Source organism: Amblyraja radiata, chromosome 4 (assembly GCF_010909765.2).
Source record: "Amblyraja radiata isolate CabotCenter1 chromosome 4, sAmbRad1.1.pri, whole genome shotgun sequence".
Lineage (NCBI taxonomy): Eukaryota > Metazoa > Chordata > Chondrichthyes > Rajiformes > Rajidae > Amblyraja > Amblyraja radiata.
Window position 1 is genome coordinate 64903542 of NC_045959.1, and position 72089 is coordinate 64975630.

Sequence of the window (72089 nt, forward strand, 5' to 3'; positions counted from 1 at the left end):
TACCATCGAGGGGATCTACCACAGTCGCTGCCTCAAAAAGGCTGGCAGCATCATCAAGGACCCACACCATCCGGGCCACACACTCATCTCTCCGCTGCCTTCAGGTAGAAGGTACAGGAGCCTGATATCTGCAACATCCAGGTTCAGGAACAGCTACTACCCCACAGCCATCAGACTATGAAACTCAACTCAAACAAAAATCTGAACTTTAATAGCCTATTGCACTTTATATGCTTATTTATGTGTGTATATATATATATATATATATATATATATATATATATTCAATGGTCTATGGACACATTGATCTGTTCTGTATTTATTTATGCCTACTATATTCTGTTGTGCTGAAGCAAAGCAAGAATTTCATTGTCCTATCTGGGACACATGACAATAAACTCTCTTGAATCTCTTGAATCTTGAACCTCTCCAGAGTCAGCACATCCTTCCTCTGATATGGGGGCCAAATTGGCTCACAATACTCCAAATGCGGCCGGACCTGTGGCTTATAGAGCATCTGCATTGCATCTTTGTTTTTGTATTCCAGTCCTCTTAATATAAATGCTAGCATTGAATTTGCCTTCCTTACTACCGATTCGACTTACAAATTAAGTTTTTGGGAGTCCTGCACAGGCACTCCCAAGTCCCATTGTACCTACGATTTCTGGTTTCTCTCTCTGTTTAGAAAATGTGATGTTGAGAAGTTGTTGGGAAGAAGCTGTTCCTGAATCTGGAAATCATAACATCTGACATTGCGCAGTAAAATCAAAAATACTTATTTTCGTACGCAGCCTTCACTGTTTTTTTGGAGACATTCCAAGGTGCTTCGCAGTCAATCAAATGGAATATTATGAAATGTAGAAACAAAGAACTGCAGATGTTGGTTAATACACAAAAGGACACAAAGTGCTGGAGGAACTCAGCAGATCAGGCAGCATCACTGGAGAACATGGTTAGATGACATTTCGGGTTGAGACTCTTCTTCAAAGTGATTGTAAGAAGAAAGCTGGAAAAGAGGAGAGGCAGGACAAAGCGTGGCAGGTAATAGGTTGACATAGGTGAGGGGAAGGGAGGTTTGATAGGCAGATGGGGTGTAGTTGTCTTAAAATGTAGGAACAATTATAGCCAGTTCAAGAGCAACAAGGCTCTCATTTACAGGAATGTGATAATGACAGGGTGATCTGTCTTAGTGACATTGATCGAAGTTTAAACATTAACCAGGACACTGAGAATAGCTTCTCTGCTCTTCGATGTAATGGTGCCCTGGGATATTTTATGTCCAGTTGATACAGGAAAATACATTATTATATGAAAGCTGTATTTTTGAGAAATTCACCTATTTTTGGTGCATTAACCTTTGCATGTGTTGAATGTTAAGATGAAATGGATCTTTGCAAAAAAATATGAAATAGCACAAAATGCAGTGCGAGGCAGTATAAGGATGATTTATACCTAGAAATTAAACAAGATCTATTTGATTAAACTCACTTTAATGCATTTCATGATGCATTGCTGTGTAGCTTTATGTGAAAGACATCATTCATTTAAGGCACTCTTCCCATGGCAACCCGAGCAGAAACACTCACTTTGACCACCATGGAGGACTTCAGTGCTATGGGAATGATGGGAGGAGCCCTTACCATTCACTGAAAGTATCATGCAAGCCTTAAATTCAATGAGATCCATACCAGGAAGAAGATCATGTACTGTATGTCAGGGGGGCAGATGATCATGAAGCAGCTACAGTAAATTTTGAGAATGGGAAGCCCCATGCTGTAAAACACATCTGCAGTTCCTTGTGTCTTCAACGCAATGCAGTAATAGGTCCAGTTACTGAAGACAACTGTTTATAGGTGCAGAGTGCATATCCTTATTGGAAAATGTATTTTATGCAAGCCGCCATTCATTATGTTGGGGCAGCTCAGTGGCGCAGTGATAGAGTTGCTATCTTACAGTGCCAGAGACCCGGGTTTGAACCTTTACTATGTGTGCTGTCTGTATGGAGTTTGTACATTCTTCCTGAAACAGTGTGGGTTTTCCCCGGGAGTTGCCTCCCACACTCCAAAGACATACAGGGTTGTAGGTTAATTGGCTTTGGTAAAAAATTGTAAATTGTCCTTGGTCTGTGTAGGATATTGTTTGTTTGCGGGGATCATTGGTCAGCACGGACTCAGTGGACCACAGGGCCTGTTTCTACGCTCTAAACTGAACTAAACTAAATGGGTGCAGGGTAAGTGCCTGAAATAAAGAATGCCATGGAAAGGAAAGAAGTGGAGAGAAGGAATCACGCTTGGAAACTTGACCAGATTATCTTATTTTCTCGAAAGATGCACTTTTCAAATGTCCGTATTTTGCCAAGGGCAAATTTGGATAATGATGAAAATTCCTCCAACTGACGAAGAAGATGAACAAAGATTAAAAACTTGGCATTTATGAACCATGTTTTTTGCAACCTTAGGATGCCTCAAAGCCACTTTTACAGACAAAGAAGGACTTGAAGTTAATTACTCTTTGATCTTCTTATCTTCTGGCAAAGCTGATTTCCTCTCCAGTAAATCTCAGCTGGGAGCAAGGATCTGTGAACTTGATCTTCTAGTAAATTCACAAAGTAAATCTGAGATTTTTACTGTGAAATAACTGAGGTTGAGATCTGCACAGGATCCAACTGCACCAATCTGGAATTATAAAGGCATTTTATGCATAGCAACAGCGTATGCTGGTAACAGGAATGTTTCAACTTCTTGTGGTGTTGTAAGAATGATTACACTGGTTTTAAGGTTCAGACCTACCTATATTAAAATCCAACACCCCACAAAGATGTTGATATGAAAGAATACCCAATATCTTTGTCAATGTTAACAACAAACAGCTGTAATGCAAATACCAGGGGTTTTCAGATCCACTGCGAGTATATGGGAATTGGTCTATTAGAATAATTTACAGTGGCACAGCGGTAGATTTGCAGCCTTACAGCACCAGAGACTCAGGTTCAACCCTGACTACGGGTGCTGTCTGTGTGGAGTTTGTATGTTGTCCCCGTGACGGCGTGGATTTTCTCCGGGTGCTCCAGTTTCCTCCCACATTCCAAAGATGTGTGGGTTTGTAGGTTAATTGGCGTCTGTAAACTATCCATATTGTGTAGGATAGAACTAGTGTATGGGTGGTGGGCGTGGATCGGTGGGCCAATGGGTTTGTTTCCACGCTGTATCCTAAACTAAACTAAACTAAAAGTATGGGGCAAATTGACTGTTCTAGGTAAAATGTTGAGCATTACAATAGGAAATAATCTAAAAAATTCCTTTCATTGCCTTAAAATTAAATAATCAAAACTAACTCAGGGTTTCACATTGCACCTGGATTATTTTACAGGCATCTATTTAATAAGTGCCCCTATCAAAAATGTACAAACAATTGTTGGAGGAATTTGACAGATCAGCATTGATCACAGGAGTAATATCTACTCGTGTTGTTTACTATTCTGTTCGTAAGAAAATTAAACAGCAATTATTTTTATAATAGGTTCCACAGCATGAAATATTCTAACCTGTTTCACAAGAGCTTCATCAAGCAGATAAGCAAATAGTTGGCCAGAGGTAGGTTTTAAGAAACATTTGAAAAGTGATGAAATAACTGAAACATTCAGAAAGGAAAATTGAAGGTCAGTGACTTGGCAGTAAAAAAACACAAAAACTCAAGGTGGAAGTTTACTATAGTTTATTGATTTTAGCTTAGTTTATTGTCATGTGTACCAAGGTACAGCAAAAAGCTTTTGTTGCATGCGAACCAGTCAGCAGCAAGCCAATACATGATGACAATCAAGCCATCCATAGTGTACATGTACATGATAAAGGGAATAACGTGAAGGACTTCACGTGGTCTTCCTCCAATCTCAGACCTTCTAACATCTAGCCTAATGATTTTCCGGTAAAACCTGTACTTATGAGTCCTACCTCACCTATTTAGTCAAAATGATTGATTCACAACGGTACACTCTACTTATTTCATTATTTATAATTCTCAGGCAAATCACTATAGTTTTATGGTTTTCTAAAGTTAAGTGAGGCAGCTCTGCTGAGTTTATCTGGGTTAGTAAAATGTTTTAAATTGAGAATTAATGTTTTGGTTCTCCATAAGCTCTAAATCCCTCACTGTGTGGGAAGAATAAAATGGATTATGTATTCCATCTGTAGACTAATCAAGGTATTTTATGTACACTTATACTGTCTTCCCTAACATATTGTCTCACATAATATTGCCTGTTGGCTTCTACAACTTTATGATATTACTTGCGACCTTCAGAGAATGATTCACTAAAATGCACAAACCTTTTCTTGTATGACAACACAGTGGCACAGCAGGCTGAGTGGCTGCCTCATGGCACCAGAGGATCAGGTTTGATCCATGTAAGATCACTTGTCTTTGCTTCTAATAATGTGTCAAGCAGAAAGCTGAATTCATGATGGATGCTGTAAGTGTTGATAGATGGGAACATCAATGTAAGATCGGGGAATCATGTAAGATTGGGGAATCATGTTCCAATCATGGATGTGTGGTCAGGGGAGGCAGGGGAGGCAGAGCCTCACCTGTCATACTTCCAATGAAAATAGCTGTGAAGAAAAGTAAAGAAAAATAATAGTAAAATAAAATAAATATAAAGATTTTTCCATTGATCTGTTATAAATGTAATTTCTATATGAATCCAATCATTTTTTATAGTAAAAATCGCCAAATTTTCGCAGCTCCGCTGCAAATACAGGGAGAGCTGAGAGGTGAGGCAGCAGCGAGCTGAGCCTCCCCTCTGATTGCGCAACCCCTCAGAAACTGTATGGAGCGCGGGCAATAAGCGTGTGCCTGTTACTATCTCTCTGCATGTCACCAATGTAATGTTTGTAAATCCCTTCATTACATGTCCTCAACTTCCATAGTCCAGGTAACTTATTTCATGTATAAATATATTAAATTTAGGCTTGCTGGTCTCTTCATAAAACTACAATAAAAAAGCAGCAGGGGAGGCAGCTATCACGTCTGCCTCACTGACGGGGCGTGTCTTGAGCCCAGTGGAGGGAGAGCGAGCTTCAATTACGTAGGCTCACATAATTGACGCTACCTCGCTCTCCCACCATGTTAGCTAGCTTCAGCAGCGGCGGCACAGCACTGGATTCCACCGCTGGTGGCGCTGATTTTCCAGCCGCGGGCAGCGCTGACTGGTAGGTTGATTCGTTGATTTGTAGCGGCCGATTCGGAGGCTCTGGGCCGCTGAGAGCTCCCAATTGGGCCCCGCACTGGAGTAATCTACTCTCGGCTTGGGACCCCGGCATCCACTCCCACCACTGACCCTCTCCCTCCCTTCTCTCCTTCCCTTCCCTCCCTCCCTTCCCTTCTTCCCTCCCTCCTTCCTCTCTCTCTTTTCCCTTCTCTCCTTCCCTCCCTTCTTTCTCTCCTTCCCTCCCTCCTTCTTTCTCTACTTCCCTCCCTCCCTTCTCTCCCTCCCTCCCTTCTCTCCTTTCCTCCCAGACACATCACGCACAGACAACAAACACACACACATCACGCACAGACAACTAACACACACACACAACTAAGTTAGGATGGGGTAGAAGCCAGTGCCTCCCCAGCCATTGACCTCACCGCATGTCACTGGTTCCAATTAGGAAAGCTCGTGATTTGGTGTTGGGAGAGTTGCTCAGCAGGTCACAGGACAGAAGTCACTGAAGCAGAAGCTGGATGGCTTATTGTGGTGATGGGACATGGTTGCAATTGACAGAGTCTTTGCTCAAGAAACCACCCTTTTGCAGCCAGCTGATCACACCATTATTCCCAGAATTGGAAAACATGCCTCACCAGCATTAAATGTAAATCAGTTACACATGGCCATCTAATTCAAATATCATTGAGTATTTTCTTCAAAATAGAACATGGACATGCTAAGTAAATTCATAGGAAAGGTTTAAAGGGATATGGGCCAGATGCAGGCAAATGGGACTAGCTTTGATGGGGCATCTTGGCTGGCATGGATGAGTTGGGCCGAACGGCCTATTTCCATGCTGTATGACACTATGCCAGCCACGCTGACACCCTTTCTCTTTGTCATTGTCCTTGATTATACCATGAGGTAGGCGCTCAAGCAACATGTGGACCTCGGCTTCACAATCACCCCAAGGCATTTGAAAAGAATCGGGCCAGTCAACTTATCAGACTTCGACTTCGCTGATGACATCGTCCTGCTGTCAGACCTGATTAGAGAGGCACAGGAGATGCTCGGCAGCATCGAGACGGAGTGCGAGATTCTCCTAGTGGCAGAATGCTGTAAAGGTTGCAAATTCGTTTGTTTAAGAAGGAACTGCAGATGCTGGAAAATCGAAGGTACACAAAAATGCTGGAGAAACTCAGCGGGTGCAGCAGCATCTATGGAGTGAAGGAAATAGGCAACGTTTCGGGCCAAAACCCTTTTTCAGAGCAAATTCGTTTGCTCCCTTAACTTTCAACCTTCACTTACCACTCTTTCAATGTTACTTGTGACTACTTGACTTCAAGGCACGGTCTAACTTTTCATAAAGTGGTGATAACACTTTTACATGCCTTAATTGTGAAAAGGATGGAGACAAGAAGGAAAGGAGGCTCTCCAAGGAAGGAACAGGGGAAAGCCACAACCACAGCCACAGCTTCTGACTAGTATCATAGAAGCAATATCGAAAATGAACGATGAATTGAAAAATGAACTGAAAAATGAAATGAAAACAATATTTGGCAGTTTGGAAGAAATGGTGAAAGGAGTTTTGACCAAATTGAAGGAAGTTCAAGGAAAATTGTCTATGTTACAAGATTAAATTCGTGAACAAAAGGAACAAATTAGGTGCTGTTGCTAGGAGAGATGGGGGTAGGGAAGTGATTTAGCTTACTGTGTGTCCATTTGTCAGTTTCGGGCTTTGCAGGGGTGGGGGTGGGGGGGGGAGAGAGGGGTCCCTTGTTTCGTATTTAGTGTTCTTCATTTGTGCAAAATCTGAACTACAAAAATGTCTGAAATGTCGTCACTTCTGGCTCCGCCCTATATTTTTCTTCTTCCAGTATCATGAACTATTAGGCTTTAAGAAATTATCCCTTTACATCCCACATGATTTTTACAAGCAATATCGATAAAGTTATTAACTTCCTTTCATGGAATGTGAAATACTTGAACCATCCCATTAAGAGGAAACATTTTTTTAAAGCTCTTCGCAGACTAAATGCTCAGATTATCTTTGTTCAGGAAACTCATGTAAGGCAAGATGACAATCAACGATTTTTCAAATTTTGGAGGGGACAGCAGTTTCATTCAAATTCACAGGCTAATGTGAAAGGAGTCTCTATTTTTATTGACTCCTCAATTCCATTTGTTCATTATGAAACAATTTCTGATCCATATGGTAGATTTTTGGTGATTACCGGTGTTCTTTATAAGCAAAAAGTTGCTATGGTGAATGTTTATGCTCCAAATATTGATCACCCTGAGTTTTTTAAACAGTTAATTGCATCCTTTCCTAATTTAAATGAACACTTTTTAATAATGGGTGGAGATTTCAACTGCTGTCTGAACCCCTTGATTGACAGATATACATCTGATCACGTGCTTCCAAATAAATCAGCTAGTTTTATCAATTCTATTTTACTTGACTCTGGAATGTTAGAAGTTTGGAGATTCTTACACCCAAATGACAAAGAATTTTCTTTTTTCTCTCATGTATATCATAGTTATTCTAGGATTGACTACTTTATAATAGATTCTCGGCTAGTTTCATCAGTCACTGCATGTGAGTATGATGCAATTGCTATTTCTGATCATCACCATTGAAACTATCAATCAAACTACCGGATTCCAAGTTTAGTGTTAAACAATGGCGATTTAATGCTACTTTGCTTCAAGACTTAAACTTTATTAATGTTATTAAAGATCAGATTGCTTTTTACTTCTTGACAAAATCTACTGAAGAAATATCCAATGGTGTAGTCTGGGATGCTTTTAAGGCATATATTCGTGGACAAATCCGCGGGATTAAAAAAACAAATGCAAAAATAAATACGTACATTGGCTGACGAGATTAAAGAAATAGATAAAAAATATTAAAAAGCTCCTAGTTTAGAGCTCTATAAGAATAGAGTTGAACTTCAATTGAGATATGATTTGTTATTAGTATCAACGATTGATAACCAGCTACTTAAAACCAAATGTCAATTTTAAATACATGGCGAAAAATCTGGTAAATTACTCGCTAATCAGCTGAAAGCGGTGTTGGCCAAGCCTCAGATTACTAAAGTGAGTAAACGGGATGGTACACTAACTGTAGACCATGACGAAATTAATAAATCCTTTTATACCTCCCTATACCTCCCTATACCAATCAGAATTTCCTACTGATTCCAAGTTTTTAAAGAAACTGAATTTACCAAATTTACCATATAATGAGTCTCTGTTGTTAGATGAACCCATCACGGAAGAAGAAATACAGAAAGCAATCCTCTCAATGAATTTTTGTAAAGCTCCCGGTCTAGATGGGTTTACAGTGAGATTTTAAAATTATTTTTCAAATTTATTGTCTCCCTGGCTATGCAAGGTATTTAAAGAAGCCTTTTTTAAAGGAATAGATTACCACAATCTTTTTATGAAATCCTTAAAAAGATAAAGACCCTACTGAAGTGACATCATATAGGCCTATATCACTGTTAAATGTAGATTTTAAAATTCTTTCCAAAATATTAGCTATGAGATTGGAAAATATTTTACCGCAAATTATCTCTGAAGATCAGACAGGTTTTATTAAAAATCGTTACTCATACTTTAACGTTAGGAGGTTAATGAACATTGTATATACAGCGTCAAATAAAACCCCAGAATATGTCATTTCACTTGATGCCGAGAAGGTATTTGATAGAGTAGGATGGGAATACTTATTCAATACACGTGGTATTGGTCCAAAATCTATTTATTGGATCAAGCTGATATATCATATACCTCAGGCTTCTGTACTTACTAATAATCAGAGATCCCCTTTTTTCAGGCTCTTTCGAGGTACTAGACAGGGCTGTCCCTTAAGTCCTTTAATATTTGATATTGCTTTGGAACCTTTGGCCACCGCTATTAAGGAATTCCCTAATATTTTTGGTATTGTCCGTGGGAATAAGCCACATAAGCTATCTCTTTATGCAGATGATCTGTTATTATTCATCTCTAACCTTGAGAAATCTATTCCGGCAATAGTTGCATTACTTAATCAATTTAGTAGTTTATCTGGTTATAAACTAAATCTTAGTAAGAGTGAGCTTTTTGCATTAAATAATCTAGTTTCGAATTATGGACAGTTTCCATTTACATTGACTACCGAAAGTTTTACTTATCTAGGTATTAAGATCACCAAGAAACACAAGGATTTATTTAAAGCTAATTTTATGCCTTTAATTGACCATATTAAACACCAGTTTACTAAATGGTCACCAATGTCCTTATCTTTAATCGGCTGAATCAATGCTATTAAAATGTTAATTTTACCTACATTTCTGTATTTATTTCAGACGATACCAATTTTTGACATGACATCAAGGTCCGGAAAGCGCTTGCATAGAAAGCCCTCAAACATGCGGAAAATCTGGACGCCTCGGATGTCTAATGGGCCTGTCCCACTTAGGCAGTTTTTCAGGCGACTGCTGGCAAATATCAAGTTGCCGGCAGTCACCTGAAAAACCGGCAACTGGAACAGCAACTGTCAGAGTGGAACACACACACATCGCTTCCTTCACCAGCCCGTTATGCAGGCGAGGGACACGGCAAGCGGGGGGAGAGCTGTCTGAGTGAAATTCACACGCTGCAAAGCCAAGGTGACACCGCGATGAAGAGGGATATTGGCGCTGTAATTAAGATGGCTAAAGCACAGTGTACGGTAAATCCCTTAAAAGAGGGGGGAGAAGGAGTGGAGAAGAAGTGGAGAAGGGGGGAGAAGGAGTGGAGACAACTTTTAAGAAGTCAGAGATACTGCGAAGCTCGGCGGACATTAACATTACCGGTCCGTTATCCTTGGTTCTGAAAACGACTGCTTACGTTTTTTTTCCCAATGAGCCAATGAAATTCACTGGTCAGCACTGGCTACAACCTATGAGAACCTACGAGAACCTTTGACCTCCTGGCAACCCACTAGGACTTCCTGGTGACCCACCTACTGCACGGGAATTCTTGCTATTCTCCATGGAGGCTTCATTCTAGACGCCGCTAATTTTTCAACATGTTGAAAAATTTGCAGCGACCAAAATGAGGCTGCGACTAGTTCCCAGAATGCGGGAACTCCTCACGACCATGAAGGCGACTCCCCAGCAACCACCTGCGAACATGTGGCGACCATAGTCTCCTGCAGTTGCCTAAAAAGTCGCCTAAGTTGGACAGGCCCATAAGGGTCTCAAACTGAGATTCTTCCATGCAACTGTCGAGACCATATTATTGTACAGGCGTGAGGCATGGATTCTCCCTCGAGCACTGTCCAAGTCTTTCGATGGTATCTACACCCGAATGCTCAGAAAAGTTCAAAATGTCAGTTGGAGGGACATCACCAACGCCCTGCTCTCTGGGGAGAATCCACCTCTGACCCAGAAGATCTGGTCGAGAAGGATAATAATAATAATAATGGATGGGATTTATGTAGCGCCTTTCTAATACTCAAGGCGCTTTACATCGCATTATTCATTCACTCCTCAGTCACACTCGGTGGTGGTAAGCTACTTCTGTAGCCACAGCTGCCCTGGGGCAGACTGACGGAAGCGTGGCTGCCATTCTGCGCCTACGGCCCCTCCGACCACCACCAATCACTCACACACATTCACACACATTCACACACAGGCAAAGGTAGGTGAAGTGTCTTGCCCAAGGAAAAGGCTCGCTGGTCACTGCCACCGCCACCCAGAAATGCCAGCAAACAAGGTTGTGCTGTGGGAACCCACCCATGGAAGACGTGACCTGGGACGGCCAATCAAGACGATGCTGAAGACGTTGATGGAAGACGCATGTGTGGAGACAAAAGAGGAACTTGCCAGCTGCATGGAGGACAGAGATGTGTGATGCTTCCGTCACTTGCCCGTTGGAAACCAGCACCACGGCGTCGCTAATGTTTTCAACGATTTAATAATAAATAATAAGAATGACTCTATGACAACTTGCTATGGGAAAGATGCTATTAAGCTGTAAGTAGGGCAGAGAATATTTATAAGGATGTTGCCAGAGCTCAAAGAACTGAGTTATAGGGAAAGGTTGGGCAGACTTGGACTTTATTCACTCGAATGTAGGACACAGAGCGATGATCATATAGAGGTGTGCAAAATTGTGATGGGAATACATAGGATGAATGCAGTCTTTTTCCCAGGGCAGGTGAATCAAGAACTGGAGGGCATAAGTTTAAGGTTAGAGGGGAATATGCAAAGGAACCTGAAGGTGAGGATTTTTAGCAGAGAGAGTGGTGCGTGTATGAAACAACAGAGTAATTGGGTTGAGATAGGTACTATAACAACATTTGTTAGACATTTGGACGGGTACATGATTGGAAATGGTTTGGAGAGTTATGGGTCAAATGCAGGCAGGGACATGTAAGTGACATCAGTCATCTTATTCCTGCACTGCATGACTTGCTGAGAAAAAATATTTTTTAATCTGTAATCTTGCTTGAGGCTTACTGATTTTGTTTTTGACACTATCCTAGAAAATAATACTCCTCTGCAAAATGATGGCTAGCTTGAAGGGATTACAAAATAAAAATCATTTAATAGTAAAACTGCTATGTTAAGGAAAAATATTTTGAATATTAATTTGGATATATTAACTGCTATCTTATGGTTATTTCAATTTTCAGTTAGTGTGAAATAAAAGCTACCCTGTTCAGGTAATAAGGCATTCGGCCACTGGCTTTCACAACAGCCCCCAAAGCCATATCCTCCGTTGTCGTATCTGTCGCAGGGGATTTGGTCAAATGATGATGTTGAATATTGGTGAACTCTCAAACATTAATGTCTGTGCCCACCTGAATTATTTGATTAACTGCTTAATCAAGTCGCCTCTCAAGTTAATGTTGGAAATAAATCTCATTAAGACTGGTTATCAAAAAGAGTTAATAGTTATTTGTACAACATGCAACCTGTGCGATAAAGTATAATGAATGAGTGCTCTTGAAATATTTAAGAATTCATGGAAACTGAATTAACCATTGGCCTCTTAAACTCAAAATCCTTTATGCATAGGTTATCCAGAAACCCACAAAGCATTACAGGTGTACACCCGTACATATCTGAATAATTAATACCAACCAAAATGCATTTCGTAGATGGTATACTGCAAGATGAGCAACCGCAATGCGCTTTGTAGATGGTATACTGCATTTGTTGTGCACCAGTGGTGCAAGGAATTCATTTTAAGAGAGACAGATGAGGTAAGTACAAATCAAATGGGCTGCTTTTCTTTTTGACTAGACTAAGTGGGACCCGTTGGATCCCTGTCACACGGGAGGCCTGGTTCCCCAACGCAACCCATTCCCCAACGCATTATTCCATCACTCACCCGTTCCCCCAACACAATATTCCACTACTCATGCCTATCCCCCTCCCATTAAATCCACCCTTCCCTGTCCCCCTCTCCCCCTCTCCCCCTCTATCCCACCTTGCCCATCACCCTTGACCCCTCCTGCCCCCTCCCTACCCCCCTGCAATCCACCACCCCTCCACCCGACTCCCTCCCTCTCTATCCCCCCTCCATCTCTATCCCCCCTCCCTCCTTCTCTCTCTCCCTCTCCCTCCCTCATCCCTCTCTCCCCTCTTCCTCTCTCATCCCTCTCTCTCTGCTCCCTCTCTCATCCCTCTCTCCCCCTCTCTACTTCACCCCTCTCTCACCTCTCCCCCTCCCCCTCCCACCCTCTTCTCTCCCCTCCCTGTGCTGTGGGCCGGACTGCGGCGATTCCTCTCTCCGTGTAACGGTGCGGTGCGTTAGGGCCACGCCCGGTGTCCGCGCTCGTGGGCAGGAACCACTGGAGCGCTGCACGTCCCGGGACCCGTGGTGTCCCTTGCCAGTGGGTAGACTGCGAGGCTCAGTGCTGCCCCCCCCCCCCCCCCCTATCTCCCTATATCACTTCATCTCCCTCCTCATCATTTCCCTCATCCTCCTCCCCTCACTCCCTGCCCCAGCACCTACCCAGGTAGTAGAGCAGCGCTGGAGCCTGAAACTCGGCCTGGTTCTCGTACTCGACCTGGCCCTAGCTGTAGGCGGCCGAAACACTTGAGAACCTGGGCCTTAACGGAGCCGGGCTCGCTGTGCCGGAGGCGGGGTGAGTGTGATGGCCGGCCGAACGAGAGCTGCCCGCAGAGCAGGAAGCGAAGGCTGTGCTGCAGGATGGTGGTGGCCATGTGGCCCCCGAGGCACCTTGACCATGCTTGGACACCACTCCAGCCCTCAGCTCGGCCACCGCCTGGGATCCAGTCCAGGCCCGACTTCATCTCCGGGCTTGTCCCTAACCCCGGACCCAGGCTCGTCCTTGGTTCCAGCCCAGGCCCAGTCCCCGGGCTCGCCCCATGGCTCCAGCACAGGCCCAGTTCCCAGGCTTGTTCTTGGCTCCAATCTGGGCCCAGTCTCTGGGCTCGGCCCATGGTTCCAGCACAGGCCCAGTTCCCAGGCTTGATCTTGGCTCCAATCTGGGCCCAGTCCCTGGGCTCGGCCCATGGCTCCAGCACAGGCCCAGTTCCGGGGCTTGGTCCGCGGCAGCATCCTCCCCACCAGGTACTGCGTGGCAGCAGCTACTCAGGCGGCGGCGCCACTCCTTCACCATGGAAGCCTCCAGCCGATTGGCAGTGGACGCAGCCAATCAGTGCGGTGATGGTGACAGGAAGGGGTGTCACTGTCCTGGCGATGCCCCTTCCTGCCTGACAGGAGAGGAGACCAATCTGCGTGGCGGCGACTGACAGAAATCTGCGCATCTGTGTTTTTTACGATTTTTAAACCTTAATAACCTTTACAATATACAGGTGCACAACCTTTTATCCGAAAGCCTTGGGACCAGACACTTTTCGTAATTCAGAATTTGTCGGTCTTCGGAATGGAATTTTTTTAGCGTAGATTTTAATGGCTGGCTCAGTGGTAGAGTGCTCGGCTCATATCCGCAAGGTCGCGAGTTTGCGCCTTGATCCCGGCAGTAAACTCGGTCGCGAGTTTGAGTCTTCAATGTAGTTTTTTCTTGCAGAATAAATGTTTGTATGAAATGCAGTGTAGAAGAGGTGCACTGACTGTGTGGGCAGAACTTTGGAAGTGATTGCCCACCAGTCTAAAAAGCCGCTGTGTCTCCCTGTCCCTGGGATAGCAGGGGGCGATCAAACAGCACAATACCTCCCTCCCCCTCCAACTCCAGAGGAATCCGCTCCCTAATGGGCCGCTACGGCGACAAGTGGCAGTATGCCCACAGCCCGAGCTGCGCCCCCTCATCCGCCACCCCAAGAACAAGACGTACCTTGCACACCATCAGCTTCTGCCCCTACGTGTTCCTCTGGAGTTGGAGCGGGGCTGGGCTGGAGTTGCTGCTGGCTGTGCGTCTCTGGGATCTCCGTGCTTGCAGTGGGCCTGGGGGTCGGTGTCCCGTTGGTCCTGACGTCTCCGGCCACCCCCCTGGACTGGAGCTGAGACTGGAAACTGTACCGCCCTTGCCCCCTCCCTCTGCAACTGCAAACAACCCCACTCTCCTGCAAGGGCGGAACGGTTCCCGGAGGATGGCAGGTGGCCGGAGACGTCAAGACCAACAGGAACCCGCTCCCCGATGGGCCCCTACGACGCCCCGAGCTGCGCCCCGTCATCCGCAACCCAGGTTCCTCTGTAGTTGGAGCGGGGCTGGGCAGGGCTGCTGTTGGCTGTGGGTCTCTGGGATCTCCGTGCTTGCAGTGGGCCTGGGGGTCGGTGTCCCGATGAGGGGGCGCAGCTCGGGGAACGGCTTCTGGTGGTCCTGACGTCTCCGGCCAGTTTGCAGTTTTCCTCTGGAGTTGGAACGGGGCTGGGCTGGGCTGCTGCTGGCTGTGGGTCTCTGGGATCTCCGTGCTTGCAGTGGGCCTGGGGGTCGGTGTCCCGTTGGTCCTGACGTCTCCGGTGACAGTGCAAAGCCCCCGCGCCGGTGCAATGGGCGGGGAGCTGGAGAGGGGAGGGAAGGGGTCACACACATGGCCGGGAAGCAGAGGGGTGTAGGTGGGGTGAAACTGAAGGGAGCGACAATCTGCTGCTGCCTGCCCCGCTGAGTTAAAAAGTTCCCACGCAAGACTCACGAAACACTGTGTATCGTGAGTCTACCGTGGGAACTTTTTAACTCAGCGGGCAGGCAGCAGCATATTGTCAATTATTAACCCTCCCGCGCAATATACCCTCACCTTCTCTTTCATGAATGGGGATTTAGTTCCCCTTTCTTCGAGGACCGACCGGAGGTTCCGCTGTCACCTCTGCGGGCCGCCCTCGGTGAACGTTTTCAAGGACCTTTCTTCAAGGACCGAAAAAATGGCCGCTATTCGGAGGTTTTCGTTATTTGGATCTTCGGATAAAAGGTTGTGCACCTGTACAATCGATTGGAAAGAAACTTGTTGCACTAGCAGCACAGGAGAACGGCATGTAAGCTGGGGGGGAAATTGTAGCGCTATCGTGTACCGTTTTTGCGCAAATAGAAAAACCATGCAAGAGCACAAGATCGAGTTTTAGTTATGTATTGATAGATAGATGGTGGCAAACCTCCTTTGTATTTTTGGAGCTACACATATCACAGCAGATAAGAGTATTCCATCACTTGTAGATATTGGATTGATTTGGGTTTAAGGAGGAAGCCATTTACTTGCCTGAATATGGTCTGGGTTTTGCTTCAAGCATTCATAGGTTGCTTCCTTTGTTGGGAATGAAACAGAATATTATGCAATCATCAACAAACTGACCTACAAACTGATGATGGAAGGAAGATGAAGCAACAGAACATGACTGAACTGAGGACATTTCCTTTTGAAGGTCCAACAATAATGCTTTGGGGCTGGGATGGATAGCTTCCAACAATCGCGACCAAAAAACATAAGCATTCTTTCTTTGTGCAAAGTATAACCGTTGGAGTGCATTATTCCTAAATGTTCATGACTTCACAGTTACCAGGGCACCTTGATGCCATTTGATCAAATGCTACCTTGGTGCAAATCTTATTTCTTCTCTGGAATTTGTTTGCAATGAGGATTGGAGACAAACTAGTGGTGGCCAGTGGGTAAGTTGGGGGTGATTGGTGAGTCATTAGGTGCTGAGTCGAGTTCAACTGGCAAGTTGGTTGGGTGAGCTATGAACGGGGTGATTGCCGAGTTTACAATGTTGTGTCGGGGATGTGATCAGTGAATTTGGGGGAAAGTGAATCCGAAGACAAGCGGAGAGTTGATCATTGAGTCAGGAGTGACCAGTGAGCTGAAGTCCTGCAAACCAGAGCACTTGATGGGTTAGGGATATGAGTCAGGGGCCAATTGATTGATTAGGGACAACTGATGAGTTTGGGTGCCCAGAATGGTGAGGTTTCAATAGAATAAATGTATTTTAAATTGTACAATGTGAGTTTTAAACTTTAATAGAAATATTCTATTTTATTCTTTTGTTAAGTATATTCCAACTAAGAGCACTTGTGAATCCAATTAAATATAACCATGTTGCAATTTTCAGGTTCTAACGGGACACTTCTCGCCTCCAGATTGTGCTTGCCTTGTTAAGACACCTCCACCCAGCAGGAAAACAGTTACCATCCAATCTTCTTTGAAGAATGCTAATGCTGGATTTGTTAAGGGACATAAATGGAAGAATATCAAGATTCTGCAAAAAGGAAGAAAGCTGGCTGGTAAATTGATTCTGAATTACTTACCTTGGACTACTGGAGGAGCAGTCCCTTGAAGATCTCCTGGGAATCAATCAGGTTTGCCAATTGTTTGCAAGTTTATGAAGATGTTCCCAGTAATGTTCTCACTATGGCTGTACATTCCACAATGTGACTGATAATTTCCCCAATTGATCATTTCAATTATTCAGAGAAGAATTAAATTAATTTAGCATTAAAATAAAAACTGTCTGCCTTTGTATTTGGGGCATGCTGTAGTTTCATCCATTCCAACGTGATGAGATGTGAGAGCAGAAGGGATAGGATTAATACTTTGCCATTCAGCGCCTTGAGCCTGCTCCACTATTTAACAATTGTTTTGAGTGGTAGATTCTTGGTTAGTAAGGGTGTCAGGGGTTATAAGGAGAAGGCAGGAGAATGGGGTTGAAAAAGAAAGATAGATCAGCCACGATTGAATGGCGGAGTAGACTTGATGGGCCGAATGGCCTTATTCTGCTCCTATAACTTATGAACTTATGAAATTGTAGATGATCTTCTACAAATACCCTGCCCTTCCCAAAAAACATTTGATTACTTTAATATTCAGAAATGTTTTTAATTCAATGACTGACCCTCTGGGGTAAAGAATTCCAAAGATTCCTTACCCTCGAAGAGAAGAGTTTTTCTCCCCATTGATGGAGACCTACCTTGTTTCAGACACCTAAACTATGGGAGGCTTCCTCTCCACATAAACCATGTCTATCATTGTAAACATGTCGTACATACAATTAGATCACCTTTCATTCTTCTAAAATCCAAAGAATAGGGAACTAGCATATTCAACCAAACACAACAAGCTGGAGTAACTCAGTGGGACAGGCAGTATCTCTGGAGAGAAAGAATGGGTGACGTTTTGGATCAAGACCCTTCTTCAGACTGGGTCAAGAGGGCATATTCACCCTCTGGGCATTTTCAACCTCTCCTCTTATGATAGGCTCATCATCCCAGGAACCAGTCAGGAGGAAATTCACTGCACTCCCTCTGCAGAAAGTATATTCCTTTTTAGGTAAGGGGACCAAACTCTTATACAATTCTCCAGATGTGTACGTAACAAGCCCCCATGTAATTGTAGAGATCAAGTAACTTGGGGGAGTTGAATCTGAGGATAGGTGGTGAGTTAATCTGTGAGTCAGGAATGATCAGTGACTTGGATACCTGTGAGCTTGATGGGTTAGGGTTATGAGCTGGGGGGTCAATTGATTAATCAGGCTGCTGAGAAGGAGAAGGATCGGAGGTAATTTGGAGACATCTGGGGGACAATCGATCAGTTTGTGATGAGTCACCGAGCTGAGGTCAGAGAAAAATTGGCATCTTTACTGTTGGACTAGTTTTCTTGCAATAAACATTTGAGTGATGGATACTTAGGAGAAAACAGGAAAAGGGCATCGAGAAAATCTGATAGAAAGCTTTTAAGCAATGAAATAACATAATCAGATGGGGTAAGGGTTGCAGAGTGAATGACATGGCTGGTGCTTTGAACTGCTGCCTCACATCTCCAAAACTCAGAATCAATCCTGACCTTTGGGGTTGCTTTTGCAGAGTTTGTACGTTCTACCTGTGACTGTGTGGATTTCATCCAGGTGCTCTGATTTACTTTAACTTTGCAAAGATGCTTGGATTGGAACGTTACTTGCCCGTGGTTACTTGCCAGTGGAGTAGAATGAATGGTAGAATTAATGGGAATGTGTGGGAAATATTTACAGGAAAAAATTATGGGGGAATGGAATTGCTCTGTGACTGGGATAGAGCCAATGGGCTGAATAGTCTCAGTTTCATTATCAGTTTAGTGTTTTGTCACGTGTACCAAGGTACAGTGAAAAGCTGTGGTTGCATGCTAACCAGTCAGTGGAAAGACAATCCATGATTACAATCAACCCATTCGCAGTGTACAGATACATGATAAGGGATTAAGAAGGAACTGCAGATGCTGGAAAATCGAAGGTACACAAAAATGCTGGAGAAACTCAGCGGGTGCAGCAGCATCTATGGAGTATTTTTTCGGCTGGGGTCCGAACTGGGAGGTAGGGAACTGGAGCTGAAGAAGGGTTGAGTCTGGTTGGGGAACTGGGTCTGAAGAAGGGTTTCGGCCCGAAACATTGCCTATTTCCTTCGTTCCATAGATGCTGCTGCACCCACTGAGTTTCTCCAGCATTGTTGTGTACCTACATGATAAGGGAATAAGGTTTAGTGCAAGGTAAAGCTAGTAAACTCCGTTCAAAGATAGTCTGAGGGTCCCCGATGAGGTAGATAATCGTTCAGGGCTATTCTCTGGTTGGGGTAGGATGGTTCAGTTTCCTAATAAGTTGCCTCCTTTACTTTCATAAGGAAGTATGGAAATATAAGAAAGCTGCCTCCACTTGAATGTAATCCAAAGCAAGGGGGCATAAGCATAAGTGAGCCACAGAGTATTAGAGAACAGGTTTATCTACACAACATGTACTTCTTCCCCATGCAGGCATACATTTCAGACATGTGGTCAGTAACTATGCCTCTGAACAGGAGCCTGGATGCTTTTGATCAAAGACTTTTGCACTGGATACAGCACCTGCACTTCAATGAGAACATCATTAACACCAAGGACCTTTGTGGAACAATGTATTCAGCAGTGTCTGAGACAGTCGGCCCAAGGGCTACATTATTCAGGATGTATAGCTTGGGCCACTCATACAATCGTTAATGGTCTGCTGCAAGATTGGAGAAAAGTTGAGAGCAGACTATGGTTACTAAGAATAAACATATTCGAAGGTAGACACAAAATGCCGGAGTAACTCAACGGGTGAGGCAGCATCTCCGGAGAGAAGGAATGGGTGACGTTTCGGGTCGAGACCCTTCTTCAGACTGATGTCAGGGGAGGGGCCAGGACAACGATAGAACGTAGTGGGAGAACTGGGAAGGGGGAGGGGATAGAGAGGGAAAGCAAGAGCTATCTGAAGTTAGAGAAGTCAATGTTCATGCCACTGGGGTGTAAATTACCCAAGCAAAATATGAGGTGTTGTTCATTCAATTTGTGCTGGGCCTCACTCTGCCAATGGAGGAGTCCCAGGACAGAAAGGTAAGATTGGGAATGGGAGGGGGTGTTGAGGTGTTGAGCCACCGGGAGATCAGATAGGTTAAGACGGACTGAGTGGAGGTCAGATAGGTTAAGATGGACTGAGCGGAGGGAGGTTCATAAACATATTTGAGGTGTTCTTCAACTCAGCATGTCAATGAGTATAAGGAAGGGTCTCATCTGGAGTGTTGCATGAAGGCTTGACTTAAGACATTAAAACTTCTTTGCACAAAGTTGATAGACCATGTAATTTACAGCTGCTTGTTATGGCTGAAATAGGCAAACTTATGGTTGGCTTCAGAAGTGAATAAACAGATACAGGGATGGGATGGTAAGATGAGAGTATAAATATTAGCAAAGACCAAAGGGAAATATTTAATAGGAATCTGAGAAGTAACTTTTTTACGCAAAGGGTGGTGGGTGTGTGGAACGAGCTGCCAGAGGAAGTAGTCGAGGCACGGACTATTGCAATGTTTAAGAAACAATCAGACAGGGACATGGATAGGACAGGGTTAGATGGAAATAGGCCAAACGCAGGCAGGTGGGACAAGTGTAGATGGGACACGGTGGTCGGTATAGGCAAGTTGGGCTGAAGGACCTGTTTCCATGCTGTATAACCCAATAACTCTGGAATGGTCTTTTTAAGTGTTATTAATTGATAATCATGGCAATTCTGTATCATGTCTGACTTTCCAAAGGTAAGGACTTGTTGAGATACAATCACTTTTCATTAATGTAATTTAGAACTTTTGCACTGGACATTCAGTCAAAGTAGACTAAATGTAGTATATTGGCACATTAATATAAGATTGAAATGGAATAATGACACGGGTCCGTATCCAAGGTTAGAGTTCGTAGACTTTTATTTAGGTATTATAAATGTAAAAATATTAGGATTCAAGTTATTTGAGAAAATTAGGGCCTGAATTCCAACGGCAGTGATTTATTTTGTGAATATTATTTCTAAAGCTTTTTATTATAACATTTACAGGAATGGTTTATCATTCCTAAGATGAGATTCCTTTGTTGAAATGAGTTGGATGGATTCCAGGAAGGATGAAAGAAGTGGAGATAAGTGGGAGAAAAGGCCGATTGAAAATTAAAGAATAAGAGAGAAGTAGCAAAACATTTGCTGGGAAGAAAAATCAGCTTTTGTTTAAAAATCTACTTATGTACGAGCAACAGAATAGAAAACCAACTCGTTTGTATAAAGTACTGCACATAAAATCAAATTGATGTATATATTTGGCAGATACAATAATACAATAGCTTGCTAGTTTTTTACGATGGTTTGAAAATTTATAACTGGAATAGTAATATCTAGAACGTTGCAAATTTGTCTATTTTAGTATATATTTTCAAATAAAATTGATCTCTGGAATGTAATTATTGATTTATTTATATCTGACGACACTGGGGACTGCAAATGCTGGAATCCGGAGCTTAAAACAAACTGATGGAAGAAGGCAGTGGAACAAGCAGTGTCTGTAGGAGTAGAGGAATTGTCAATGTTTCAGGTTGAAACCCCCGTATCAGGACTCCTGCAGGCTAATTGCATAGCCCTGGTGCAGAATCCTGACCCAAAATATCAGCAGTTCCTTCCACTGCTACAGGCGCTGCTCGACATGCTGTGCTCCTCCAGCTATTTATTTTTTACACTGGTTATATCTGATACTGTTAACACTGTGAAAAGTTCAACTTGTGGTGTGATGATTCAAATAGTCTAGTGCCCCATTCTATTAACTACCAACTGCTTACGTCAGAAGAAGGGTCCCAACCCGAAACGTCACCTATCCATGTTATCCGGGGATGCTGCCTGACCCACTGAGTTATGCCCCTGTGCCACAGGCGATTTTTTAAGCGACTACAGGCGATTAGGCTGTCGTCACATGGTTGCCGGGATGTCGCCTGTATGGTCGTGGGTAGTCTCCTCAGTCGCCCAAAGAATCGTAGAATTTTTCTGGTCGCCGCTGGATTTTGAAATGTTCAAATCTTTTCGGGGACAGTCAGCGACAGCTGGCTTGACGCCAATGAGTGTAGCTTGACTTCTCCTGACGTAGATGCTGTCGTGGGTTGTCGCCAGGATGACGTAGGTGGTCACCGGTGCTAACTTTGGTTAATTCCATTGGCTACTAACGTCAACCTACGTCAGCCGGCAACAGTTACCAGCGACTGAATTGTCTTACATTGTCATAGCTTGTCGCGGGTGAACGTAGCTTGTCATAGGTGTGGTCATAGGTGGAAGTCCTAATGGGTCGCCGGTTGTCGGTAGCTTGTCGTAACTTGACGTCGACTAGGTGGTAGGTTGTTGTAGACATTGTCGTATGGGGGATTCAGTCGCCGGTTTTTCGGCGACCTGCTATGACTATGACAATCGCCGGCAGTTACCGAAAAAATCGCCTGTGGGACATGCCCATTATTCTAGCATTTTGTGTATTTCCTTGGTAAACCAGGATCTGCAGTTCCTTGTTTCTACTTCTTCTATTCAAATATCAGATGTACATTTTCTGCATATGAAATTTGTGGTGGGGATTGATGCTTTGACAATGTTTTGGAATTAACCATGGGACATTATTAGAAATGTTTTTTAAATTAAAATTAAAATGTTGTCCTCTGCCTACATCCTTTTCATGCATGTCACAATTTTATTTTACATGGTAGTCTAGATAGAAGTTTAAAAAAATACAGCATGGAAACTGGGCCTTTGGCCCACCGGGTCCACACTAACTAATGATCACCTGTAAACAATGGTTCTATGCTATCCCATTTTCGCGTCCCTTCCCCACGCACTAGGGAGGGGACGTGAAAGTGAGATAACATAGAACTATCATCCTGCAAACTCGCACGTCTTTGAGATGTGGGAGGAAGCCGGAGCACCCAGAGGAAACTCACGCTGTCACAGGGAGAATGTGCAAACTCCACACAAACAGCACCTGAGGCCAGGATTGATCCCAGGTCTCTGGCGCTGTGAGATAGCAGTCCTAGCAGTCGCACCACCGTGCCATCCAGTATTGCGATTAAACTGATTTGCAGTTCACGAAAAAAGCAAAAACTTCATGATTTTATTCAATCTCCAACCAACTCCTTTGGAGAGAATCTGTTAACTTTAACTACATTAAAGAGGAGCTGTAATGGGAATTGTAATTACTCAGCTGATATTTGTGTGGAATAGCTTTTGAAATATTTGTTTGATGAATTCTATTTGTGTGATTTCTCCTTTGATTGATTTTTGAGGAACAAGTGGTCTGGGGAGATGAAAAGCTCGGAGCAAATTTGCACTGTAAAATCATTATTATTAGGATCTGTTCAGGTCTTTTTATTCTTTCTTCACAGTATTTTAGGTTCCTCAACCAAATAAGTCCAATGCAATTTTAAAATACTACCTTGAATTGTAAAAATATAGGAAGTATACATAAAAAGAGTGTTAATGTGATGGAGACAGAGTCATGGAGCATGGAAACAGGCCCTTCAGCATCACTTGTCCATGCTGACCAAAGTGCCCCATCTACACTCATCCAACTTGCCTGTGGTTGGCCCATACGTATATCCCTTTAAATCTTTCTAATCCATGTACCTATATAAGTGTCTTTTAAATGTTGTTGTAGTCCCTGCCTCAACTAACTCCTCTGGCAGTTCACTCCATGTGCCCACTACACTCTGAATGAAGATACTTAAAGATATTAAAATAGTAATTTTACTTCGGAGTCACGTGAGCGACATGCGCGACATGAGCGTTCACCCAGTGCAACAGTGACGAACAGGAGTACAGGCGCTCCCGCTACAAGTTTAAAAAGACGGACCGTCAGGTAAGTACTTACTCTGAGGTCGTAATTTACAATACCTTGTTCTGCTTTGTGCACTCCAGAAAAATGAACAAAGCAAAACAGGGAAAGAAGGTCGCTCCCCGTTCGACTCCAACAGAACAGGAGCTTTCCATCAGTGGGGGGCGAGCGGCGGCACCCGGACCGCACACGCTGCGGTCCACAATCACCGATTCCGAGCCGAGCCCAGTACCGCTAGCGCAGCCTGACCAACAGCAGCGGACTGGAGGTAAATCAAAAAGAAAATCAGACCGGCCGGTAATCTCTGATAACTCCGACGAGGAAGACTCGCCTCCCGAGAGCGGCAGAGGCAGCCGCCTGAGCCGTATAAAAAGGCTCATGGAGCAAATGCTCAGCGAGACTTGCTTCGGGAGCTGGAGCAGTCTCGCCAAGGGAGTACAGGCATTCCCGCACCAGTGCCCTACAATGCACTGGCCATCGCTTATCCCTCAGCCGAGGGCAGCGTTGGCGACCAGGGCTGGGCTGGTCAGGAAAAGGGGTCACTGGCCGAAGATGTCGGGGGTACGCAGGGGGTACAGAGCTGCTGGGTGTGGTGAACCACTACGTGGCCACACCATGAGCAGGGCGGCCATTACAGCCAAAACTAGCGGCCAGCATTGACTACCTGTCCTTCAAACCCCTACAAGAACAGGTAGTCAATGAGGCATTAGAACTCTACTCGCCTCCGGAGAACTGCATTTCACTCAACGTACCCGCCGTCAACAGCCAAATCTGGGGGTATGTTGGGCAGGGTATCCGAACCCAGGAACTGAAATTGCAGCGCATCCTCAAGCTCCTGACGTCAGCCATAACATCCTATGCTCGTTCCGTGGACGGGGTGGACATGACCACCAACCAGCAAGACACCCTGGCTCTGCTGTGTAATACGCAATATGAAATCAACAACCTCCGCAAGGAGGCAATAAGACCTGCCCTCAATCCCAAATTTGCAGGACTGTGCAAAACACCGGCCTCAGAGCCACAGATCCTGCTATTTGGCAAGGACTTGTCCAAACAAGTAAAAGATCTAGAGGGGGAGTCAAAAGCATTCGGCCTCATGAGGGCAGGCCCCGGAACGAGCAGACCCACACAACCCAGACGGCAGTACCCCACCGCGTCCACCAGTCGACGTCAACCTCATGGGACTGGTGAAAGCCTTTTTTTAGGCCAGGGCCCAGAGCGGACCCCATGGAAAATGCGCCACCCCCACAGCACTACAACGACAGATGAAGAAACAGAAGAAAGGAACACACCCATAACTATGGAGGTAGGTGGGTCTGGTTCCTACCAGCATATACAAAGTGGGGGAACTGAACTAACAGGGGGGAGATTACACCTGTTCATGAAAGCATGGAGGACTATCACAAATGATAGTCATATACTTAACAGTATTCATGGCTATAAAATTGAATTTATTCAAGAAAAAATGCCACCAGTTCAGCATGCACCCAAAGGGTCTTTACCCTCTCAGTTAAAGAAAAACTAGAGGGTCAAGCAGAACTGGTGAGGTTACTTACAAAGGGTATCATTGAGAAAACCAAACATGAACCTTTGGAATTTGTGTCAAATATATTTACCGAAAACAAAGAAGATGGTGGATGTCGCATCATCATTGACTTAACTACCCTAAATACTTTTGTTAAGTATATACATTTCAAAATGGAAACATTTATAACTGCCAAACAACTGATTTCCAAAGGATACTTTATGGCAAGCATCGACTTAAAAGATGCCTACTATTCAGTACCCATTCAAAAGGATGATCGTAGATACCTGAATTCACCTGGATGGGGCAATATGGCTGTTTAAAGCATTGCCTAATGTGTTAACATCAGCCCCAAGATTATTCACCAAGATACTAAAACCAGCCTTGGCAATATTAAGAAAACAAAAACATATTGTCATGGCATATCTTGATGATATCTTAATAGTAGGCAAACCCATGGAATTGGCTAAATCAGCTGTGTCAGCTACCAAACAATTGTTTGAAACCTTGGGATTTGTCTTACATCCAGATAAATCTAAGTTGACGCCATCCACAACCATGGACTATCTGGGATTCATAATTAACTCAGTCCACATGTCTGTAACTTTGCCAAAAGACAAAGCAGTAGAATTGGCACAAACATGTAACAATTTAATGATCAACGATCGACCAACCATTCGACAAGTGGCGAGAGTAATTGGAAAGATGGTAGCAGCATTCCCAGCTACACAATTTGGACCTCTGCACTATCAAAACTTACAAAGAGCGAAAGTGCAGGCATTAAAACGACATGCAGGTCACTTTGACCGGGTCATGAAATTACCCACTGAAGCAATATCAGAGCTACAGTGGTGGGTAGAGAACATTTGGCATAGTTTCAGCCCTATCATCATCATTAACCCTACGTTAATTATTCAAACAGATGCCAGTGCTCAAGGCTGGGGAGAAACTAATTCCATATCCAGCACAGGTGGTGGATGGACTAACCTAGAGTCATCGTTACTACTTACACTGGGCATAAATTATATGGAAATGTTGGGTGCATTTTATGGATTAAAAGCATATTCAACAAATATGCATCACTTGCATGTTCGGTTACAAATAGACAATACCACGGTGGTGGCCTATATTAACCATATGGGCGGCATAAAATCAATATCATGTGACAAATTGGCCAACACAATCTGGCAATGGTGTGTCGACAGACATATTTGGCTATCAGCAACTTACCTACCAGGTAAGCTAAATACAGTGGCAGACACCAGGTCACGCAAATTCAATGATAACACCGAATGGATGTTAAATCCCAAAGTATTTGCTAAAATTACCAAGCAATATGGCACGCCAGATATCGATCTATTTGCATCCAGACTAAATCACCTGGTTCCTATGTATGTCGCTTGGGAACCAGACCCTGAGGCAGCAGCGGTAGATGCGTTCGCGCTGGACTGGGGAAATTTCTTCTTTTATGCATTTCCTCCCTTCTGCCTCATCGGTCGGGTACTACGCAAAATACAAATGGACTCTGCTTCAGGTATTTTGATAGTACCCAACTGGCCTACACAGCCATGGTTCCCAGTGCTCCTCGACATGGTCGTCGAGACCCCAATGACTTTCCCCAGTAGCCCAGAATTGATAACTCACCCAGTATCTGGCATAAGCCACCCATGCCACGATAAAATTAAACTCCTGGGTTGCAGATTTTGAAAAGGCCTCTGCTGGGCCTGGGATTGTCAGAAAACACTATCAACACCATGACAGCATCCCACCGTGTATCCACAAGGAAACAATACTTGTCAAGTATCAAGAAGTGGGAAAAATACTGTTCGGACACAGGAACCACATAATCAACTACAACTGTAACCAATGTACTGGAGTTCCTGGCAGGCCTTCACCATAATAAAGGACTCAGCTACAGCGCCATTAATACAGCTAGAAGTGCTCTGTCTGCCTATTTAATTCAGGCACCAGGACAACAGGCCATGGGATCCCACCCGCTGGTGATCAAGCTCATGAGAGGGATATTTAACTCCAATCCCCCCAGACTTAGGTATACCCAAATCTGGGATGTCAGTGTGGTCCTGACATACCTTAGGGGATGGTCACCAGCTAGGTCCCTCACCCTGGAACAATTAACTCTGAAGACAGTCATGCTGATGGCACTTGTGTCAGCACAAAGAGTCCAGTCACTTCACCTGTTACGATTGGACAACATGATCGTAACTCCAGACTATGTCTCATTTACTATCCAGGGGCTGGTCAAACAGAGCAGGCCAGGAACATCAAACCCAGTCATGCAATACCGGGCTTACCCACCAGAACCACGGTTATGTGCCATGACCCACCTACTGAACTATATTGACACAACTAGAATCCCTCGAGGGAGAGAAAAAGCCTTATGGGTCAGCCACAAGAAACCTTATGGTCGGGTGACGAGCCAAACCATTTCAAGATGACTCAAGCAGGTGCTGAAAGCCGCTGGTATAAAAACTAACATGTATAAATCTCACCCCACCAGGGCAGCATCCACGTCGGCGGCTAGGAGAATGGATGTACCAATAGACCACATCCTGACTACAGCGGGGTGGTCTGGGGAAAGAACGTTTCAAACTTTTTATAATAAGCCGTTGGCAAAACCTGCATCATTTGCAGAGAAAATATTAGAATCTGCAAATATATAATTTAGCCCGGGGGAGCAATTTGTTTTTGTTATTGTTAATAAACACCATTATTGTTTTTACAAACAGATTCATGGTTGATTACGATAACATACTTCCTCCCTCGAACGACTTCGGCAGTGAGTGAAGTATGAACTGTTACACGGTTTGAAATCACAGAGCTTTAAAATCTTCACATAGCCACTCACGTGACTCCGAAGTAAAATAGTAAGATTAAACGAGAATTTACCAGTTTGAAGTTTGATCTGTATTTTATGAGGAGTTACGATGAGGGATTACGTGCCCTCCGCTCCCACCCTCAATAATAGAGATCAATTGGTATCTAAGCTCTCCTTTTCCTTACTATATTTATTTAAATTATTGTGTCTTTCTGTGATTCCACACCGCTGCTTTGAAGTATGTCGCGCATGCATGCTGGACGGGTTCTTCACGTAATCCCTCATCGTAACTCCTCATAAAATACAGATCAAACTTCAAACTAGTAAGTTCTCGTTTAATCTTACTATTAAAGACAGTTCTCCTCTTCTCCTTCTCAAAGGAACGTCCTTTAATTCTGAGGCTATAACCTCTAGTTCTAGACTCTTCCACGTGGAAAAATCCTCTACACATCCACTCTATAAAATTATAAAATAATTAACTGATGCGGGAGTATATAGCATTCCAAATTCAGAAAATACTCTTCAAATATTTCATTTGTGAATGAGGGCGGCATGGTGGCTCAGCGGTAGAGTTGCTGCCTTACAGCGCCAGAGACCCGGGTTTGATCCTGACCATGGGAATTTGTCTGCATGGAGTTTGTTAGTTCTTCCCATGACATGCGTGGGTTTTCTCTGGGACCTCCAGTTTCCTCTCAAACTCTAAAGATGTACAGGTGTTTAGGGTATTTGGCTTGGTATAATTGTAAAATTGTGCACAGTGAGTGTAGGATAATGTTAATGTGTAGGGATCGCTGGGCTGCACGCACTCGGTGGGCCGATGGGCCTGTTTCCGCGCTCCATCTCCAAACTAAAATAAAATAAAAGTAATTGATTTTTTTTGATATTACATCTAAATTACTCTTCAAGCAGATCTTTTTTTAACAGAAAGCACTTTCTACTACCCATTTTTTTCTGGGTACGCACAAGCAGCTCCATATCCATCTGTTCTTGTTTAGTTTGAGCAGCAAATGTATGGAAATTGTCACTGAATTATGAAACCCGCTGTTGCTTGCTGCAGGGTAGGCCTGCGAGGTGGAATCTGAGCATCAGTGAAACGCCAAACTCATTAAAGGTTTCCAAAAATACACAGTTCCAGCTCCATGTTGCATCCTCTGCACTGAGTCAAAGTCAAGGGCCTGACCCACTTACGCGATTTTTCAGCGGACTGCCGGCGCTCGCCTGAAAAACTGGGAACTGGAACGGCGACTGTCGGAGTGGAACACACACACAAACACATCGCATAGGCAGGGGCCAGGGCAAGCGGGGGAGAGCATTGTCTGAAATTCACACGGTGCAAAGCCAAGGTGATACAGACACACACCATGATGAACAGGAAGGTTAAAGACGGCCAGCACAGTGTACGGTAAGTCCTTTAAAAGGGGGGGGGGGAGAAGGGGGGAGAAGGGGGGAGAAGGAGTGGAGAAGGAGTGGAGAAGGAGTGGAGAAGGAGTGGAGAAGGAGTGGAGAAGGAGTGGAGAAGGAGTGGAGAAGGAGTGGAGAAGGAGTGGAGAAGGAGTGGAGAAGAAGGAGTGGAGACACTTTTAAGAAGCCAGACAATTTTTAATAAGCCAGAGATACAGAGCTGTGAGGTTCGGCGGGCATTTCACATTATCGGTCGGCTATCCTTGGTTCTGAAAACTTGTGCTTACGTTTTTTTCCCCCAATGAGCCAATGAAAATGTCCGGTCAGCAAAGGCGATTAACTAAAACCACCTACGACTACCTCGACTACGATTAACTGCATGGTGACCCCACTACGACTGCACCTACGACTACATGATTATCGATTTTCTCCATGGCATCATGTTGAAAAATTTGCGGCGACCATACTGAGGCCGCGACTAGTTCCCAGAATGCGGCAACTCCTCGTGACCATGAAGGAGACTCATCAGCGAACATGTGGCGACCACGTGGCGATCATGAGGTGAGCGCAGAGTCTCCTGCACTCACCTAAAAAGTCGCCTAAGTGGGACAGGCTCTTTAGCCTGCATCCACATAAAACCAGCTAGCAGCTTCTGAAATGGACTATATTCAATTCTGTACTCTATCGCGAGTCTGCATGAGATGGGCACCAAGTGGTTGAACATTAACAGTTTTGTTTCCTATTTACCTCTTCATTTTGAGCGGCACAGCGGCACAGCTGCTGCCTTACAGCGCCAGAGACCCCGGTTCGATCCTGACGTAGGCTATTGTCTGTATGGAGTTCATACGTTCTCCCTGTGATCACGTGGGTTTTCTCTGGGTGCTCCGGCAATGATGGAGACTACAGAGGGTGGTAGAATGCCTGGTCCATCACAGGTACTGACCTCATAATCTCAAATGAAGGGATCTATTGGTGACACCATCTCAAAAAGGCAGCCAATATCATCAAAGACTCACATCACCCCGGTCACACTCATATTTAGCTATGATTATCGGGTAGAAGGTAAAAGAGCCTGAAAACTATAATAACCAGGCTCAAGAACAGCCTCTTCCCAGCAACCATCATAACGCTAACCTCAGCAACTAAGAACCTCTATGGACTATTGACTTTCATCACACTACAATCCAATCCAATCCAACTTTATTTGTTAAGCACTTTAAAACAACCAATGTTGACCAAAGTGCTGTACAGAAGAATAGACAAGACATCATAAACAGACAACATAACAGAACATAACATAACAGCTCACATAAGGCGTAAAAATTACATATGAAATACAACAATAAATTAAAAGACATAAAACATGAGTAAAAATAATAGCCACGCAATAAAAGCAATCAAAATAAGAAATTAAATCAAGTAAATAAAGTCGACATCTTACTGGGTATCAAAGGCCACGGAGAAGAGATGGGTTTTAAGAAGTGATTTAAAATCAGACAGAGAAGAGGCCTGTTTAATGTGGAGAGGCAGATTGTTCCATAATTTGGGTGCCGACACAGCAAAGGCACGGTCCCCTCTGAGCTTCAGCTTAGTTTTAGGCCCACTCAGGAGCAGCTGATTATCTGACCTGAGAGAGCGGGCGGGTGTATAAGGGTGTAGAAGCTCAGATAGGTAAGACCATTCAGGGATTTAAAAGCAAATAAAATAATTTTAAAAAGGATCCTAAACTGAATAGGCAACCAGCGGAGTGAGGCTAAAATGTGCGAAATGTGCTCATGTTTACGTGTGCCAGTTAAAAGACGTACAGCTGCATTCTGTACCATCTGGAGACGGGCGATGGAGGACCCACTAACCCCCACATACAGTGCATTGCAGTAATCCAGCCGAGTGGTAACAAAGGCGTGGATTACCGTCTCAAAGTGCTGCCTTGACAGAATTGGCTTTATTTTGGCCAGCTGCCTCAAATGGAAAAAGCTTGATTTAACAACAGCCTTGATCTGACTGTCAAATTTAAGCTCAGGGTCCACTTTAACCCCTAGGTTTGTAATGCTTGGTTTGATATACTGGGCCCAGGAGCCCAGATCTACAGGGGGGGCCCCAGTGGTGCCACCAAAAACCATTACTTCCGTCTTTTTATCATAAAATTAAAAAAAGTTCAGAGCCATCCAGGCCTTTATGTCGTTGAGACACTCAAGGAACAGTCCGGCAGAGTGTTCATCCTTCTTTTTAAGAGGCACATAAATCTGACTGTCGTCTGCATAAAAGTGGAATGAAATTCCGTGCTTCCTAAGTATGGAACCAAGTGGGAGCAAATAGAGAGAAAAGAGGAGAGGGCCAAGTCTGACTACAGACTTCAGAGTCAGAATATTATGGCAAGATTCTGAATACTCAGGCAAGCTGACCAAATAATATGGCTTTCACCATCATTCAACATCTCGGACCACAATATAATTTGTTCAACTGTAAATTGTTCTACCTCATTTTACGTGAACCCTGAGAGCATATCAGGATTGCAATTATCACAATTGATGTGTCTGAAATTGTGCACATTACTGCTGCAGCTTGTAGATGCCCTTGTTTTTAATAATTTAGTGCTTATCAAAAGAAATAAAATAATAAAGAAAAAATCTCTGAGCTAGCTCTCTTCTCATCAGGGAGTAACAATCACAAACTTCCTAACCCTCCTCCCATGGGTTGAAAGCATCTGTTACTCACTACGTTTTACACACAAAGTGAAAAGAGAAATCTGTTTGAAAGCATAATATGAAGGATGGTGTACACCATACAAACTGGCAGCTCAGCATCTACCTATGGGTGTTTGATCCCACAACAGAGCAATTCTTTAAACCTTTCTTCATTTCATAAGCTATTAGTCAAAATCATTGACATGGCAGCTGTACAATGTAAATGGGAAAACATGTCTGTGTGTGCATTTGGTAAGCCAGTCAATGAATGCAAGAATTCCAATATTTCATTGTCATGTCATCATCGGCGGCGACTCGAAACGAGTTTGACTGTCCTCTTTTGGGAGGACGCTTGTGCGTGACTTTGTTTAACATTGGGAGACTTGTGCACAGACAGCCACGAGTCTGGGTCAGGATCCAGTGAGATGGAGTCCAAGACAATCGGGGACCCTTTTCTGCTGCAGCCTTCATCTGCCTTCCCAGCCATTGTGACACTCCATTAAGGTCAGCCATCATCCTACACCTTGATTGGATTGCTCTTTGTCAGGGACCTCCCCCTCGACCGTACCGCCATGGGGAGCATAGCTCCAGACGGCATCTCTCTCAGGATCTCAGGCCCACACAAGCTTCCCCACCATGACAAGGTGACAATTCACGGAGAAGATTGTCATGCATGATGATCAGTTAAATTGAAAATATTCAGCAGAGTGAAAGGCAGTTGTTAAATAGGCAGTTGCTATGGATAAGGAAGGGTTAGAGGGATATGAGCTAAACGTGGACAAATGGGATTGACTTACATGTGACAAGTTGGTCGGTATGGAAGAGTGGGGCTAAATGGCCTGTTTCCTTGCCGTGTGATTCTAGATATAATTACTCTGAGTTGAAGTTATAGCTGCACAGTAACCTATAACTTTAGAAAGTTTTAATTCAGTTTTTTTTACAAGCACTTACTCATTAACGATTATGTTACAATATGTAATGGTTGGGTACACTATTATATTGAATTTCACTGCTGGTGCTGCCTGCCTTGTTTCAGAGGGAATTGAATGCTGCATGAGAAGTCGGGGAAGTGAAAAGGAGAGTTGGGTAAGTTCAGGTTTTCAAGGGAGAGTTAGATATACCTCTTGGGGCCAACAGAATCAAGGGATATGGGGATTAAGCAGGAACGGGGAACGGATGTTGGATGATCAGCCATGATCATATTGAATGGTGATGCTGGCTCGAATGGCCTACTCCTGTACCTATGTTTCTATGTTTCAATGTTTCTAACTCACCAACCCATTCAGAGAAAGAGAAATACTTTCAATTTATAAACAGGGTGGCACGTGGCGCAGTCGTAGAGTTGTTGCATCTATTTTTTTATGTTTCTAACTCTTCCAATTAAATATAAGGAAGAATGCAACCATTGCCTTCAATCTCTGTCACAGACACCCTTCCCCCTCCATCTGGCTCAATCCCAATCCGGATCAACATTTTGAGGCTGAATCAGGTTATTCTCAATCTTTATTGCCGCGTATGCTGATTCTGCTGAAGGGGCCCGGGCCTGACATGACAACTGCTTTTCTTTCCACTCATGCTGTCTGACCTACTGAATGCTCCTATTTTTAGTGAGCTGCGTTTCTGACACCAAACCCTCTCCATTAGCGAGTTCTCCTGCTTCCTTCTCCGTTATGTTCCCTGTCTTTGTTCTCCCTCACATCATCGGATTCTCCATCTCATCCAAGGCTTCATACCTTCCAGATGTGATTACTTTAATACTCTCATTGCCTGTCTCACAACGTGCACCTGCAGTAAACTTAAACTTACTTGTATCTTTCAGCTCATTTAAAGCGATGCCTTAATTTAATTTTCAAGTGGCTATACCAGCACCCTGAATAGGAAAATACACCCCGATATGTCTCTTCTTGTGTCTGATCATTTGGCCCCTGGAAAATAGTTGAGACTAGATCAACTGGACATCTAAAATGGAGATTAATGAATGCAAGCTTCCTCCTGATTAACATAACTGAGCTTCTCCAATTCTGGTATCTGATGCACTCCTTCATCTCTCCGTATCTTGGTCCTAAACACTGCAATCCATTCCCTTCACAGTAAATGCATCGGAAGCAATTTGTAGATGGTTTACAAGACTTATGCCAACTTTGGTCAGGTTGCCATTGGTAGGACAGCCTAGTCTTAATCCATTGGAGTGTAGACAAGTGAGAGGGAACTTGATTAAAGTACATAAGTGGCGTAAACAAGAAGGATTTGGAGAGAATGTTTCCTCATGGGAGAAACAAGTAGCAGGAACATTCTTTTAACAAAAAGTTGCACCCATTTAAATCAGACATGAGGTAATTTATTTTTTCTCAATATGTCATGTCTTATCCTAAAAAGGTGGCGGACGTTGAAATTTTGAATATTTATAAGACAGAGGGAAATAGTTTCTTGATAAGAAAGGGGTTAAAGTTTACCACGGACTGTGTGGAGGTTATAATTACATCAGCCTTGACTTTACTGAATGGCGAAGCAGGTTAAAGTATCTGAGCAATCCTTTCCTGCTCATAATTTGTATGTTTTAATGGAAAAGATTTGGATCAAAAGTTAATTTCAGGGTCAGATGAGGCTGGGAACAATCTGTTTCTGCCTGAAACATTAGCCATGTGCAGCAGGCCACAAGAATAAGATTGTTTTTAACCGTTTATATTGTTTTAATTACTTCTGTTCCTTGACATTTACAGTGGCTAACTAATTTCTAGTACATTGCATTTTTATCATTAATTCTGAAAAGTCAAAAGATATGAAAAGCGACCACAGTTTGATAGTAATCAAAAGATTTCTGGAGTTGGCGGAATTGGTTGGAGTTGGTGTTTCTTTCTCCTTCCCCACCCCCCATAATTAGTTGGAAGATGGGTCCTGCCACAAAACGTTGCCTATCCACAATCTCTTGAGATGCTGCCTGACCAGTTGAGTTACTCCAGCACCTTGTGTCTTCTGGAGTTTTTGAAGTTTGTTCAAGTTCAAGGAATTAATATGAGCTAGGCAGTTTATCAAAATATAAAGTGAACTGTTATTGCTATAGGCTTCCTTATCTGCCAATATGTAGCTGAATGATTAGCACTGAAGATGATATTAAGGGCAACAGTAATGAGAAAAGTTAGAATAAATAAGGTCTTCAATAACCAGAAGGCAATATTAAAATTTATTCCTGATGCAGAAGGAAGAGAACTTACTTTTGCTGGAAAATGATAAATTGAGTAGAGAATATAGATAACATCATTCATAATCTGCCACTACATTTTGCAGGATGGATGCACGACAGCTACTAACTCCTGCAGCTACTAAAACCAGTCTGAAGAAGGGTTTTGACCTGAAACATCACCCATTCCTTCTCTCCAGAGATGCTGCCTGTCCCGCTGAGTTGCTCCAGCATGTGGTGTCTATCTTTGATTTAAACCAGCATCTGCAGTTCCTTCCTACACAGTTACTAACTGTTGACTGTAAGGAGTGTTTATGACTCCGGTTTGGATTATACATGGAAGTTAAAGCCTGTTTCAGAATTTTAGCTTTAAGTGGTTGGAATATTTGGGAAACACTAGAAAAGTCAGGAATTAATGGTCGTGTAATGAGCAGTGGGTATTAGACGGAAGGCATGAGAGGACATGAGAAAATGTAGCATGGTATATGCAAGCACTGATCTATTTTACCATTACTATATAGATTAATCAAGCTGATATCAAGTTATTAATGTCAGATTACATGGGTGGTAGATTATAAGGAAATGGCTCTGGAAATCAAGAAAAAAACTATCCGGTTAAAAAATCTGTATAAAGGGAAGGAACAAAAGCAAGTCTCATTTAACAAGAAAAATGATTAAATCAGTGATCATAAATTGTAGACAATCTGTCATATATTTTTGGCTATGCACCAGCAGCATACAGGCACTGAATTCAATGCCAAGCTTGATTAAACTGCACATTAATGGTAAAATAGTGGCGAAAGAATCCTCATATCAGTCCTTGCACATTGCATGCTACATATCCTCACGTTCTTCCATGCCTTCCATCTAGAAATCGGTGCTCTTTACACCATGTGTCTAACCAACATTTTGTTATTGATTTTAACATTCTCACTTTACTGTGTGGACCCTGCCCCGAATCATAAAGTGATACAATTTGTATCAATATCTTGAGATGGGAATGGTTTCAGTCTGACTGTTGGCAAGTGTGTCCGTATGAATACTAGGCATGGGGATAAATAACATTTGAAATTCAGTCCAAAACTCATGCGTGTAGATTGGTCACATGGACATAGTCAGACATAGAACAGACATAGAATCAGAACCTCTTCAGAGCTGCTGTGTTCAAGACAGAAGGGAAGAAAACTGTGTGAGAGGGAAAAAAGTGAACCTCTCGAAATCAAACAAAGGGAAGGCGAAAAATGAAGATTCAAGGCTTCTTCTCAAGAGTCAAGTGCGCTAAGAATTGTCATGTGTACCAACCATAGAACAATTTAATTCTTGCTTGGAGCTGCATAACAAGCCTGTAAACACAATGCAAAGATAATATGCAATTTAAAAAAATCAATAAATTACGAATGCCAATACTATTGCCAATACAAATCCAAAATCCTTAGTGCAGCCAAAGGCAGTTCATAGTTCGCAGTTGAGGCTAGTGTTGAGCAGTGTTCAGGAGCCTGATGGTTGATGGTAAGAAGCTATCCTTGAAACTGGCTGCCACAGATTTCAGTCTCCGATACTTTCTTCCTGATGGTAGGAGTGATCAGGGTGGTATAGGTATGATACTGGCTTTTGAGGCATTGCTTCCAATGATCAATTCAGTGGTGAGGAGGTCAGTATCCATGATGGTCTGGGCTCCTTGTAATTTCCTTCAGTACTTCAAATTGCTGCACCAGGCTATGATGCAGCAAGTTTTCCCACATCTCTCCTCCTAAATCTATATTCTCTTCCTCTTACTATGTTCACTTTTTTTTGTCTTATCTAACCCACTCATTTATCTCCTCCCGCCTAGATTACTGCAACTCCCTTTACACTGGCATCAGCCAATCATCCCTGTCCCGCCTGCAACTGGTCCAAAACGCTGCAGCGAGACTCCTGACGAGCTCCCGAAAAAGGGACCACATCACCCCGATCCTGGCCTTTCTCCACTGGCTCCCTGTGCGGTTCTGAATCAATTTCAAGCTCCTTTATGTATACAAAGCCCTTAACGGGCTTGCCCCCACCTACATCAAAAATCAGCTTACCCACCATACCACCTCCAGGTCCCTCAGATCGGCCGACTTGGGGTTACTGACCATCCCGCGGTCTAGGCATAAGCTCAGGGGCGACTGCGCTTTTGCGGTTGCAGCTCCTAGACTATGGAACAGCATCCCTCTTCCCATCAGAACTGCCCCCTCAATCGACTCTTTTAAGTCTAGACTTGACAATTATTTCTACTCTCAAGCCTTTCTTGAGGTCCTCTGAGGGAGCTCTGTAAGTATGTATCTATGTATGTATTGTTGATCTATGTACCACTGTTTGTAGCACGCTAGCACTGATGTAAAGCACTTTGGTCAACGAGAGTTGTTTTTAAATGTGTTATAGAAATAAAATTGACTTGACTTGATTTGACTTATTGACTTTAAGGTCTCTTGCTATTTGGAGAAGCAGCCTAAAGGTAATACAAAGTAGGTCAGATTATTTTTCAAATATAAAATTACCTCAATCTTTCTCTTATTTGAGCAACCTCATATTTTGGCAGAGCAGCAATTCATTGTAAGAAATAAATTACTATCGTCAGTAATCAAACACGGGAGTTTTACCATGTAAAACAGGGAAGTCAAGATAATAAAATGTCTTTGCTTGATAATTTTGGCAGAATGGGCAGTGGGCAGCATATGGCTTTCAAACTTACAGGTTCTAGGGAGTGTCAGTTCATTAATAATAACAGTGGGGAAGCTGTGTTGAGGATAATAACAGGTGGTGGGTGACAAATTAATGGGATTGTACTAGCGAGCTGTAAAACAAAACCATTTCTGGTGAGATATCTCAAACTATTGCAAAAAGGCAGCAGCAAGGAAAATAATATGTCTTTTAAAATTACAGTATGTGAATGTGTTCCTGGAAACAATCACCATCATAATTCCTTGTTCCCTTATATTTAAAGGAATACTTAACACACAACAGGAACAGCCGACAAACAAAAACATGATCTAGATAAAAGTTGAGCAGTTGAGCAGGGTGAAACTGGGATGCTCTTATACACCACCTCCCTCTTCTTAGTAACAGGATGGCACAGTGGCACAGTTGCCGCCTTACAGCACCAGAGATCTGGGTTCGATCCAGATTATGGGTATTGTCTTTATGCCGTTTGTACGTGCTCCCCGTGACCACGTGAGTTTCCTCCAGGTGCTCCGGTTTCCACCCACATTCCAAAGACATGCAGGCTTATAGGTTAATTGACTTCGGTAAATTGCCCCTCGTGTGTAGGATAGAACTAGTGTATGGGTAATCAATGGTTGGTGTGCACTTGGTGGGCCGAGGGCCTGATTCCACCATGTATCTCTTATCTGAACTAAACGGAACTAAACTAAACTAAACTAACTAATAATGGGTGATTGCTGGTCGGTATGGAATCCATGGGCTGAAGGGCCTGTTTCCATGCTGTATCTCTAAAACTAAAACAAGAAACAGCATCAAAAACATATATTTCTTTGTGCCTTTGTCATTCAGAGGAGTGATAGTAAACCAAACTTGACAAGGAACCCTGCATTAGATCCGATGTTTCAATATTCCTCCTGTTTTCCTATTTCCCACTTCTTCCCTCGGCCCACCATCTCCCATTTTCACCCCCTCACTCTCCTGCTTTAATGCTCCCACTACACAAACAATTCATTCATTAGCTTCCCACCTGTCCCCAACCCACCACCATCATCAATTTCTGGCTCTATCTGTCAATCACGTTTTCTCAGAGATACAGTCCGGAAACAGGCCCTTTGACCCACCAAGAGCACACCAACCAACGATCACCCCTTAGACTAACACAAGGGACAATTTCCAATTTTTACTGAAGCCAATTAACCTACAAACTTGTATGTCTTTGGAGTGTGGGAGGAAACAGGAGGACCCAGAGAAAACCCACATGGGCACAGGGAGAATGTAAAAACTCCATGCAGACAGCACCCGTAGTCAGGATTGAACACAGGTCTCTTCCGCTGGAAGGCAGCAACTCTACCGCTATGTCACTGTGGCACTACTTTTTCACCCAGAAGGTTGAGAATCTGTGGAATTTGCCACAGAAGGCAGCTTAGGCCAATTCACTGGATGTTTTCAAAAGAGAGTTAGATATAACTCTTAGGGCTAATGGAATCAAGGGATATGAGGACAAAGCTGGAATGGGGTACTGATTCTGGATAATCCACCATGATCATATTGAATGGCTTGAAGGACCGCATGGTCTACTCCTGCACCTATTTTCTATGTTTCCATGTTTCTCTCACAATGAATCTCATTGACCTGCTTGTCATTTTTTACCCTACCCCTGTCTACCTATCACCTCCAGTTCCTGTCACATCACTCCTCTCTCCATTCCACCCTCAGCCCTGATGAAGGGCTTTGACCATTCCATTCTCCCCACTGATGCTGCTCCACTTATGGAGTTCCTCCAGCAGATTGTTTGTTGCTCTAGCTGTTTTGCTCTTGATCCCGCATCCAAATCATTGACGTCATTTGTCAATAGCAGGGGGCTTAGCACATGGCATCCCACACGTCACAGCTTCCAAAACAAAAATGCCCATTTAGACCTAATGTTTGTGTATGAAGGAATTTCAGATGCTGGTTTTACACCAATGATAGACACAAAATGCTGGAGTAACTCAGCGGGTCAAGCAGCATCACTGCATCTCCAGAGATGCTGCTAGACCCGCTGAGTTACTCCAGCATTTGGTGTCTCTCTTAGTCCTAATTAGCCAACCCCCTGTTCTCATCTGTTTATTTCACCAAGTCCTGCAAATTCTAAATATCCTTTATTCTAAAGGCAGAAACATAGAGGTGGAAACATTTAGGATGGCAACTCAGATGTCCAAGGTTTGCAGCTGAAAGCACATCCATCACTGATATTGTGATTAGTATTGGGAATGATTAATTGAGCAGTATATTCACCTTTTGGTGCCTTGCTGACTATAGGCTTTTCATTTGTTTTCAGGCTGGAAAGTCCATGGCTCATTTAACTTTTAATCGCTGTTGAGCATTAGAATATATCGGCGTGGACTCGGTGGGATGAAGGGCCTGTTTCCGCGTTGTATATCTCTAAACTAAATTAAACTTTGTGACTCAACTCTAAATTTGCTTGTCATTGATTTTGCACTGCACTCTCCAAATCCTACCGTCAGTTTTTGTTGAAGTAGTTCAGCATTGAATATGAATGAAATGTCCATTAACACTTCAAACTGGCATCGCATGGCTTTCTTCTCATTATTTTTTTTGTTGCAAAAGACAAATGGAATTGAAAGTGTGCAAAAGGAGTTATTTTCAACAGCGCACCACCAATTGTTCTAACGGATTGGAATGAAGGCCAACATAGATATTTTCTATAACAGAGCAAGTTTTTTTCTGCAGAAGTGTCTCATTAAAAATGTATTGGGTCCTAGGAATCTAAATGAAAAAAAGTCCTTTATTGAATGCACTGACCTTCTAAGAATAAAAACAAACTTAGATGAGCAATGCAAAAGTTGTCATAGATTTTGATGTTGAAATTCCTGTAATTTGTTTGGTTTCACATTATCCTGCATTGCAATTGCTCCCTGCTAATGCATTTTCCACCAACATCGTCTGCAGCTGCTTTTATGTTCCGCCCCTTGATTTTAAAATTGATTTTAATGGTTCCTTCGGTGGGTCTATTCAGCAATGTATGAATAATTCAACAAAATACTCGGTGGTATTTTCCTTGCTTATACAAGTAGTTGGACAATGAAGTTCATGCCAAATTGAATTTTTACTGGTGTGTAAATTGAAAGTGGAGCTGGCTTATTCATATTAATCCATATTTATTGACCATTAATCCACTCTTAAAATAGCACAAACCAGGTATGATATGTTAAACATTTGAATTAACGTTGTTTGTTTTAGTTTTATCCCACTGAGCAATATCTTACAATCAGAGATATGAGAGAGAGATGACCAACAAAGGGAACACTGGGTTTTTTCACCCAGCGAGTTGTGAATCTGTGGAATTATCTGCCACAGAAAGCCAATTCACTGGATGCATTCAAGAGAGTTAGATATTGCGCTTAGGGTTAATGGATTCAAGGGATAGGGGGAGAAAGCAGGAACGGGGTATTAATTTTGGTTGATCAGCCATATCATATTGAATGGCAGTGCTGCCTCGAAGGGTAAACGGGATATTCCTGCACCTATTTTCTACGTTTCTATGTTTCTAACCATCCTACTAACAACTAGATAGCAGTTCTGAGCTGCTACCTACCTCATTAGAGACCCTTGGACTACCTTTGATCTGACTTTACTGGACTTTATCTGACACTCAACGTAAATCATGTTATTTCCTTGATCATGTAACCTGTTCGTGGGTTGATTGTAATCATGTACTGTCTTTCCGCTGACTGGCTAGGATGCAACACAAGCTTTTCACTGTAACTCAGTAGACATGACAATAAACAAAATTAAACTTGACTACCTGCCTTATCCACTCATTCAGCTCGTCCATATTCTAAACCTTAGATTCATAGAGATACAACTCGGAAACAGGCCATTCAGCCCACTGAGTCCGCCCTGTAAACTAACCTACACAATAGGGATAATTTACAATTTTATAGAAGCCAATTAACTCACAAACCTGTATATCTCTGGAGTGTGAGAGGAAACCGGAGCATTCAGAGAAAACCCATGCTGTCACAGGGAGAACATACAAACTCCGTACAGACAGCACCTGTAGTCAGGATCGAACACAGGTCTCTGGTGCTGTATGGCTGCAAATCTACTGCTACACATTGTGCTGTCCTATTAAAACCAGTAAAACATTTCTATATTCCTCATTCCTACTCACAATCCCACATAGTTTCGTTTTGTCAATAATAAGGAAAATGTGTCATTTGGTCAATACAGCTAATTATTGATGTAGTTCGTGACTAGTTGGGGCCCAAACATTGAACCTCGAACTACTGTACAAGTCATGATTTGCCAACTTGAGAATAATAAAAACATAGAAAAGAGGTGCCATTCGGCCCTTCGAACCAGCACCGCCATTCAATATGATCATGGCTGATCATCAAAAATCAGTACTCCATTCCTGCTTTCTCTCCATATCCTTTGATTCCGTTAGCCCTAAGAGCTATATCTAACTCTCTATTGAATACATTCAGTGCCTTCTGTGGCAGAGAATTCCACAGATTCACAACTCTCTGGGTGACAAGGTTTTTCCTAAGTACTTAATGGCCTACCCCTTATTCTTAAACTGTGACCCCTGGTTCTGGACACCCCCAATATCGTGAACATTTTTTCTGCATACCAGATCCCAAATAACCAATCCCTTAATAATTTTACATGCTTCCATAAGTTACCCTCTCATCCTTCTAAATTCCAGTGAATACAAGCCCAGTTGCTCCATTCTGATAATCGCAGGATTGAGTTGATGTGGAGAGGATGTTTCAACTCGTCATAAGGTCATTGTAGATTGGTTTATGTATGAGAACCAATCATAGTAGAATAGCATCACCCCACCCTACTGCACGATTTATACTAACACTCACTTCCTACATTAGTCAATCTTGCAAGCAGTCACGATGTACTAACAACTAACGACTTGCTGTACCGTTATAATATGGACACTGATTAAAGATGACCTTGAACTTCAGATTGTTTTCTTTGGCTATTTGCAGTCATGATCATGTGATAGGAGCAGTATTAGACCATTCGGCCCATCAAGTCTGTTCCACTCAATCATGGCTGATCTATCTCTCCCTCCTAACCCCACTCTCCTGCCTTCTCTCCATAACCCTTGACACCTGTACTCATAATCACCCATGGGAGAGTCTAGGACCTGAGAATAGCCCATAGCCCCAGAATAAAAGGACATACCATTAGAAAGGAAATTAGAAGAAATTTACTTTGTTTGAGGGTGGTGAATCTGTGGAATTCATTACCACAGAAGGCTGTAGAGGCAGTCATTAGATTTTTTTAAAGCGGAGATTGATAGATTCTTGATTAGTATGGCTGTCAGGGGATATTACCTCCGTCATTCCCTCTTTTCCCCTCTCTGTTGAGCAGAAGATACAAAATGTTGAAAGTTTCTTTCCCTCTGTTAGCAAACTTCTGAATGGTCCTCCCAAAGGTTAGGATATAGTTCCAATCTTTAAATCTACCTTGCTCGCTGGCACTGAACTTTTTCTCTGTTATGCTGCAATGCTATAAAACTATATTCTGCACTCTGGAATTTTTCTCTTTGCACTCCCAGATGTACTTGTGCATGGCTTGGTTGTACTCATAGAACAGAGAACATAGAACATACTGTGAAGGAAGGAACTGCAGATGCTGGTTTAAACTGAAGATAGACTCAAAAAACTGGAGTAACTCAGCGGGACAGGCAGCATCTCTGGGTGACATTTCGGGTCAAGACTCTTCTTCAAACTGAAACGTCACCCATTCTTTCTCTCCAGAGACGCTGCCTGTCCCACTGAGTTACTCCAGCTTTTTGTGTCTAAGATAGAACATACTACACAGGAACAGGCCCTTTGTCCCATAGAATTGTGCCGTACATGATGGCAAGACCAGTGATGGAAACCGCTATCAAAATATGGAGGGGACCGGGGGACAGGCGGGACACAATTTCCTGGCTGCCGCACGCGCATGCGCACACACACGCACGAGGCTTCGGAGGCACAATCCAGCGCTAAATGCAGCTCAACTCTGCCTGTCTTGCCGGGTTAACCTACAGCCCTGCCTGGACTGACGGGACACCAGCGCTGCTTCTCCGCGCTGGCTGTAAGCCTGGGCCATATTTCCCGCAAGTCCAGGCAGGGCTGTATGTTAACCTGGCGAGACAAGCAGAGTTGAGCTGGGTTTAACGCTGCTTGTCTGCGCTGGCTGTGGGCCTGGGGGCACCGCGCCCGTCTGACTCCGGACCTCTCTGGCCACCCTGGGCATGGGGGGGCGGGGGGGGCACTCGGATGGGGACGGGGTTGATCTAGTGGAGGTTCGGCAATGATTGCAGCGCCGGAGAGCCAGCCGGGATCGGTCCTGGCTGCGGATAAGGCACAGGTCTGTGTCCAGCAAAGATCTTTGGTGTCCAGGGCTGCCGTTGTGACCCCATGACCTGGGCACGTCTCCCTCCTCCAATCACCGCGCTCTATCCTCAGTCCCACCCTTCCTACTTCCGCCTCTGACCGACACCTCCCTCCTCCAATGATCGCGCTGAATCATCATGTCCCGCCCCCATTGCCTGCTGACCGATGTCTTTCTCGTCCAATCGGCGCCCTCGATCAGCAGTCCCACCCCCAGTCTCACGGAAAGCGGAGATTTCACCGGGTTTTAAAATCCGGATTACAAAAAAATCCCCCCCTCAAAACAGAGGGGGGGGTGTGTCCCCCCTGGCCCCCCTCCCAGGATTTCCACCACTGGACAAGACCAACCCACATCTGCCTGCACCTAATCCTTATCCCTCGGTTTCCTGCTTATCGACGTACCCGTGTATCTGTCTCCACCACCACCCCTGGAAAGGGTTACAGATCATGTATAGTATGATCTGATTTATTTGGATAGCATGTAAACAAAAGCTTTTCACTGTACCTCAGCACACATGACTATAATAAAGCAATACCAATACAAATCTCAATGACTAAGGTGATTCCAAATCACATATTATAATTTCATCAGTTCATAAGTGATAGGAGCAGAATTAGGCCACTTGGCCCATCAAATGTATTCCACCATTCAATCATGGCTGATCTATCTTTCCCTCTCAACCCCATTCTCCTGCCTTCTCTCCATAACTCCTGACAATTATCAGAGGTTCTTGCCTCACAAATATTTTGGATTTACAAAAATGCCGATTATTAGATTTCAATTTTTAGCCATGTCAAAGATTTTCAGCTGATCAGTACTGGAATATAATTGCACATTAAAATGCACCACAAGTACTTTAAGACAGATCTTTGATTTTCATTCCCTCTCATTTTCCACAGATGGCAGAAGCCCTTGCCTTAAAATGGGACCTGCATTTAACAGAGGCAGTAATTATGTGACAATGCTATACATATCATTTTGTGTCTTTGTTGCCTCATTTATATTAAATCCATTTACACACGACGTTCATGGCTGGATAAGCAACCAAGCATAGGCAGTTAAAAGGTCTCCCCAACCGTTATTTCGCTATCCATTTGTTTTTATTGCATTGTTTTAATGATTATTTGATATGCGGGAAAACTCTTGCTTCTCCATTCAGACAGGGCACAAAATGGATGTAATTATGCTCCTCAGGCAAAGTCTGAACTGGATTTAGACACCCTGGCCACTCCCTCTTCTCCCCTCTCCCATCAGGCAAAAGTATAGAAGTGTGAAAACGCACCAGATTTAGGTACAGTTCCTTCCCAGCTGTTATCAGGCAACTGAATAATCCAACCACAACCAGAGAGCAGTGCTGAACTGCCACCTACCGCTTTGATGCCCCTCAGACTATCCTTGACCAGACTTTGCTGGCTTTAACTTGCATAAACGTTATTTCCCTATTCTGTTTAATGGATTGTTTGCAATCATGCATTGCTTTTCTGCTGACTGATTAGCATGCAACAAAAAGCTAACACTACCCTCCACACTCGGAGCAACTTATAGTTTTACCAAAGCCAATTAACCTACAAAGCTGTGGGAGGAAGCGGGATCACCCGGAGAAAATCCTCACAGTCACGGGGAGAACGCATAAACTCCATACAGACAGCACCCGGAGTCAGGATCGAACCTGGATCTCTGGCGCTGCAAGGTAGCAACACTACCACTGTCCCACCGTGCCGCCCTAATGAAAATATGATCTATGTGTAAGGTATAACCACAACCTAAAGAGATGTAGGTCATTGTCTTTCCTTACCAGCCACTCACTTGTATTTCCAGTGATGCAGGTCGATTACCATACAACACTAATAATAAACAAAGAAAAAGGTTTGTCTCCAGAATCAAAGAATCATAATGGCTGCAAGAATAATGTACATTCACATGACGGTGTGTTGCCTGTGGTCAGGCAGCAGCTGTAAACTGATGGAGTGAAAATAGATTGTCCATGAAGATGGTCAAGATGACAGGGTGTGCAATGCAATGCAATAGGCACAGAGCACAATGGGGGAAACCTGTATCGTATTTAACCTCTCATGCTTGATCTGCCTCCTTGTTTCTGGCAAGAGGCAATGAAGTGGAAATGTTTCATTATCTCGCAGGGCTTGTGTGTGCGTCAATGAACTTCCTTACACATTGTAGTCTATATGCTGTCGTTCATTTCGCCAGCAGTAGACTCAAAGGAACTTGATGCATAAAAGCTGAGAGCTTAATACCACCTTGACACGAAGTGTTAGATTTTGCTCTTTAGCTCTTAGGGCTAAAGGAATCAAGGGATGTGGGAAAAAAGCAGGAGCGGGGTACTGATTTTAGATGATCAGCCATGATCATATTGAATGGCGTTGCTGGCTCAAGGGCCGAACGGCCTACTCCTGCACCTATTCTTGCTATGTTTCTATGTTTCTTTGATAGCAATGTCCTCCTAAACCAACTTGTTTTTCTATCTTTTCCGGTTCTGATGAAAATTCTTCAATCTGAAACATTAAATCCGTTTCTCTGATCTGCAGAATGTTTCCAGCATTTTCAGAAAAGACCCCTTGATAGACGCTCCCGTGAGGACGGCCAGGCTCGGGGCTGGAACAGTGCTTTCGTGAGGGGCTGTGACGCTCCCGGGAGGGCGGCCGGCCCGAGGAAGGAACGGTGCTCCTGTCGGAGTGGCCGAGCTCGGGGAGGTACGGCGTTCCCAGCCCGAGGGAGGAGCGGCGCCCATGTCGGGGCGGCCTGGCGCGATGCTGAGACGGTAACGGTACTCACGTGAGGGCGATCCGGCTCGGGGCTGGAACGGTGCTCCGGTGGCTGGGACGGTGTTCTGGCGGTGGTGGCCTGAGTCCGGGGTTCGGCCGCGGGCCAGCGGCTGCATCAGCAGGACTGGTGGGTGGCAGCTTCGACCACCCCGGGCCGCGGTGTTTGAGCCGCGGGACAGTTGTAACATCGCCCGGGGGGTATCGCCTCAGTGCAGAGGGAGAAGAGGAGGGAAGAGACTGCAGACCTAAGACTTTTGCCTCCATCACAGTGAGGAGATGCTGGGTGGACTCACTGTGGTGGATGCTAATATGTGTTTATTGTTGTTTTTTATTGTATTGTATTGTATGTATGACTGCTTCAATTTCGTTCAGACTTCGGTCTGAATGACAATAAAGGCTATCTAATCTAATCTAATAATTGATGAAGTTGCCAAATAAAGTTGAGGTTTAATGATTTATTTCTAAGGACCGTTTCCAGGTATGGTCCTGTGCTGAGTGCCCTTAGTTCTTATATCTTATATCTTTGTTCTTAGTTATTGTCTCCTTTGTCCCTATCCTGGTAGCTTATCTGTTCTGTGTGATCTCTCGTCGTTGTCCCCTTTAAGGTGCCTAACCTGTGGCAATCCCACCAGGCCAGTCATAATTGGAGGAAACTCTTTGCAGTACAAGATTTGAAATGACAAAATAAAATACTTCAAATAGCCTTTGCTTTCCCTCTCTATCCCCTCTTTCTTCCCAGTTCTCCCACCAGTCTTACTGTCTTGACTACATTTTATCTTTATCCCACCCACTCTTCTGATATTAGTCTGGTCTCGACCCGAAACGTCATCCATTCCTTCTGTCCAGCTGAGTTACTCCAGCATTTACTCCAACATACCTTCAAGGATATTATGTAAAAACTTCTGAAATATGTCCCAATGTATTAGCAGCCAGAGGCATAACCCAGTGTCGAACCAGTGATTATTCCTTGATAGAGTCAGGGAGTCATGCAGTGTGTAAGCAGAGCCTTCAACCCAACTTGCCCACACTAACCAACATGTTACATCCACACTAGTCTTACTTGCCTGTGTTTGGCCCATATCCCTCTTAACCTGTCCTATGGCTGAATGGCCTACTCCAGAACCTATTTTCTATGTTTCTACATTCTCTAAAGCTGACAATAATGGACCATAACGATACCTTTAATAGGCTCTATTTAGTTTGTTGAATAACGTCATTGAGTTCCCATGTAACTTTGCTAAACTGTGTAGATTTATGCTTAGGTACTGGTTGATACACGAGGCATGCAATTTGAAGATACCGGTGGTGCCTTGAACTTAACATTGTGCATTAATTCACAATTTCATCTCCCTTCTCTGTACATGATCGATTGTCAATAGGTGCATTGCACATGGCCCTTACTAAAATGGCCTGTTTGTGTGGCTGCATAACAACTCAAGTATGAATTTCCATAAACCTTAAAAGGGGGAGGGGGGGTCACTGAGTAGCAGGTAAAGAGGGCAAAACACAGCAGTTGTTATTTTACCAAAAGTTGTAAATAATGTCAATTCAGTAGACTGGCTTGGTGATCACCAAAACACCGACTGCAATAGTTGCATTTTCTTCAGTCCGTTTTAATAGTGAATAGCAAGAGGTAAATTACTCAAATGCAGATTTTTGAAATTACAATACAACAAAGAAATCATGCTGCAAAAGCTATTAGAATATTGAAGTTTGGGAGTGAATAATAAATTATTTTCTTTTTAAATTCAGGCCAAATTAAATACTGATATTGTAGGCTTAGGATGTTGTATTTTTACTTTGTTTTCTTAAGTATAGCTAAATTTGAACAGTGTGAATTAAGAAGCCAGCCTTCACCATTGTTCTGTGAGTTCACCTTCCTGTGAAACAAGTCAGGTTGTTTATTTCAGGCTTGTCTCATTTGCTCAGTTTGCCTTTGAGAGACTGAAGAAGTTCAGAAATATCAGATTCAGGTCTCATGGGTCTCTTATTGTTTCATCCTTAGGCTGCACTCAAGCAGATGTAGGGCAGGATGAGTCAACTTGCAGAAAAGTAAGATCATCAGACTGCTAATGAGACTGAATGGCTCCAATAAGCCCAGGAAAGCTTTCCAGAGGGCTGCATTGATAATGGCTGGGGCAGCTCTCTCAGCTGCAAAATAATGTTGATCTAAAGTATTAAGTGCAGATCGAAAGAAAAGGCATTAAACTAATCTGTATAGTACTGAGTAGAAAATGTCTATGAATATTGGTGACACATTGCTGCTCTGATAAGAATGTGAAGGTGAAGATATTACCTTTCTCATTTAACACACGATAAAATCTCTAGGTCTGAAGAAGGGTTCCGACCTCAAATGTCACCTATTCCTTTTCTCCCGAGATGCTGCCTGACCCGCTGAGGTATTCCAGCATTTTGTGTCTATCTTCAGCTTAAACCAACATCTGCAGTTCCTTCCTACTTATGAGGAACTTATGAGGAAAAGCTTTTTTACCCAGAGTTGTGAATCTGTGGAATTCTCTGCCACAGAAGGCAGTGGATGCCAATTCACTGGATGTATTCAAGAGAGAGTTAGATAGAGCTCTTAGGGCTAAAGGAATCAAGAGATATGGGGAGAAAGCAGGAACAGGGTACTAATTCTGGATGATCAGCCATTTTTTGTTTTTTGTGTGTACGTATGTGTGCATGCGTGTATACATATATATATATATATATATATAACATTGACGACTGCATCAGTGCTGCCTCCTACACCCATGAACTCACTGACTTCATCAACTTCACGACTAATTTCCATCCTGCACTCAAATTCACTTGGGCCATCTCCGACATCCCCCTACTGTTTCTGGGTCTCACCGTCTCCATCACAGGAGACAGATTATTGATCGAAAACTGCTACAAACCTACTGACTCCCATAGCTATCTAGACTACACTTCTTCCCACCCTGCTACCTGTAAAGACTCTATCCCCTACTCCCAATTCCTCCGTCTACGCAGCATCTGCGACCAGGATGAGGTTTTCCATACTAGATCATCAGAGATGTCTTCATTCTTTAGGGAACGGGGGTTTCCCTCTTCCATTATAGATGAGGCTCTCACCAGGGTCTCCTCTATATCCTGCAACTCCGCTCTTGCTACCCTCCCCCCATTCGCAACAAGGACAGAGTCCCCCTTGTCCTCACCTTCCACCCCATCAGCCGTCGCATACAGTATATAATCCTCCAACACTTTCGCCGCCTCTAACGGGATCCCATTACTGGCCACATCTTCCCATTTCCACCCCATTCTGCTTTCCGCAGAGACCATTCCCTCCGCAACTCCTTGGTCAACTCGTCCCTTCCCACCCAAACCACGCCCTCCCCACCACACTTTCCCCTGAAACCGCACGAGATGCAACACCAGTCTCTTTACATCCCCCCTCGACTCCATTACAATGGCCCCAACAGTCTTTTCAGGTGAGGCAGAGGTTCACTTACACCTCCTCCAACCTCACCTAATGCATCCGCTGTTCCAGGTGTTAACCTCTGTACATAGGCGAGACCAAGCGTAGGCTCGGCGATCGCTTCGCTGAACACCCCTGCTCAGTCCGCGTTATCCTACCTGATCTCCCGATTTCTCAGCACTTTAACTCCCCTCCCATTCTCAATCTGACCTTTCTGTTCTGGGCCTCCTCCATTGTCAGGGTGAGGTCCAGCGCAAATTGGAGGAATGGCACCTCAGTTTCAGTTAATGTTCAGAACCTGGATGTAATCAGAAGTTCAAAGCTCTCACTCTTGGTAAGTTGCCCCAAGTCCTTGGTGAGTGGTCCAATCTGCGAGGAGTTGATATGAATGTGAGAAGAATAAAATTGGGAATGGTGTGAGATATTGTAAATGGGAGCTTGATGGTCACATAGATTCGGTGGGCCGTTTCCATGCTGTATGACTGTGACAAAGACTAAGAGTAGATTGATTTGTTGACCATTGCATTGTTTTGCAAGCTCAAGTAAGCTGTTGCATATGTGGTATGCCATATAGGCATGATAGACATAGAAACATAGAAAATAGGTGCAGGTGTAGGCCATTCAGCCCTTCGAACCAGCACCGTCATTTACTATAGACATTTTATACAAACATATCTATTTGTGCTGCCAACTTTAGTCAACTATGAACTTGGACTCCCAGATACTTCTGCACATCAATGCTGTTAAGGGCCTTACCATTAACTGTTTACCCTTTCCTTACATTCAATCTTCCAAAGCACAACACCTCGCACTTGGTAAAACTCCATCAGCCATTTCTCCACCAATTTCTGCATCTGATCTATTAATCTGATCTTAATCTATTAATCTGATCAGCATCTGATCTGATCTGCACCTGAATCTTCTGGCAGCATTCCTCACCATCTGCAGCTCATCCAATGTTGGTATCATCAGCCAATTTATCACCAATCCATCTACATTTATGTCTGACATAGACACAAAATACTGGAGTAACTTGGCGGGTCAGGCAGCATCTCTGGAGAAAAGGAATGGGTGACGTTTCGGGTTGAGACCCTTCTTTGTTTTTAATGTTGCTTGCCTGCACCTCCTCTCTCCCTATGTTTATGACAAGGTCCTCGCTTCAAAATTGGGAAGAGATATAAAACAACTGGTGGATTAGATTTTGTTCATTTTGCACTATTGCCCAAATGAATCGAAGTAAATCAGCACATGACTGAGATCTCCCTTTACAGTGAATATAGCTTCATACATCTCTGGCAAGATTGATGAGTATCTGTAGGAAAAATCGGCCTGTACTACTTTTATATCTTTGGGTTATGTTACAAGTTAATATCGGGCAATGTAAGAACCAGACCCAGCTCTGAATCACATTGGGTACAGTTAATGATTATGCCTCCTCCCTCAACTCTATGCAGGGACCCCGACAGTCCTTTCAGGTTAGGCAGTGGTTCACATGCACCTCCTCCAACCTCATCTACTGCATCCATTGTTCAAGGTGTGGACTCTTATACAAGGGAATGTACAATTTCTCTCTGAATCTATACAGTGCTTGACCAAACACAGACTAGTAGATTGTTTCACGGAACACCTTCGCTCAGCCCGCTTGAACCAACCTGATCTCCCAGTTGCTGGACACCTTAATTCTCCTTCTCATTCCTACACAGACCTTTCTGTCCTCCTCCATTGTCAGAGTGAGGTAAATGCAAATTGGAGGAACAGCATCTCGCTTACAGCCCAGTGGTATGAATATTGATTTCTCTCACTTCAAGTAGTCCCGGCATTCCCTCTCTCTATCTCGCCCCCACCCAAGTCGCACTAGCTTCTCATTTTCACCCTACAAACAGCTTACTGTGGCTGGTTTCTTTTATCATCAATAATTTTTTTCATATCTTTCATTCATTGTTCTTTATCTCTCCACATCACCATCTATAACACTCGTTTCCCTTATCCCTAACCCGAAGATGGGTCTCGATACGAAACGTATCATATTTGGTGATATTGTGAGGGCTTAATCAGTACATCAATAAATCATAATTATCATAAATAAATAAAGGAAGGGTCTCAACCCCAAACGTCACCCACTCCTTCTCTCCAGAAATGCTGCCCGTCCTGCTGAGTTACTCCAGCATTTTGTGTCTACCTTCGATTTAAACCAGCACATTGAAACCAGCACTTTCCCACACATCAATAAATCATTCCCCAATATCCATTGAGGAATGACAGGTACTAAGCAACTTTCATTGGTTGTCATAGTAATTAAAACAATTTGCTCTTAAACTGAGTACACTAACTTTTTCTTTAAGATGCTAATGTAGTCTGTTTATACTTGTGTGAAAAGTTTCAGCTGTTGCATCTTATGTGCTCCTAAATGAATTACCGTCTTTATAAGTTTACCTTCCTCTTACCACTGATTTCAGAATTGGCAGCCAAAGTACATTTCTTATAAGCCAATTTAAAAGAAAAGCACTTACAAAGTTTTGATCACTCTGAGAAATTCATACTAACTGGTTGAAACGTCACGGTATATGCTACAGGCAGAGAAACATAAACATAAGAAGATAGACACAAAAAGCTAGAGTAAATCAGCAGGACAGGCAGCATCTCTGGAGAAATGGAATGGGTGACGTTTGGGGTTGAGACCCTTCCTTTATTTATTTATGATAATTATGATTTATTGATGTACTGATTAAGCCCTCACAATATCACCAAATATGAAGTTGAATGCAATTCAGTTTGCGCATTAAAGAACCCTTTGGATTCTCATTTGCGGCATAGCGTTTTTTGTTGCAGGACAGGAGGATGCCAACTGCCTTACTGAAGCACGTCAGTGCAGCCAAATAGTTTGCAACTGCAGCATTCTGAGGATGTACCTGATGCAGTCACTTCTTCATGATGCGGCAGCAGCACATAGCATAACATATTCACATTACTTTATTGCAATAATTTAGACCTGCACCATATTCTCTAAAATATCTTAATTTTTATCTTACATTTGGTCCTTGTACAATTGTACAATTCCCCTCTGCGCACTTTGCTGTCCCTATATAGGGGCAGCAAAGTGCGCAGCAGTAGAGTTGCTGCCTTAATGGCCTGTCCTACTTAGGCGATTTTTTAGGCGACTGCCGGTGACTGTCATAGTCGTAGCAGGTCACCGAAAAACAGGCGACTGGACTCCCCCACGACAATGTCTACGACAAGCTACAACAACCTACCACCTAGTCGACGTCAAGCTACAGCAAGCAACCGACAACCGTTGACCCATCAGGACGTCCACCTATGACCACACCTACGACAACCTACGACAACACAGGCGACAACCTACAACAACCAAAGTCCACCTACGTCCACCCGCGACAAGCTACAACAAGCTACAACCTTGTCGGCGACAATTGAAGACAACAAAACAATTCAGTCGCCGGTACCTGTTGACGTACGTAGTCGCCAATGGAATTCACTGAAGTCAGCACCGGCGACAACCTATGTCACCTGGAGATAACCTACGTCATCCTGGCGACAACCTACCAAACCACCTATGTCAGGAGAAGTTAAACTACGCTCATTGGCGTTAAGTCCACTGTCACCGACTGTCGGCAAAATTTTTTGGAAATCCAGCGGCGACCAGAAAGATGCTACGACTGTTTGGGCAACTGAGGAGACTACTCACAACCATACAGGTGACACCCCGGTGACCATGTGGCGACAGCCTAGTCGCCTAAAAAATAGCCTAAGTGGGACAGCCCTTTACATGCCAGATGATCCTGTCTAATGGTGCTGTCTGTATGGAGTTTGTACGTTGTCCCTGTGACTGCGTGGGTTTTCCCCCAGTTTCCTCCCACACTCCAAAGACATGCAGCTTTGCAGGTTAATTGGCTTTGGTAAAAAGTGTAAATTGTCCTTAGTGTGTAGGATACTACTAGAGTAAGGTGATGGCTGGTCAGCATGGGCTCGGTGAGCCGAAGTGCCTGTTTCTGCACTGTATCCATAAACTAAACTACAAAAATAAACATGCTGTTGGAATTTTGCCAAATAATGTGGAGAAAATAGTACTTCAGCATTCTGTCAATGACAGACCAAACTGAAGTGCCGGTAATAATTACATTAAATCTGTAATCACTACCATATTTAACACTGTATAGCAAATAGCTGGCAAAAGAATGCAGAGTGTGAATGAATATTCAAAAAATTAGCACGAATTGTTTCCATTTATCAATTATTTCTAGATATTCATCAGATTCTTTGTGGTCTTGAAATGTTGCTACTGCTTCAAATGACGTGCCATAGAAACCAAATTCCAAATAACACTCACTTAACAATTAATAGTTATTAATAGTCAGTACATTTTCCTGTAATTCAAGTGAGATCAGATCTGAAAGGCTGAGAATTGCTAAGAGGCAGTGCTGGAGGGAGGGTTTCTGCCCATTGCTCACAGGGATCTTGGCGTAATTGGGAGATGCAAAATCCTTGGTAGAAAGCACGACCTGCTTGGCCCAGCACAACACCTGCAATAAGACTATTAATTCAGAAATAATCTTGCCCCCGAGACCTTTCCAATGAAAATAAAACATAAAACATAGAACAGTACAGTACAGGAACAGGTCCTTTGCCCCACAATGTTCGTGCCAAACACGATGCCAAGTTAAATTATTAGAAAGATTAAACGAAAACTTACCGTTTGAAGTTTGATCTTTATTTTATTAGGTTGAAGTGAGGGATTACGTGAAGAGCCCACCAGCCCGCATGCGCCTTTAGAGCAGCTGTTTGAAACCACAGAATAGTTACTGACCTAAGCTATAGGAAGATTAACGAGCTTAGAACTACCGAATGTTCTTTATGAGAAGTAGGGTTGGGAGTGGAGGGCACGTACTCCCTCATTTCAACTTCTCATAAAATAAAGATCAAACTTCAAACGGTAAGTTCTCTTTTAATCTTTCTATTTTATTTTGAAGTCATGTGAGTGACTACGTGAAGACTTCAAAACTCTGTGGTTTTATGCAGTAACCCAATCTGTGTGTTAAACACTTAAACAGATAAACCATTAATGGTAGAAAAACCATGGGTTATTAATATCATGATGCTAACTTGCATACATGGCCATTGTTTTTAACCGGACCATAGTCCCAATAGACTGTTGAGTTAGACCATAACTCATGCAACACTGTGCAGAATTCTATCAGCAAATATCCAGACATATTCAACCAAATTTTATAATTTATTAACACGCACTATGTAAGCCTCTTGCTGTATGATGAAAGAGAAAATCCATTCTATTGGCTGCTAATGAGCCATCAGCAATCTCTTGAGACTATTGAATAACAAAAAAGAAACTATCTTTCATCTCATAGGTGCTAGCAAACTCAGTGCACTTGTATACATAATGATATCCCCGATCTCTGCTCTGGTGGGTATGCTGTCAACTTCAAATGTACACAATCCTGTTCATTTTGCTTATGAGACCATTCCCATAACAAGCTACCTTAATGTCAGTTATGGCGTAGAGACCAAGCCAGAGATTGAGTAAAGGCTGTGTTCTTTATGCTGAGATCAGTTGCTGAAAGCATAAGCATCTTAAAATACTGCACCCATTAGGAAAATGTAGAAGAATATTTGCATAATAATTTACTGATATACATCGCACACTACAATGAGTGTAGGCTAATAGTGGTCAAATAAAAGACACCCTGCATAACGTTAGTGAACAGCGGGTGAATAACCAATCATTTATTGTCCCACTTATGGTACTATAGAGAATGACAAAGCAGCACAAGCGATGTCAATTGTGCTTTCACATAAACGCTTCTCTAGGCTCAAACTGGAAGCCACACAAATCTCTGTTACTTCCGTTTAAAAATAACTCACATATTTTGTTCACAAGCTTCTCATACAATCGTGCAGAGCTAGCTGCCCGAGAAAACAGGCTGCCCCAGCCATCATTCGTGACTGAGTAAATAAGAGTTGCTTCAGCCGCCTTACCATGGCATGAATAAATAGGCAAAATTGGCACTGTTAAATTTCATGTTGCCTAATTTCTAATATCGCAACAGGTATCTACTGATAACCCAAAAGGTTTATCAGCTGCAATTTTTGCATATTACCTAAAACTCGATGACACAATGCCCTTTAATCTGAGTAGGGCAGCATTGGCTTTCACCACTAGCTTTGTTATCAAAACAGCAGAATCTGTGCCTCATGTGTGTAGATATGGCAGAGTAAACAACTACAAGATCGATTCTCTGAATCAGTTAAATTGCAGAAAGCCAATCATCCATCTTAAACTGGGTAACTAAACCCATGATCAGATTAGCCAAATGCTAACCTGATTCGGCCTGCACCATATTTCTGAAATCTTGTGAAGTATCAGAAATATACCCCTCTAGTCCTTGGCCAGACCACTCATCCTCGGATGAGCTGTCACTGGTTGCACTCGGAACCCCTGTTCCTCTATTGACCATACGGACTGAACATTTTTTGGCTTCTCTACCCGCGGAAGATGCATTATCTAGTTATTCGTACATTTCGCTGATAACATATAATCAGAACCTAATGACTAGAGCTGAAACCACAGTCTCCCTTTGATGTGGGAATACGAATTCCCTGTCAACTCTTGACTAAGAGTCACCAGGAATACTCAGCGTTTTCTCTCAGAGTGGAAATTAGTATAATGCAAGGCTGAATCAGGAATTACCTTGCAGTCCTTTGACTGAATCCGCATGTCTAAGTCGCCAGAGTGCCCAACACAATCTCTTCGACCCGCCACTCAATCAGGAATACTGGTATTTCACTGCTCCATTTCTGAGTTTACGGAGACTAATAACGAGACCTTACTTGCCAGCGTCTCTGACCCAGGGTCGATTTGCTTGTTGGAGCTTCAGCGAGGTTCCATTTGCAGACCCTGTCTGTCATGCTCGTCATTTCTGTTAGATAGCTGATGCCGCTGGCCAACTCCTCTTGTAGTGGCTTGTCGGTCCACGAGGGAACAGCAAATTTAGAGGCAAGAGCAGGCAGCTCTTCCTTATGCGACTCTCGCACATCATGCATTAAAGCATGGGATTCAGGCACATAGTCATGTTCGGAGTAAGTTCCATACTGATCTCAGACACTCCTTTAGAGTGGGAGGAATATTCCAACCCTGAACCAGGGGTAGCTACAGGCATATGACTTGAACTGCCTGTGCATGCTTCCGTAATACGGAGCATATTATTTGGCACCATCTCCATCACTTCTTTCATCCGAGTGGGAGGAATATTGCAAGCCTGAACCAGGATCTGCCTCAGGCATATGTGCATATACTTTGGTACCATCTCCACCACTCCTTTCATCCGAGTGGGAGGAATATTGCAACCCTGAACCAGGAGCTGCATCAGGCATATGTGCATATACTTTGGCACCATCTCCACCACTCCTTTCATCCGAGTGGGAGGAATATTGCAACCCTGAACCAGGAGCTGCTGCTGCCTGACATGCCTTTGTAACACGGAGCATTTCTCGTGCCACCATCTGATTCATCAGATGTTCTAATTGAGACAAACGCCCAATCACATCTGCCATAGATGTGGGGACAGAATCCCCTTGACCCAAATCGTCAGACAGGACTTGTCCCAAAGACTTGGCTTTGACTTTGCACCGACTCGGGGTTGTCAAACTGCTCCCTCTAGGTGCCGAACCGGGACTAGCTGTGCAGATCGGCGCTCTGTCGGTAACATCATTATACTTACCAGACAGGTTGCACCTGCCAGTGACTCCGAGTCCTTGTTCCCTTCTGCAGCCCCAATGGAGTATTTCAGGGAGGAAATTGAGAACCTCTGGCCCCCATATGACTCGAATGAGCCGGCATTATAATCGGAGTTACCTCTTCCCAATAGTCCGCTAGACAGAGTGGGGGAAATACTGCAACCCGGCCAGGTGTTGTCACAGTTCATATGATTTAAAAAGAAGCATAGCCCCATTGGATCAAAGATTCGAGTGTTTTGTTGATATCCACATGGTTGGGGTCTCTTATAAAAGATCTCCAACAGTCCCCTCAACTAGATATTGCTCCACAGGTGTCTAATAAACACAGCTGAAAAAAGGCTTCCCCAGCCAGGAGCTCCTTTCTGGAGCCTCAATGGAGTTCCTCCGAACAGCCGCTCCAGTGGAGCCCCAATCTGTACTGTAATGGCAAGTCATGGTGTATGATAATAAATGTCCTATCTGCTGCGATAGTCACAAACGTGACCGAACAGCAACCGCTGTTAAAACTGCCAGCTCTATTTTACCTTAATCAGTTCTTCAGATATTGACTTCAATTAAAGAACTATGTGTAGTATAACGGAAATGCCCTTACGAATAGAGCACACACTATATGCTGGTCTCCAGCATATGCTGCCTCAGCAGCATTTCTATGTTTAAACATTTATAGGCGCTAAGGCAGCTGAGGCTACCTAGCGTCCCAGGCCGCGGCTAACACCGGCCGCTGTAACTTTCACAGCGATACGAAACCTAGCTGCGGCTATAATAAAATAATAAACATTGTCTGCTGTTATTTTTAGCAGCGAACTCCCTAGCCATCCGGCAGCCCCAACTCACATGGTGGCTTAAAAACCGGCCGCCTACTCCCGTATAGAGCGAGCTCCCTAGCCGCACCTGCCCAAAGCTGGCAGGCAATAACGAACCCGAGCTCCTGAGGAGCTTCCAGGCGGCCCCCGAAATCGGCCCCCGAAATCGTCTGCCTGCTCCCGTTTGGAGCTCCAACGGTGGCAGCCGCCAAGAGCGGCCGCCTCCATTAGCTACTCCGGGACCGCTGTCTCAGCGGCCCGCTGAAAGTAAAAATCGCTTATCTTGCAGAGCAGTTGCGAACTGCTCCGACCTGACGCATTGCGTCTCGCGAATTGACGTGCAGGCAGACTGGCGGGGTCTTCACGTAGTCACTCACGTGACTTCGAAATAAAATCTCTGGTTGCACGTGATCCATATCCCTCCATTTCCTGCATATCCATGTGCCTATCCAGAAGCCTCTGAAACGTCACTGCTGTATTTGCTTCCACCAACTCCCCTGACAGTGCGTACCTGGCAACACCACTCTCTGTTTAAAAAAACTTGCTATGCACATCCTCTTTAAACTTTGTCCCTCTCATCTAAAATCTGTGCCATCTGGTCTTTAATATTCCCACTCTGGGTAAAAGGTTTTGACTGTCTACCCTTCCTATACCTTTCATAACATTATATACTTCTATCATATCTCTGCTCAGCATCCGACAAACCAGTCAAAACAATCCAATTTTGTTCAACCTCTTCATATAACTAATACCCTCTAATCCAGGCAACATCCTGGTAAACCTCTCTTGCCTCCTCTCCAAAGCATCCACACCCTTCATGTATAAGATGGAACTGCAAATGCTGGAAAATCGAAGGCAGACCAAAATGCTGGAGAAACTCAGTGGGTGAGGCAGCATCTATGGAACGAAGGAAATAGGTGACATTTCAGGTCGAGACCCTAGTTCAGACCCTTCCTGTAATGGGATAACCAGAACTGCATGCAATACTCCAAATGCGGCCTAACCAAAGTCCTATAAAGCTGCATCTCTCATATTCAATGCCCCGACCAATGAAGGCAATCATATCATAGGTCTTCTTGCCTTTCATCAATTTTTCCAATCCCTCAAGTAACCCCATCCTAGGATGGCAATCGCCACTGATCTTTCCCACCTCCATCCTTCTTCCCCTGTTCCTCCAAAGCTCAATGAAATACAAATGTTACTTGGACTCTGCTAACAGAATTGGCAGTGGAATTGTTTCTTTCAGATTCCCTCAGCTGAAAACAACCCACCCTCTGACGCTACATCTGTCTATCAATTTCCAGCCTTTTTCTGTTGCTGGCTGGAGAGACTTTTGATAAGAACATGGGAGAAACCGTGAATGGTAAGGAAAAAACATGTTCAGGATACCAAAGCCTCCAGGCATTCTATCCAAGTCAAGTCAAGTCAAGAGAGTTTATTGTCATGTGCCCATAGGACAATGAAATTCTTGCTTGCTGCAGCACAACAGAATAAAGTAAGCATAAATACAGAACAGTTAAGTGTGTTTATATAGCATAGACCATATATATACACATAAATAAATAGATAATGTGCAATAGGCTTTTATAGCTCAGAGTTTGTTTGATGGCGAGTTTAATAGCCTGATGGCTGTGGTGAAGAAGCTGTTCATGAACCTGGATGTACCAGGTTTCAGGCTCCTGTACCTTCTACCTGATGGCAGCGGAGAGAAGAGTGTGTGGCCACGATGATGTAGGTCCTTGATGATGCTGGCAGCCTTTAAGGCAGCGACTGCGATAGATCCCTTCGATGGTGGGGAGGTCGAGCCGATGATGGACTGGGCAGCGGTCATAACTTTCTGCATTCTTTTCCGCTCCTGGACACTCAAGTTACTGAACCAAGCCACGATGCAACCAGTCAGCCTCTCTACTGTGCTTTCTTTATAATTGCATCAGTGTACTGGGACCAGGAAAGATCTTCGGAAACATGCACACCCAGGGATTTGAAGTTCTTGACCCTTTCCACCACCGTCCGTTGATATAAATGGGATTGTTGGTCCCTATCCTACCACTTCCAATGTCCACAATCAGTTCCTTGGTTTTGCTGATGTTGAGAGCCAGGTTATTGTGCTGGCATCATTTGGTCAATCGGTCGATCTCACTTCTGTACTCTGACTCCTCACCATCAGTGATTCATCCCACAACAGTGGTGTCGTCGGCGAACTTGATGATGGAGTTTGCACTATGTCCGGCTATGCAGTCATGAGTATAGATGAGTAAAGCAGGGGGCTGAGCACACAGCCTTGAGGTGCTATCGTGCTGATTGTTATTGAGGATGACACATTTCCACCAATATGGAGTGACTGTGGTCTGTGGATGAGGAAGTCAAGGATCCAATTGCAGAGGGATGCGCAGAGACCCAGATCTGAGAGCTTGGTAACCAGCTTGGAGGGGATGATCATATTAAATGCCGAGCTGTAGTCAATGAATAACAGCCTGACATATGAGTTTTTGTTGGCCAAGTGGTCCAGAGCGGAGTGGAGAGCCAATGAGATTGCATCCACCGTTGATCTGTTGTGGCGGTAAGCGAACTGCAGTGGGTCGAGGTTCTTGTCGAGGTAGGAGTTGATATGCACCATAATCAACCTCTCATAGCACTTCATCACCACAGACGTTAGTGCCACTGGTCGATGGTCATTGAGGCACATCACCTTGCTCTTCTTGGGCACCGGTATTATTGATGCCTTTTTAAAGAAGGTGGGAACCTCAGACCTCAGAAGTGAGAGGTCTCACAGATCGAAAGCATACCTCAGTAGCTATCAAGTCTTCTGATTCTAGAGTGGATACATTATAAAAGATGCTACCACTAATCTTATAGATTTTTGGAAATTACCATATCTAGCTTACAGTGAATCTATCTTACCTGCATTTGTATAATTGGTTTTTATACTGATTATGATGAGTGGGAAGAGAAAACAAAAGTGATTTTTTCAGATCTCTTATCACTAACAAGTTAATTCTTAATTATTTGCTTCTTCGAACAAGGCAGTGAAAATGCAGACAAAAGGACACATTTTTCTTTTTAAGAAAGTGGAGGAACTTAATTGTGTGCCGTATGTGTTTTCTACAAGTTAAAAATTAAATCAGGCTTCTGGCCTTTCCTCTTTATTTCTCAACAAAACTATTCACTTTTTGTTGTGAATAAGCATTTTTATCTGTTACTAGACCAAGTGGGACCCACGGGGGGAGGGGGGTTGCATATGCAGCACATGAAGCAAATGCAAATTATCTTAAAGTAAATCAAATTTGGCGCAAATGAATTTTAAATTAACGAGTTATCATTCCGAGGATTTAAAGCAGATGGGTATTTACTGGTAACCATCTGCAAATATTAGGTACAAGATGTCCTGTGGTTTCATCATCAACTATATTCTCCCATGGTGAGTTATATTTATTGGCAATCAAGCTTGTAAAATATTGAGTTAGGTGAAATTATCCTGATTTACCACTTCATCAAGAAGTGAATCATTTGATCTCTGCTAACAAGTCTTAGTCAGGCAGCTGTAATTTAAAAAAAAAAAACGCATTTCTGCAGTCGAGAAACCAATGTTTTTGCAAACCAAAACTCAAAGTTTCACTCATAAAGGTTGTAAAATGTCAACATTTTATGTGAGTGACCACAATGGATCTTATATTTTTAGAGCATTGAAAGACCTGGCTAGAGGCGATGTAGCAGCCAATAAAATATCTCTGATATCCAGGGATATTGAAGAACACGGTAAACAATTTAATGACTACAAAGGGGTTGCTAGGCTGAACATGTCCACAGTGAACAGCACAAAGATACTCTGGCACTGGCTGAGCCCTGCAATTCCCACCATTTCCAACGACTGAAAGGAAGGCTCTAAATCCTGAGTGAGGGGCTGATCTAAACAAATGATTCCACAATTTCTGGCAAGTTGATTAACACTGTGTATTTAGTTTGTTTTTAAAGCTGTGCTATTAGTTTGTTGTTGGCAAACCAATAGAGCACAGGAAGGTAATGAAAATAAAACACAAAGTGCTGGAGGAATTGAATGGGTCAAGCAGTATATGGGAAGGTATTGGATGGATGACATTTCGGTTCGGGACCCGTTCTTGAAACATCGCCTGCCTATTCTCTTCACATTTGCTGCCTGACCCGTTGAGTTAATTCAACGCTCTGTGTTTTGCTCAAGATTCCAGCATCTTGTAATCCAGAATAATGGAAATAGTCTGATTGAAACAAAGTATAATGGTTAGGTGGGATTAATCTTAAGTGTTAGATGACTTTAAGTCAAAACATTTGCATAAGCAAATGGGTAATGGCATTTTAAGTATTTGATATATATCCTTTCGATCAATGTAGCACGATTTGATGCAAGATAAAGTGGTAGCACAGCAGCGCCAACCACCCGGGCTTGATCCTGACTTCGAGTGCTGTCTGGATGGAATTTGTATATTCTTTCGTGACTGCGTGGGTTTTCTCCGGGTGCTCCGGATTCCACCTACATTCCAAAGACGTACAGGTTTGTAGGTTAACTGGCTGCTATAAATTGTCCCTAGTGTGTAGGATAATGTTACTGTACGGGGTGATCGTTGGTCGGTGTAGACTCCTTGGGCTAAAGGGCCTGTTGCGCATTGTATCCCTTCTTCTGTCCTACCCAAAGCAACTCTGCAGCATGATCTTCTTCCATGCTCCTGTTCCAAAAGGAGCCACACATGAATTTTCTGAATTCCATTAACCATTAATCAGTGTGATCCTTGTGAGCAAACTGTTGCTCCTTACCTGCAACATCTGATGAAGGAGACAGTTATTCCAGAATTCTGAGCCAGGTTTAGCCCTAGAGGTCATGGTTGAAGGACCAATGACCCTGAAAATGATCCCTGAAGCTGTGCACATGATTATCTAATCCAGAAATACAGATATGTGCCATATGCACCAAAACCTGATTTAAATACATATTGTGGGATATTCCACAAACCCCCTATGATTGTCTTGGTTGCACTTATGAATCACGTCTTGCTAACAACATAGAAGGAGAATATTTGTCCCATTAGTTCCATCTCCATCTCTCAAGAGAACTATCTAATTTATTCCACCCACCCTTGCTTAATTCCCTCTGCTAATTGTCTCTCACATGCTCTATAATTCCCCTTGGATTTTTTGTCACTTATCTACACCGAGAGCTATATCACCATAGGCAATGAACCACCATCGGACTTTAGGGTGTGAGGTGAAACCAGAGCACCTGACAGAAACCTATGCAGCCATAGGAAGAACATATTAATTCCACATAGACAACACCAAAGGCAAGAGTTGAATCCAAGTATTTGCAACTGTGAGGCAGTAGCACTAAGTGATATGCCACCCCTCTGCACTATTTTCAGTCAAGAGAAATGTTTTTTTTAATAAGTTACCATTGTATGTTTATTCTTCATATGCATGATTATTTAGAACTGAAGTGACCATCATTACATTTGCTCTATAACGGAGAAAACATTTTTACTTAACTTCTTTTGTTTAAAGAATTATAAAATGAATTAGTGACTTTTATTATCAATTTCCATCAGTATTTCCATCTAAGAACGCATTTTCAAAATTAATTACAAGTGTAAGCCACCTACAGAGGGTGAATCCCCAGCTTGTATTGAGAATGTTTGCCTTCTGAAATCCTTTGACTCCAGTGATGTTTTATATCCATTACAAAGTGCTGATTTTCTCACATGAAACATCCAAAGGTGAATTGTTTGGTGCCAACCAATTCCCAAATTAAATATGCAAAATATTCAAAATCATAGACTGATTGTTAGGGTTTCTGTATAATGTTTTGAAAATAGGTATTTGCACAAGAAATTACCGGATAAAATCAAAAGGAGAGACAATACACAATAGACAATAGACAATAGGTGCAGGAGTAGGCCATTCGGCCCTTTGAGCCAGCACCGCCATTCAATGCGATCATGGCTGATGATCCCCAATCAGTACCCTGTTCATGCCTTCTCCCCATATCCCCTGACTCCGCTATCTTCAAGAGCCCTATCTAGCTCTTGATAATATCAAGAGCACCGGCCTCCACCACCCTCTGAGGCAGAGAATTCCACAGACTCACAATTCTCTGTGAGAAAAAGTGTTTCCTCATCTTCATTCTAAATGGCTTACCCCTTATTCTTAAACTGTGGCCCCTGGTTCAGGACTCCCCCAACATCGGGAACATGTTTCCTGTCTCTAGCATGTCCAAACCCTTAATAATCTTATATGTTTCAATAAGATATCCTCTCATCCTTCTAGACTCCAGAGTATACAACCCCAGCTGCTCCATTCTCTCTGCATATGATAGACCCACCATCCCAGGTATTAACCTTGTAAACATACACTGCACTCCCTCAATAGCAAGGATGTCCTTCCTCAAATTAGGGGACCAATACTACACACAATACTCCAGGTGTGGTCTCACTAGGGCCCTACGCAACTGCAGAAGGACCTCTTTGCTCCTATACTCAAATCCTCTTGTTATAAAGGCCAAAATGCCATTCGCTTTCTTCACTGCCTGCTGTACCTGCATGCTTACTTTCATTGACTGATGAACAAGGACCCCCAGATCCCGTTGTACTTTCCCTTTTCCCAACTTGACACCATTTAGATAGTAATCTTAACTAATTGTTTCCTCTTCACATGCCTAAATAAACTTTTACTATGACCAGGCATATCATAATGCTAGAGGATAAGCAGAGCTAATCTTGAATGTTATTGTAGATGATTGAATCAAAGAAACGCTGTGTGGGATGTTTATATAAGATGTGGGCAGTAAACTCTATTTACGCAGCAACATTATTACTTGGAAAATGCAAGTCTATGTGGCAGGGAGGAACAAAGAGACCATAGAGTACAAATACACTAATCAATAAAATATAGTTTAGCAAATCCTTAAAATAGCAAATCATGCACTCAAGTTCTTTCTGAAGAAATCAAATTGAGAAGCAGAGAAGATATGCCAACCCATACCACACATGGAGTTCTGCACGCACCACTTGGCACCATATTATTAAATGGATTAGGAGATAAAGAAAAAGGTACAAGGAGGCAATGATTTGCAAGGATGGTATGACAAATGTAGGAGTATATATTGAAGTTAGATACAAAAAGCTGGAGTAACTCAGCGGGTCAGGCAGCAGCTCTGGAGCTCTGGGCGTTTTGGGTCGAGATCCTACTTCAGACTGAAGAATATGTGTTATTCACTTGAGAAAAGGGGCTGAGGAATGACCTAACTAAGGTGTCTAGAATGATGTGAAGCTTTGTTAGAGTCTATACAGTGAGGGTGTTTCCACTCATGGGATGAGCATAACTTATGTTAAGCTACTGAGTTAAGATAGTTCCCAAAGTTAAATTCCAATTCAAAAGAAACTTCTTAATCAATAAAGTGGCGAGGGTGTAGAACCTGTCACCACAATGAATCGCATTGATGCATTCAAGGAATGTTGGACAAGCATGAGGGAGATGGAAAAATGGGAGCTGGGAATAAAAAGTTACACTAATAAAATTAGATGAAAGTAAAACAGGATGAGGTTTGACTAAAGCATAAATTCTAGTACCACTGCTTGGGCTGACTACCTTGTCTCCGGATAGACACAAAGTGCTGGAGTAACTCATCGGGTTACTCAAAACTCAAAAGGATGGGTGATGTTATGGGTTGGAACCCATCTTCAGACTCTAGACTTCAGACTCAGACTCAGGCACTGCAGTTCTACATACCCCTGTATGGGGTCTCTGGGCTGTACATCTAATGCCCCTGTCCCACTTAGGAAACCTGAACGGAAACCTCTGGAGACTTTGCGCCCCACCCAAGGTTTCCATGCGGATCCCGGAGGTTGCAGGTGGTTGCCGGAGGTTACAGGTAGTGGAAGCAGGTAGGGAGACTGACACAAACCTCCGGAACCTCCGGGAACCGCACGGAAACCTTGGGTGGGGCACAAAGTCTCCAGAGGTTTCCGTCCAGGTTTCCTAAGTGGGACAGGGGCATTATGTAATTAAGGTATATATATAAACATACATATGCAGGAGAGTATTGCACAGGAATGGGCAATTTAGCCTACAATGTCTGTGGCATAATGGAAGTTTTGTACTCAACGAGGGACAAATTCATCTCTTTCTCTTAGGGGAAAGGGCTGTGTATCAGCAAGAATTATGGACATCTGATTGATTAATAGGACTGGATGTTACAATCCCTAATATTCGCTACAATTGACATTCTTGGGTATGACCACTAGGTGAATTTGCTACCAATCAGAAACATCTTCAGTTGTGTACCTCAACGTCACTGGGTGTTTCGGTCTTTTATCATAAGACACCCTCAGTCGAGGCAGGCCCACCGCAGGTTGATCAGACCTGGGTGTGTGTCTTATTGCTAGCCTCTAGATTGTCACGTGGCAGCCCAGACAGCATCTTTCATCTTCAGCCACAGCCAGTGACTGTTGCATTCGGCGGCATTGGCAAGTTATATTATTGCTCTCCTTTGTGCCTGCCCTTTGACTCCTACTTCCCTCAGTAGCCATGCGGTGGAACTGGCTACAAAGCCCCTGCACCCCACCTCCCCTGGACACACCACTGCACCCCAACCTCTCTCCTGCTGCAAGGTTTGAATATCAAAGCTTTTTCCTTTCATAAGCCTCGTCCACAGCCTCCTCTCATGGGACCGTCAGCTCAATTATGAAAACAGGCCGACAGGAGTTGGACCAAAGAACGCAGGTTGGTAACTGCGATTTCAACTGGGAACGAAAGCCTCTGGCCTAGGTCAACACGCATTTCCCAGTCCCTGGCTGCGTTCAGTGGGCATGAGTTGAGAGGCGAGGGGTTAGTCCTCCGTTTCTCTCCTTCCCGGATGAAGGATGGTATTTGCGGGAATGTTATCTGGGCATTGATAGGCATGGCGTTGGTGGTAACTCTCTTGCACTCGAGTTCAGCTGCCAAACACCTCAGCACCTGGTTGTGTCGCCAGGTGTATCTGCCTTGTGTTAGGCTGGTCTTACAACCGACCAGGTTGTGCTTGAGGTTTGCTGGAACTGCACACAGGGGGCAGGCTGGATCCTCTCCCAGCCAAAGATTTAGGTTTGTGGGAGAGGGAAGGACGTCATATGTGGCTCCGATAATGAAGCTCAACTTATTTGACTCCATGGTCCACAGCTCTCTCCATGTGATCCTCCTCCTCTCAACGCCATCCCACGTCATCCAGCGGCCTTGTTTGGCTTGGGATATGGCTTTGGCACACCTGGCTGCTTCTTCCTGGTGGCGCACCTCCTCCAGCACCAGGTGCCAACGTTCAGCTGGAGTAGCCTTTATACTACAATGAATTGTTGACGTGAGAGAACCACTTAATCCTGATGTGAAGAAAATCATTTAAGGATTTCACTTCCGGAATATGAATTTGGCTACTCCTTCTTTTGAGGAAGAAATCAAATGCATATTGAAGGAATGGAAACCTTAAATGTTGCATAAAGCAAGAAAGCTTGGACCTTTTCTAGCATGTTTGTTCAAAATTAATAAAAAATTAATGCCAATGGTTGCTTCAACGTTCCTCGTAAGATTGTCCCATCAAGGTTTTCATTGAAGTCCTCTTCAACAGATAAATTGTGTGGCCTCCTCCTCTGGGAGCTGGTGATTGTATTCATGTATAGTCTTGATTGCATTCATGTATCATCTTTTCTTCGGCAGGCTAGCATGCAAACAAAAGCTTTTCACTGTACCTCGGCTCACGTGAGAAGAATGAACTAAACTAAACTACCTGGGCACACAAAAATGCTGGAGAAACTCAGCGGGTGCAGCAACATCTATGGAGCGAAGGAAATAGGCGACGTTTCGGGCCGAAACCCTTCTTCAGACTGATGGGGGGTGGGGGGGAAGAAGGAAGGAAAAAGGGAGGAGGAGGAGCCCGAGGGTGGGGGGATGGGAGGAGACAGCTCGAGGGTTAAGGAAGGGGAGGAGACAGCAAGGGCTAGCAAAACTGGGAGAATTCAACGTTCATGCCTTCCGGACGCAAGCAACCCAGGCGGAATATGAGGTGCTGTTTCTCCAATTTCCGGTGTTGCTCACTCTGGCAATGGAGGAGACCCAGGACAGAGAGGTTGGATTGGGAATGGGAGGGAGGGTTGAAGTGCTGAGCCACCGGGAGTTCAGGTAGGTTATTGCGGACTGAGCGGAGGTGTTCGGCGAAACGATCGCCCAACCTCCGCTTAGTCTCCCCAATGTAAATCAGCTGACATCTAGAGCAGCGGATGCAGTAGATGAGGTTGGAGGAGATACAGGTGAACCTTTGTCGCACCTGGAACGACTGCTTGGGTCCTTGAATGGAGTCGAGGGGGGAGGTGAAGGGACAGGTGTTGCATTTCTTGCGGTTGCAACGGAAAGTGCCCGGGGAGGGGGTGGTACGGGAGGGAAGGCAAGAATTGACAAGGGAGTTGCGGAGGGAGCGGTCTTTGCGGAAGGCAGACATAGGGGGAGATGGGAAGATGTGACGAGTGGTGGGGTCACATTGGAGGTGGCGAAAATGACGTAGGATTATGTGTTGTATTTGCCGGCTGGTGGGGTGAAAGGTGAGGACTAGAGGGACTCTGCCCTTGTTGCGAGTGCGGGGATGGGGAGAGAGAGCAGCGTTGCGGGGTATGGATGAGACCCTGGTGCGAGCCTCATCTATGGTGGCGGAGGGGAATCCCCGTTCCCTGAAGAACGAGGACATTTCCGATGCCCTGGTGTGGAACACCTCATCCTGGGAGCAGATGCGGCATTGGCGGAGGAATTGGGAGTAGGGGATGGAGTCTTTACAGGGGGCAGGGTGGGAAGACGTGTAGTCCAGATAGCCATGTGAGTCAGTTGGTTTGTAGTGTATGTCGGTCAGGTCTGTCCCCTGCGATGGAGATGGTGAGGTCAAGCAATGGTAGGGAAGTGTCGGAAATGGTCCAGGTGTATTGGAGTGCCGGATGGAAGTTGGTGGTGAAGTGGATGAAGTCAGTCAGTTGTGTGTGGGTGCAGGAGGTGGCCCCAAAGCAGTCGTCAATGTAACGGAGGTAGAGGTCGGGGATGGGGCCCTGGTACGTATTGAACAAGGATTGTTCAACGTACCCGACAAAGAGGCAGGCGTAGCTGGGGCCCATGCATGTGCCCATAGCTACGCCTTGTGTTTGGAGGAAATGGGAGGAGTCAAACGTAAAGTTGTTGAGGGTGAGGACCAACTCCGCTAGGCGGAGGAGGGTGTCAGTGGCTGGGTATAGGTTGCTCCTCTGGTCGAGGAAGAACCAGAGGGCTTTGAGGCCATCCTGGTGGGGGATGGAGGTGTAGAGTGACCGGACATCCATGGTGAAGATGAGGGGGTGAGGGCCTAGAGAGTGGAATGCGCGGAGGCGGCGGAGAGTGTCTGAGGTGTCTAGAACATAGGTGGGAAGGGATTTGACCAAGGGGGACAGTATGGAGTCAAGGTATGTGGAGATGAGTTCGGTGGGGCACGAACAAGCAGAGACAATGGGTCTGCCGGGAGAGCCGGGTTTGTGGATTTTGGGGAGAAGGTAAAAACGGGCCGTGCGGGGCTGGGGAACGATGAGGTTGGAAGCTTGGTCGGGCAGGGCGTGGGAATTGATGAAGTTGGTGATGGTGCTAGATATGGTGGCGTGGTGCTCGTCAGTGGGGTCATGGTCCAAGGGTAAGTAGGAGGAGGTGTCCGAGAGTTGGCGCGTGGCCTCAGCTTTGTAGAGATCGACGCGCCAGACTACCACGGCACCTCCCTTGTCGGCTGGTTTGATAACCCAATCTGGGTTTTTGCGGAGTGATTCAATGGCAGTGCGTTCAGGGGGGGAGAGATTGGAGTGAGACAGGGGAGTGGAGAAGTTGAGGCGGTTGACGTCGCGGCGGCAGTTCTGGATAAAGAGTTCCAGAGCCGGGACTTTACGAGAGGGGTTCCACGAGGAGGGGGTGCGTTGGAGACGGGAAAAAGGGTCATCATTGGGGGGCGAGGACTCCTTCCCATGGAAGTGCGCTGTGAGGCGGAGGTGACGGTAGAAGCGCTCCAAGTCATGGTGGGCGCGGAACTCATTGAGATGGGGACGGAGGGGGACAAAGGTAAGACCTCTGCTGAGGACAGACCATTCGGTGTGGGAGAGGGGGAGGTCAGGGGGGATGGTGAACACCCGGCAGGGATGGGAGTTGGGGCCAGAGAAAGGCAGGTGGGTGGACTGGGGACAGGGCGATGTGTAGAGGGGGGGGGGTGTGGGTGTTTGAGGGGTGGTGGGGGGGTGAGAGGGCTGTAATGTGGGTGGGGAAGAGCGAGGGTGACATTTCCGCCACCTCCAATGTGACCCCACCACTCGCCACATCTTCCCATCTCCCCCTATGTCTGCCTTCCGCAAAGACCGCTCCCTCCGCAACTCCCTTGTCAATTCTTCCCTTCCCTCCCGTACCACCCCCTCCCCGGGCACTTTCCGTTGCAACCGCAAGAAATGCAACACCTGTCCCTTCACCTCCCCCCTCGACTTCATTCAAGCACCCAAGCAGTCGTTCCAGGTGCGACAAAGGTTCACCTGTATCTCCTCCAACCTCATCTACTGCATCCGCTGCTCTAGATGTCAGCTGATTTACATCGGGGAGACTAAGCGGAGGTTGGGCGATCGTTTCGCCGAACACCTCCGCTCAGTCCGCAATAACCTACCTGAACTCCCGGTGGCTCAGCACTTCAACTCCCCCTCCCATTCCCAATCCGACCTCTCTGTCCTGGGTCTCCTCCATTGCCAGAGTGAGCAACACCGGAAATTGGAGGAACAGCACCTCATATTCCGCCCGGGTTGCTTGCGTCCGGATGGCATGAACGTTGA